The sequence below is a fragment of the Lathyrus oleraceus genome, chromosome 6 (genome assembly GCF_024323335.1).
Source record: "Lathyrus oleraceus cultivar Zhongwan6 chromosome 6, CAAS_Psat_ZW6_1.0, whole genome shotgun sequence".
In the NCBI taxonomy this organism is placed as follows: Eukaryota; Viridiplantae; Streptophyta; class Magnoliopsida; order Fabales; family Fabaceae; genus Lathyrus; species Lathyrus oleraceus.
The window spans coordinates 316,193,525-316,265,613 of NC_066584.1; the positions used below are offsets into that span (position 1 = coordinate 316,193,525).

A 72,089-nucleotide genomic window follows, 5' to 3' on the forward strand; every position below is an offset into this window, starting at 1 on the left:
ATTGAGGTCAAATTTGTGACCAAATTAAATATTTTTAAAAGAGCTACAACTTTGGTGAAGAAACATTTTCCATTTGAAGCTCATAGCAAAAGTTATTCAAGGTGGAAGAAGTGAACATTTGACTTGGTACTTAGAATTTTTTTAATTATGTTTGATTTCCCAAACTTCCACCTCAAAATTAATCATGATCCAAACTTCAAATTGAAAAGTGTTCAACATAAAAGTTGTTCCCCTTGATCTCACCTTTCCAAAAAGTCCAAAATAACTTCATTTGGACAAGGTTTGAATGACTTGCGCATGGATACTCTTCATGGTTCCATTTGGATGAATCTCATGATCACTTATCAATTTCAAATGCATGACTTCATGTTACACTTTCAGCATCACTCATGATCATTTTTGGACCTGATTACATTATTTCACGGGCCTATCACACGCCCATGCAAGCATGCACACTTGAATTGCTATTTTTGGCATTTGAATGGAAGTGTGTGAAAATCAATTGCCAAGCCTATAAATACATTGCCTCCTGCTCAGAATTGTGGACACCTTGCCCAAGCTTTTCTCCTACAACCTTCCTACCACCATTAGAGGATAATCTTGAAGGTTTTCAATTGAAAATAGAGTTTCAATTTCACTTATGTTTTAAAGTTGAAACTCCAAGAATCCAATCCATTTGAGCTCTCAATTCACCTCCTGCAATCAAGTGGAAGCAAGCCCAAGCTAATTGAGATCCAGAACAAGCTTCATCACTGTAAATAGAAGGTGAAATTTGTCAAACTTTGTCTCTTCGATTCTCTCTCAATTCTTCACCATTCTCTTTGATTTTTGGTTGGCTGAAGTCCTACCAATGTAGGCAACAAGATTGAGTTGTTTTGAGGTCAAATTGAAGAAACTCAGACCATGAACCTCAAATTTCAAATCCATGTATCTTTCAATATACTTGGAATTGGAAGAAATGGAGGTTAGATTCGTGCTCCTGAGCATTTTTCTTTTAAAATTATGTCCTTACTTTTTATTTTGGATGTGGTTTATGGTGGACCAGTCTGGTGAGGTCCACCGGAGCTAGGGCTCCGGTGGTGTGCTGGCATTGCCCAAACCATTTGATCATGAATTCACGTTCTAATCTCAGCCCTTGCTTTTGAATACCACGCGTGTACACGCGTTGACTGAGGTGTTTGATGAAAGCGCGCGGTTGGCCATCAGATCTGCCACCTCAATTAATGAGGGAGATCTGATGGCCCTTATTTTTTTGAATTTCATTTTATTTTCTGATTTTTCATTTAATCCCTTTATTTTGTTTAATTCATATTAATTTCATTTTTAATCCAAAAAATATGGGACTTTCACCAAAAATCTTTAAATATTTTTCTCTTCCATATTTTGAATTAAAATTATTTTTTGGATTAATTTTGATATTTTTCATGAATTAAATGTTTTTGTGTATATTTTTTAATTGTTTAAAAATACTTCTGACTTTTTAAAAATTGTGAATTTTTTTGTCTAAGGTCCTTTGACCTTGTTTGACCTAGGATAAATCCCTTGGCCATTTATTTGGTGTTTTAAAGGGATTTTAGGTTTTGACCAAATTAAAAGGTATTTTAATTCATTTTTAAATTGATTTTTTAATTGATTAAATGTTTAAAAATATTGTTGAGCCATTTTTATGGTCATGTGATGTTTGGTTTTCTGTTTGGGCCTTGGTCATAGTTGATTTGACTTTTGTTGGATCAAAACCATTGGATTTAAGAGATTGATGAAATGTACATTTCATCTCCCAAAATGAATGGATGATTTTGATTTGATGAAATTCCTATCATGATCAATTTGTGTTTCTATCATCCCCTCCCTCTTCATCTTCGTCCTTATTCTTTCTCATTCCCTCATTTGACCAATGAAATCTCTAATGTTAAAAGGCTAATTGATTCATCAATGACCTTGTGTCAGATGAATCAATACAAGTATGACTGAGATAGGTCCCTCCCTTTTGATTTTTGTTTTAGTGTGTGGTATATTTTAGGAGTTTGGTTCTTCATACCAAATCTCTAACATGCATTAACACCTATATTTTTATTGCCCGACCTCAGATAGTTGTGACTTCTATATAAGTCCAATTATGATTGCTTAACATAGAGCTAAATTTGACCCTCAATGCATAACATTCTATTAAGTGAGATTGTAAGTCTCCCATTCTTCATGGCATTATGTAGAGACTTGACATTTTTTCCTTTCATGGGAGCTAGTGTCATACTTGTTGAGTTATCCAAGTTGGAGCCCTTCTCATGGAAGATGTCTTGGTTTAAGGATTCATATTTGTGAATGAATGGTTGAGTATTCTCCAAAGAATGACTTAATCAATTAAAAATCACCACTAACTTTTGACTAACATTTAACTAACTCTTGTTAATATTTCTTTACTTTCAAGTCATTTACTATTATGAAATTTAAATTTCAGTCCTTTATCATTCATTGTCATTTACATTTCATATAACTTGTTTATGTTTATGTCCTTTTCACTTTGCTCATTTGAGCCATATCTTGTGATTGTATATATTGTTTGTGTGTTTTGATTTTGTTTGTGGTCTTAGGACCTTCAAATACCTAATAACAACAAAAACCCTAAAAAGCATCTGGTGGACTAATGAACTTGATCTGAACTTTTGGACTTAGGATTAGGCAACATTCCACGTGCTAAAAGGACTTGGCCAATGCCAACATCTTGAGACTGAACTACTTTAAATTGTGCCTTCATCTGATACAAGACTTGAGAATTTCTTGGGTTCATCTACTACTCTGCCTTTGTGCTTAGTTGTTATTTTGATCTTGTGTCTGATATTTTATTCTAAGTTGATCAATGAAAACTGTTAGCTATTGAAGTGCTTGCTTGGATATAGAGATATTTATTTGATGCCTTGATCTTCATGATGTCTGGATATTGCCCATTGCTTCTTGAGTATTGCTTGATTAAAGTCCAAAGGAAAATGGGTTTCTATATGACATTCTTGTCTATTGGATTGCATCGCATTGGTCAGATCTTTTCAACTCTTAACTTTTAAATTTTTGCTTAGGATAGCCTCTTCATCTCCTCCCACTTGTTTAATTTCAAAATCTCTCCCCCTTTTCAAAAACTTCTTTGCTTGTGATTTCAAACTTAGACTTTGTTTTAATAATTAGAAACTTTGGCCTTATGTCATTGAATTTTCAAACTCTTTCTTAAATCAAATTTGTAAATAAACTTAATCATATTAACTTAAAATTTCAAAAGACAACAAGAACTAATAACTCCATTCAAACTTTTGGCCCTTTGTGCCTTTTCTTATTAAACTTTTGTTAAAAGTAACTCACCAACTTATTTGAAATTTTTACCATGAACTACGAGGTTTTGATCCCTCATTTTTATGTTGGTACGTAGGCACAAGACCGAAGGTCTTGTCAAACACAAAAATATAATCAATGAATTCTTTTCTCATCCCCACACTCTATTTTATCAAACATTTTTTATACCAAAAACATATGCACACATAAAAAAGGGATCCCTAGGAGTACCTAGGACACTTTGGGTGCTAACACCTTCCCTCTGTGTAACCAACCCCCTTACCTATAATCTCTGGCATTTTATTAGTTTTGATTTGAAAACATCTTATCTTTCAGTTTTGTTCGTACTTTTCCCTTTTCCTTTGGAAACAATAAAAGTGTGGTGGCGACTCTTATTTTATTGACGTTAAGTTTATCCATAGCTTGATGGTCATTAATTTACCGCTACAAGTACCTAGGACACTTTGGGTGCTACCACCTTCCCCCTGTGTCACCAACCCCCTTACCTGTAATCTCTGGAATTTTATTAGTTTTAATTTGAAAATTTCTTATCTTTGGGTTTTGTTCGTACCTTTCCCTTTTCTTTTAGAAACAATAAAAGCGCGGCGGCGACTCTGGTTTTATTGACGTTAAGCTTATCCAAAGCTTGATGGTCATGAATTTACCGCTACACTTGCAATTGGAGTTCTTGCATGTATGTTATGGATATCTTTATTGATGCCTTGGTCTTCATGATTAATTGCTTGGATATTGCTTATGTTTGTTGCTTGCTCAAAAGTCCAAAGGAAAATGGGTTTCTATCTAACATTCTTGTCTTGTGGATTGCATCCCATTGGTCAGATCTTTTCAACTCTTAACTTTTAATTTTTGTCTAGGGTAGCCTCTTCATCTCCTCCCACTACTTTAATTTCAAAATCTCTCCCTCTTTTCAAAAATCTTCTTTGCTTGTGATTTCAAACTTTGACATGTTTTAATGATTAAAAACTTTGGCCTTATGCCATTGAATTTTTAAACTTTTTTCTTAAATCAAACTTGTGAATGAACTTAATCATATTGACCTCAATTTCAAAAAGACAAAAAGAACTAAAAACCCCATTCAAATCTTTGGCCATCTTTGTGCCTCTTTCTGCTAAATTTTTGTTAAAATCAATTCACCAACTTCTTTGAAATTTATACCACGAACTACGGGGTTTTGATCTCTCATTTTTATGTTAATGAATTCTTATCTCATCCCCTCATTCCATTTTTATCAAACATCTTTTCAACTAAAACACTTGCACGTAAAAAAGGGTCCCTAGGAGTACCTAGGACACTTTGGTGCTAATACCTTCCCTCTGTGTAACAAACCCCCTTATCTGTAATCTTTGGCATTTTATTAGTTTTGATTTGAAAACTTCTTATCCTTTGGTTTTGTTCGTACTTTTCCCTTTTCCTTTGGAATAAAATAAGGCGTGGTGGCGACTTTAATTTTTCAATTGACGTCGGGTTTATCCATAGCTCGATGGTCACGAATGCACCGTTACACATACATGTATGGACACACTATTACACTATTACCCCCAATATTTTCCATAATTTGGAAAAGGTGGGAAAATAAAGAAAACCAAAGAAATACCACAAAGCATGAACCACTGACATTTGCATAACCACAAATACTAAATCTTGATTACAGACCCAGGAACACAACAAAATAAAACATGTCTGGGTACAAGGGCCAAAAACAATCATAACATCTTTCTTCAGAAACATCACAAATAGCTCCAGCCTGATGACTTCAGTCTTTAGAGCTTGAATCTTTTTCTTCACTTGAGGATTTTGCATCTTCCTTACTAAGTAGATATTTACTCTTAAGGTCCGAGTCTTCACAAAGGAGATTAACTCCTCATATATATCCATCTCCAAAAGCCTATAAGACTTTAGGTCATGGATTTGGTTCGACTTCTAAAAAGCACATGAGACCAATCTTCAATAATGATGATTTCCAATCTTGAAAGATCTCTTTGAATAAATCTGAATCTCTTGATTATTCTTGTTGTAGTTGATTCAGACTATATACTCCAAAAACACATATGCTCAGTAAAATCTTTATTAGGAAGATTGAGATATTTGTAACTAGTCTAAGACATATGTCTCATAGATCGTGGAACATTTGGCTTGAGATATGTCCATGTAACACAATTCTAAATCTTGAACAAATCAAATAAAACGTATACTTGATAACTATCGCAATTCCAACTTCTCAAGTAAAGAATTCAAAAATAAATCTCTTGCAAAAACTGAATCACACTTTAAATCATCTTTAATTTAGATTGGAGATTTCTTCATCAAGTGCAAAACCAAATATTTTAATTAAAACATCTCCAATAATATTTCTTCATGGAATATAAATCTTCAATCAATATATCTACATATCAATTTATGCATAATATTGGACAAAACCAAATCTTCCTTTAAAGCATATCCAATTAAACATTTTCTTCAAACTTATGGATTAATAACCTTCTCCTAAAAGTAATCTTCTCATCATACCATAAAGAATATTGGTTTTCTAACCAAATGTTGAAGGGAACATTTAGTGCAGTAAGAGCAATTTGTACGCCAAGATGTCACATGATATGTCTTGAACATCTTGCTTGACGAGTTTCTTACAGAAAGTATCCAACTTAGTCTAAGCAGTACAAACAACTTTGGGGTCAGGATGTCATACACCATGTCAAGACATCTTGCTCAATAAGTTGCCAGTAGCAAGCAAGATGTTGTGCTGATTCTTCCAGACATTCTTCATAACACACTTCAGCTCAGCGAAACCAAAAACACTATATAAGCACGAGCTTATAGAAGATATCAGCCTACAACTTCTTATGAACACCAGATAGAAGCAACATACTTTCTTGAACCTCATCATCTCCTTATCATCATATCATTATATCCCCCCTAATTCTCTAGGGGTAACAGAAAAATTCAGACCAGAATGGGCACATGTACTACATAACAAGAACACGAGATCACATACCACAAAATTGCAGTAGCATCCACTTTGTTCTTCAGACGGACAGATGCCAAACACAATGTCTGATATAATGTGTATGAAAATGTACTTATGTAGCAACAATAACAAGTTGAGATTAAAAAGCTCCAATATTTTTCCATTAAAAACCAGATCAGTTTCATCAACAGGTGCACAGATGTTGGACTCAATGACTACCCCATCTTTTTCAATATTTAGTATGTAACTCAAAGTAAAAACACTTGGGGTAACACCAATATCATCATCACAAATAACAATGTATTTCTTTTGAACACTCAAAATATCACATATTAGAGAGGGAACACCAATAAATGGTTGGACTCCATGAGACTCAACATGTTTATCCAATTAACAAAGACAACTTTCTCCATATTCCAAGGTAGCATGAGTTCCTACATGGTATAGAAAACCAACAATGAAGCAGTAAATTGCTTCATATTGGAGACTTAGCAAATTACCAAAATCAAATTTATAAATAATAGGAACATAGGAATGATTGGTGTCTAGGACATATTTCCCAACAAATAGCTCACAACTAAAATTCATCAACCCGTGATGAATACCAACATTCACAAGAATTTTCTTCCCACCAACATTTCTTCTTACAGTATGCATAATGTCTATAAGATCTTCTTCATCGTCTATCTCAGAGTCATTTGTTTGAACAAGATTTTTATTCACTTCAGAATTAACAATGGCAACTTGCTCGTCCTTCCTCTGAGTTGGAAACTCAGCCACCAACATGTCATACAGGCTGTCTAACACATCCTGGTTGACATCTTCATCCATCTTTAATGACATCATGTGTCACATCTTTGAGATTTTGGTTACTCCATAATAGTTAAGTGAAACTACTTCCAACATATATACTTTGGGAATAAAATGCCATCATTCGTTTTCTTAACTTGAAAATCAAGAAAGTGGGTAACATCTCCTATCATGCTCAACTCAAATTCATATTTCCTTTGTTTATAAAAATAATCTAACATATTACTTAACATCCTATAAAACACAGTGTCTTCGACATAAATGTGAACTATCATCAGATTCTCATTGTCTTCCACATTGACACCATCCATATTATTAATATTAGAAGTAGCATCCATACTTACTTCCACATAATAAACCTTCTCAATAATACCATCCATGTCATTGCCATCATTACTAACATCCTGATTGACTTTCATATTCAAGTGCCTATTGAGGAAGACACTTTTCACATCCATCTGATAAATTTTAAACTTCATAATACATGATAGTCTTAGTAACAATCTGATGGCTCCGAGATGGGAAATAGGAGCAAGTTTCAGCATCATATAACTTTCCATCTTCTTCAACGGACATCATGATATTTATCAGTTTTGTCACCAATAACTTGCTCCACATTAAGACCAATGAGATCAAAACTCTTCATCTTCATGGGGAGTCATTTCAGTTTGAACATCATTAACAATAACATATATAAATTGTGTTCCCTTGGTAAACAATTTGTATACCTTGTTATTAATATCACACCCAAAAATATTCTTTCATTATTACTTACCACGTCTTCACACAATATCTCAACATCTTTCTCCACATCTTCTACTGCATGATCCTTCTTTCCTTTTGATGCAAATTTTCTTTTCTCATTATGGTTATTAACAACACCAACATGAGTGTAGCACCTCAAATTTGCACCCATCATTGTACATACATTTTCATATTAGGTCATAGCATATCATGGTCCATTGCATAGCATTTGCATAATCCTCAGTTGCCTCAAGAGCAAGCAATCAAGAAATTAGGTCAAACTGATCAGGAGATCAGTCAACCAAGCAAGCAAGTGTGTTTCTCAAGGAGCCAAGGCCCTGGGGTTGGTCCAACATGTTCACATGACTTGGAGATCCATTTGAAGTGTTTTGGTCAAAGATTGGATGTTCAGAAGTCATCAGTTCATGCACAGTCAGGCAAAGAACCCTAGACAGTCAACAGTCAGTCAAAGTAGTGGATGGTGGCCATTCTTGTGGGATTTGGGCACCATGATCAATAATCAAGAGTTCATACAACTTGGGACATCATTTGAAGTCAAGTTCTCAAGGAATTAGGGTTTGGAAGTCATCAGTCAATGCGCAGTCAGCCAAAAACCCTAAAAGTCAACTGTTGGTCAACTGTCCATTTAATCAGTGATTTGATGACTGGAATTGGTTTGTGAGAGCTCATTCATGGCCAAATAGTCCTCATATATCATGTCAAACACCATCATGGAAGAATTTGAAGCCAGAGCAAAAATTTCCAAAAATGGAAACTGGGCCTGTAACTGAAACTTACCAAAAATGGAAAGTCTTGATCCTCAAACTTACATCATGATACAAGCTTCAAATGAATTTTTGCCCAACATGAAAGTTGAAGATCTTGTTCTCCCATTTCCAAAAAGTCCAAGAACTCTCAATTCCCATGTGTGGTTGGCAAGTTATGATCGAATCGATTTCAGAAATTCTTGAACTTCAAAAGGCCATATCTCTCAAACCGTTTGGCCAATTTGGGTGGGGTTTTTTCCTACAAGTCACATTTGATCTCCTCTTTCCAAAAATATAAATTTCATGAGCCAAAACCTTGCCAATCAAAATGGCATTTTTTGACTTGTCTCATTTAAATTCAAGTTTGACCAAGAGTTGACTTTTTGATTTAATCATCTTTTAACCATTTGGCCATTGGAATGTGTTCAGAAATGTTATTTAAAACTTGTTGGGAGCCCATTCCCATGAAGTACATACAGCCCATGCTAGTTTGCTTGATTTTTGGAAAGAAAGTACAAGTTTCACCAAACCACATCCCACAAATCCATGAGCCATGCCTTGTACCACAAAGGCAGCAGAATTGTCCATGATTTTCTGTCATGAGAAGTCAGTAATAGCAGGCAAAACCAACAGAAATTCATTCATACAAAAAATCACTTTTGGCCATTTTGCAAAGAGGCTGTCAAAACTCAAAAAAAAGGCAACATCCAACAGCAGAGGTATGGCATTTTTCTGTCAAGATAACACTGCTGGCAGCCAACATCCAACGGCAAGAAAACTTGGTTAATTCACTCATGCTAAACAAAAACCTCTCACTCTTGGCCATTTTCCAAAACAGTCAACAAAAGCTCACAAAAGACTTAAGCCTTGCATTGTTTTTCACCATCATTTTCCTGTCATGAGTAACACCAATTGCAGCACAAAACCAGTAGAACTCCATTCATTTTCAAAAAAGATCATCTTACTTGCATTTACCTAAACTGTCCAAACTTCCAATGAACAAACCCTGGCCTTGCTTGTAACAAGAATCAAACTTCATTTTCCTGTCATGAGGAACTAGCAGCCAAACCAACAGAGCTTCATGGATTCACACTCATTCTAAAAATGACCTTGCTTACTTGCATTTTACAAAAGCTGTCCAAACACTCAATGAACTAAGCCTGGCTTGACAACATTTCCTCACCATTTCCTGTCACATGAAACCAGCTGCAGCCACAATCAAACACATTGCAGCAGAAACTCACTCATCCTAAAAAATCCATTCCCTCAAGAATTGACTTGGCTTGGCACTTGTTCAAAAACTCAGTCCAAACACAAAAGAACTTAAACCTGTTGTGGGTGATGCATTTCTCATCAAACAGAACATTTTCATCATTGTGAAAGAAATTGCAGCCACAAAACACAGTAGAAAACCATTCTTCACTCATTCCCTCAAACTTCACCTTTGTGCATTTTCTAAAACACAGTCCAAAAACTCCACATAACCAAGCCTGGCTTTTGTTGAAACATCATCAAAACAGCATTATGGACCTGTGGCAATCATCATTTTCCACCTGTAGAAGCCTTTCCACCACTGTCTTCAACCTTGCATCATCCATGGCAGAAATTGTTTGAGCTCATTTCAAGCATCAATGAGAAAAGTACTTCAAACACTCATCACTTGAAGACCTAAGGAGCATCTGTTTCAGGCTAAAAGGACCAAACAACAACTGTTTCTCATTCTGCTTCAAAAATAGGTAAGTGCCCGACCCTCTCTTTTCATCAAACCATGCTATGTTTTTGATTGTCCTTGCCTTGCTGAATGTTGTGAGCTTTATATCATTTGATTTGGTTAACCATGTTGCAAGAAATCTGAACTTTCATTTTCATGAACAAATATGTTTTCCCTCGATTTGGTTTGTTTAGGTTGATTTAATGAAAATGGATAACACATTCATGTTGTATGTTGCATAATGATTCTATTGATGTGCTTGATTTGTTATTCTGGGCCTTTTGAAAATTCGAGCTCATGAAGGTGATGAAGTTGTTGCTGCTGTTGCATAAACCTTAGCCTGCCCAGAAATCCACATGAATGGTGTTTGTTGTGTTTAGTTGTGTCTGCTTGATTGTTGCATGATTGTTATGTGCCATGATGCTGGTGAAACCATGTTTGATTGCTGTTAATGATGACCATGAATTTGAGATGCCTTGCTGCCTAAACCCTAAGGGTTTCTTTGAACCCAGAAACTTGAAACGTGATTGGCCCTGTTACTGTTCCATTGGGAACTGGCCAATCACAACATTTCGTGGCCACGCCCTAAGCTGTGTCGTTTTGCTAAATGAAGGGGGTATTTACCAATATGCCACGCGGTCAACCATGTTTGACCTCCCTTCCATGTCTTTTGTTCATGTTTGTTTCCAAATTTCACTCAACTTCAAAATTTCATTTCTCATCCAATTCAACTCCAAAAATCATGGGATTTTTTGCATTATGACCTGTTGGATGTCTAGTATTTTACCATGATTTTTAATATTTTTTCTGATCATTGAATATTAATTGGCCCTAGGGTTTGTGTTATGTGACCAAAAATGATACATATTGCCAATCCTTTTGTGAAATACTCATGTTGCATCCATTGGTTCTGAAATTTTTTGTGGTAAAACTAGACTCATTTATCTTTGTTTTGATGTAGAGTTTGTTCATTTATCATTTGTGGTGTGTGAGTTATGAATTTTTGAAGTAGGGTGTGACAATTTGTGTCACACCAATGATGTGCATTTTCTTGGTTTTTGTTCACATACTTCCTGGCCTCCAAATGATCCCAAATTTTGCATGAATGATATCTTACATGTCTAGTTTGTGTATGAATTTTCTTGGATTTAAACATGCTGTTTCCTATTTGTTTGTGAATTTTCTTCCATGCCTAGTCAATTGTTGACTTTTTGTGCTACACATTGCCATATCCTTTGGGAATTCTCATACCATATTATATGATCATGAAATTTCATATGTGATAACTAGACATATTGAGCTTTGCATTGGTGTTAATCCCATCCATTTCTCATCTGTTTTCATTTTGTTATGATTTTTTGAAGTTGACCCATGATTGTTGACCTTCTTTGTGCTTACTTGAAACTTGTTTGACTTCATGATTTTCATTGACTGCCTTCCTCTCATCCAATGCCATGAAATTTGACATGCTTACTATGCTAGATGTTAGGATTGAGTGTGAATTATCTGATGATTTTTGAAAATATTTGGGTTGACTTTTGATGCAAGTCATTCTGTTGACTTCTGTGAGCTTCTAAATGCTATACTTTGACTTCAAATGTTCATGAAATGATAATAATGCATGATTTGAATGTGAGACCAATTGAGATTGATTCTTAAATGTTTGAATTTAACTTTGGTTGACTTTTCTTTGCTGTTTTGACTTTTTCATTTGTTTTTGACCCCAGGCTTGTCCTAGGGGTCTTTTGGACTTACAATTGAGTTAATGTTTCAGGTTAAGCACCAATGCCTCAAAGATCATTCAAACTTATTTGAACTTGATTGTTTACCATGTGCTAACCTTTGTTTTGTAGGTGTGACTCATGTGTTTGAGTCTTGCTTTGCACAGTTGATCATCTGTTTTGTTTGTGAATCCCATTCCTTTTGCTTTTAACTGTTGAATTGCATACTGATTGGTTTGACTTTTTCAGGTACTTTAGTTGCTTAAGTTCTCTGAACTTGATTTGCTTTGCTTTTTCGCAACTTGCTTGAGGTATAATCTCTGTTACTTCATGTAGTCTGGAGACCCGGCCTGTTACTTGGCCAGGCAACTGTCTGAAGTCCTCCTTAAGAGGCAATGTTTGTGACTGTTTAATTTTGTCCTTGCATAGAGTCAAAGACCTCCTAAGTGAAGAGGCAATTGGTGGAAGGTAGGGATATGCAATCTATCCCCCACTATTCAGTGTGTCATCTGCTTTGCTCACACCACTGTGTTGATGCATTGCAGATACAAACCCAAGATCTTGTACAATTGTACAGTTGAGTCAGTTTCAAATGTGTAGAAGGGTTCCCACTTTCTGAACCCACACATTCTTGTCAAATGCTCTCCCAGGCCAGGGATAGAAGCAATGAGGCACACCCCTCATCTCCTTTCATCTGCTTCACCTTAGCCCCGCAATGGCAAGGTTAAGAGCAACATTCACCCAGTTCCAGAGGTTTGTTTGTTGAGGTTGATATGACCCCTCGACTAAAACCTAGCCTTGTTTGAGCCACTTGCTTGTATATAGTGTGTGCTATCTGTGCTTGTAGGATTGTTTGACTTGCTTCCTGTGCAAGTTAGGATTGTTTGACTTGCTTCCTGTGCAAGTTAGGATTGTTTGACTTGCTCCCTATGCAAGTTAGGATTAGTTTAGACTTGCTTCCTGTGCAAGTAGGTTTTGCTTGGCTTGCTTCCTGTGCAAGTTAAGTGTGTGTGTGGCTTACTTCCTGTGCAAGCCATACTTAGGATAGGCTGGCTCCCTGTGCCAGTTAGCTAGAAACCTTAACTTAGGGATGATTTGCATGAAAACATCTAGGCTCGAGTCGTAGTCTCCCTAGTTGTGTCTCCCTCTGTTATCTGGTTAGGCTAGTCCTTTATCCCTGCGTAGGGGAACTACATCGCCCTGATCTTCATACCAGATGAAGTATGTAGGCAGGAGATTGAGCTGATCTCTCCGGGCGCCCTTTTTCTTTTGTGTGTGTTGTCTGACAGTTGCTAGGCTCGAGTGCCTGACTCCTTAGCAATTTGTTATCTGTGTGTTTGAGTGTGTGCTTGACAGTTATAGGCTCGAGTCCCCGACTCCCTATTAACTTGTTATGTTGTTGTGTGCTTGGAAGCTGATATAAGTCCCTCGAGTGGCATTTGGGTTCCAGTGTGTGTGTGTTTTGGTTCGGATGCTGATGTAAGTCCAGTGATTGGCATTCAGGCTCCATGTTTGCCTCCTTGTGTGTTTTTTGGTTCGGATGCTGATGTAAGCCCATTGATTGGCATTCAGGCTCCATGTTTGCCTCCTTGTGTGTGTTTTTGGTTCGGATGCTGATGTAAGCCCATTGATTGGCATTCGGGCTCCACGTTTGCCTTTGCCTATGTTTGTTTGTGTGCGTGTCAGCCGAGCTACGAATGCTCTGATTCTTCTCTCGTCCGAGAAGATACGTATGCATAGGATGCGATGTCCTAGCGAGCATGTGTCGTTTCCCCAGTCCGAACTACTTCGACTCTGATGTCTATGCCTGATAGACTAAGTAGGCCCAGGATGCGACATCCTGCCGAGTCAGTTTCAGTCAGTTTCTTGCGTTTCTTTCAGCCAGTGTGTGTGAGTATTTGAGCAGTGTTTAGCAACCAATTTTCCTTTCTTTTGTGCGTGGATCCCGTAGAGTACTACGGATGCGTAGGGGTGCTAATACCTTCCCTTCGCATAACCGACTCCCGAACCCATTCTCTTTGGTCGCGAGACCATGTCTTTTCCAGGTTTACTCTGAGCGTTTCCTTTCCCTCTTTTGGGATAAATAACGCACGGTGGCGGCTCTGTTGTTTCTTCTTTTCCCGCCGGTTTTTCGCGTGATGCGACAGCTGGCGACTCTGCTGGGGACACCAGAGAAGTTGACCTGTGCTGGTCCTTCTTCCCTGAGCGAGTCTCTCCTAGCGCTCTCTAGGTTAGGGTTTTGGTTGCTTTGTGCTGTGTTTATTTATTGCATTCATTATTTGTTCATTTCATTTATTGTTTGCATTTATTGTGTGCATTAATGTTTGCATTCATATTCATTATTCATTCTTCCTGGCTGGTTGTCTGTTTTTCTTTGTGGGGTGGGAGTCAGTTGAGGTAAAAGGTCCAATACCCAGACCATGAGTGAAATCTAGGAAACCTAGGAATAGAGTGATTCATGGGAAGCGGGTGGTGTACGCCACTTAGCGGAACATTGATATCACGAGCAGTTCAGACTCTGATGGGGTATTATCGGTGCATACATCGGGTGTGCACAGGATGATATTCTTGAAAGGGTTGTTTATCCTGCGTTTCTCTTGACCTTACCCTAGCCTAGACTACACCCGTGAGTGGGGAAGGGTTCATCATTACAGGTACTGTTGGTGACTTATGGTTCTGTTGGCGACTTTGGGTTCAGACAACAGTATATTCAGTTGACCTTGGGTTTTCAAGTTGGATTTGGGTTCTAAGTTTAGACCGAAGCTTCGACTTTGTGATCAGAGATGCACCGCCAGCCAGTTGTGTCTGCATCATGTGCATCATAGCATATTTATTTTCAAAAAGATACGCAAAAAAAAAAAAAAAAAAAAAAAAAAGAAAAAAGAGAAAGAAAAAAACTAATCCCTGCATGCATATCATTTCTCAGGTACATTCCAGAGCTTGTTCACTAATAGAGATGGCAACAGTCCCAGAGTTGAAGCGGAAGACTTGTATCTACGTTTTTCACCGGGAGCCTTTGACGCCTCTGATTGAGTTGGGCAGTCTTGTGACCAGTGATCGTCTGGGGGGGTTCGTGAATCAGTATGGGGATATCCTGACAGTATTGAAGACAGTAGTTGACCCGGTGCCGTTGCAGACACTTCTTCAGTTCTATGACCCGGAGCTTAGATGTTTCACATTCCAAGATTACCAGTTAGCACCTACTCTCGAGGAGTATTCTATACTGTTGAGCATCCCGATTCAGCATCAGGTTCCTTTCTTGGACGTACCAAAGGAGGTTGACTTTAAGGTTGTTGCCAGAGCTCTCCGGTTGAATGTTAAGGAAGTTTGTGATAATTGGAAGCCCAGTGGGGGAGTTGTGGGTCTGCCGTTGAAGTTTCTTCTGAGAATAGCCAGAGATGAAGCAGAGAAGGGAAATTGGGAAGCTTTTCACGCACAGCTTGCCGCCTTGATATATGGAATCATCCTATTTCCCAGTATGCCAAATTTTGTTGACCATGCTGCCATCAGCATTTTCATCAGAGGAAATCCAGTCCCCACCTTGTTAGCTGATACTTACTATGCCATCCACAGTAGGCATGGTAAGGGTGGAGCCATCAGGTGCTGTCTACCTCTCCTGTTTAGATGGTTCATGTCACTCCTGCCTGGTAGTGGACCCTTTGTGGACACTCAGAGCACTCTCAAGTGGACTCAGAGGGTCATGTCCCTCACCTCTTATGACATCAGATGGCAATCTTACCGGATGAATGTGAAGAATGTTATTATGAGCTGTGGAGAATTCCGGAATGTGCCACTCGTGGGGACCAAGGGTTGTATAAATTATAATCCAGTTCTTTCTCTTCGCCAGTTAGGTTTTGTTATGAGTAGAAGACCACTTGAAGCTGAGATAGCTGAGAGTGTGTACTTTGAGAAGAAGGATGACCCTGTTAGGTTGGAGCAGATTGGAAGAGCTTGGAAGTCCATTGGTGTCAGAGATGGATCCGTCTTAGGGAAGAAGTTTTCCATAGCCATGCCTGATTACACTGATTGGGTAAAGAAGAGAGTGGAAACTTTGTTGCTACCCTACGATAGGATGGAACCGTTGCAAGAGCAACCACCCTTGATTCTTGCTGATAGTGTGCCTGCTGAGCACTATAAGCAAGCTCTGATGGAGAGTCGTCGGTTGAGGGAGAAGGAGCAAGACACCCATATGGAGTTGTACAAAGCTAAAGCTGATAGGTTGCACATGGCCCATCAACTCAGGGAAGTGCAAGGAGAAGATGCTAGCAGAGCAAGGAGCAAGAAGAGATCATATGAGGAGATAGAGTCTATGTTGGATGAGGAGCATAGGGAGCGCTTGAGACTGCAGAGAGCAGAAGCCAACTATCAGAAGAAGATCAGAGACCTAGAGAAGCAACTCAGAGACAAAGACGCTCAGTTGAAGAAGGAGATGGAGTTGAGACAGAAATCAGAGGACTATCTTGGAGGAGAAGTCTTGGAGCTCAGAAGACAGTTGAAGGAGAAGATCACCCCTCTACCAGAATGTTCAGAATGCACACTGTTGATAGACCAGTGCCATTACCTGAAGACCCTCATTCCAGAAGACCGTCTGTCTTAGTTTGTATCTTTGTTTGTGTTTTGTTGAGAATCACCTCCAGGCTTGTTGGATGGGATTCATTTGTTTGTACTCCATCTTTGGATCTTCATTGTTGAGAATCACCTCCAGGCTTGTTGGATGGGATTCATTTCTTTGTACTCTGTTTATGCGAATTTTCTGTTGACTCGGTGGTATTGACCTTTTTACCCTTATGTATGGATAAGGTTGTCAGTATTTCCCTGTTGTTCTCATTTTCCTTGTATCTATTTGTTCTCTTGTTGCTGCAGGTTGCCATCTTTTCAGGATGGGTCAGGCTCTTTGAATGCCTGAGAAATGAGCATATCATGCGCATCATACGCATCATTAGCATCATACTCATATCATTTTGCATAACAGGTGTTCTTGGTCGTGGCTTCTCACTCTGGTTCCTGTTTTAGGCAGGATAGCTGATCAACGTCCACACCGCTACTCAACAAGACTGAATCAACAGAGAAGTATGGATCAATTTCAAGCAGAATTGGATGAGATGAAGGCTAGCATGGCCCAGTTTATGAATATGATGCAAGGGGTTGCGCAAGGTCAAGAAGAACTTCGAGCCATGGTTCAGAGACAAGAGGCTGCAAATCCACCGATCAACCATGCTCCGCCAGAGGGAGGTCCGGTCAATGATAACAATGTTGCTGCTGCTGTACCCGTCAACAACTATGCCGTAGGTGATGAGTTGGGGGGAATTCGAATCAACGGTCAACCTATTGTTCCAGATGCCGCTAATGCCAGAGTAGTCCGTGCTCCGGCCCGTAATCCTGTTCCGATTGTTGACAGACAAGAGGATATGTTCTCTCTGCTCAGTGAAGACGAAGACGTTCTGGGAAGGTTAATGAGAGAGACCGCAAAGTTGAGGCTCTTGCTGAGAAGATTCGTGCTATGGAATGTCAGAATTCTCTCGGTTTTGATGTTACTAATATGGGGTTGGTGGAAGGTTTGAGAATCCCTCACAAGTTCAAAGCACCGTCCTTCGACAAATACAACGGTACTTCTTGCCCTCGCACCCATGTGCAGGCTTATTATCGAAAGATCTCTGCGTATACCGATGATGAAAAGATGTGGATGTATTTTTTCCAAGATAGTCTATCTGGGGCTTCTTTGGACTGGTACATGGAATTGAAGAGAGATTCGATCCGATGCTGGAGGGATCTGGGTGAGGCCTTTTTGAGGCAATACAAACACAACATGGACATGGCACCGAGCCGGACTCAGCTGCAGAGTCTTTGTCAGAAATCCAATGAGAGCTTCAAGGAGTACGCTCAGAGGTGGCGTGAACTGGCTGCTAGAGTACAACCCCCTATGCTGGAGAGGGAGTTGACAGATATGTTTATCGGTACTCTTCAGGGTGTGTTTATGGACCGGATGGGAAGCTGCCCATTCGGTAGTTTTTCTGATGTTGTCATTTGTGGAGAGAGGACTGAGAGTTTGATTAAAACTGGGAAGATCCAAGATGCTGGTTCCTCTTCTTCTAAGAAGCCGTTTGCTGGGGCACCTCGTCGAAGAGAGGGTGAAACTAATGTTGTTCAACACCGCAGAGATCAGAACAGAATTGAATACCGTCAAGCTGCTGCAGTGACCATTCCGGCACCTCAACCTCGTCAGCAACAACAACAAAAAGTTCAACAACCGCAACAACAACAACAACAACAGCAACGTCCGTATCAGCCCAAACAAAGGATGCCTGATCGACGTTTTGATTCGATACCCATGTCATACGCCGAGCTGCTGCCCGAATTACTCAGGTTGGGGATGGTTGAGTTGCGTACAATGGCTCCGCCTACAGTATTGCCTCCTGGGTACGACGCCAACGTCCGTTGTGACTTTCACTCTGGGGCACCAGGGCATCATACTGAGAAGTGTCGGGCTCTCCAGCACAAGGTTCAAGATTTGATCGATGCCAAAGCAATCAACTTCGCTCCAGTGCCTAACGTCGTAAACAACCCTATGCCTCAGCATGGTGGGCATAGAGTGAACAATATTGAGGGGAAAGAAGCTGAAAATCTGGTTGTTAATGTTGATGATGTTCAGACTTCTCTGCTAGTTGTGAAGGGCCGTCTGCTGAATGGGGGTGTCTACTCGGGCTGTGATGAGGATTGTTTGGGCTGTGCAGAATCAGAGAATGGCTGCGACCAGTTAAGGGCCGGTATCCAGGGTATGATGGATGAGGGTTGTTTGCAATTCAGTAGGGCTGTAAAAGATCGTGGAACAGTGTCAACTATCACCATTTACTTTAAACCGTCTGAAGAACGCGGACCAAGGGTCGTTAGTGCACCTGCAGCAAATGGTACCCCAGTTACCATTCCCGTGCCTGTAACCATCAGTGTTCCAACCACTATCGTTGCGTCTGGAAGAAGGGTTGCTGAGAATAGTAGAGCCGTGCCGTGGAAGTATGATAATGCTCACCGCAGTTACAGAAGGGCTGAAAGTCAGACAAGACCAGTGAATCAAACTCCAGTGACAATTGGTTTACCGAATAGAGTTCCTGCAACTGTTGGTCCGGCTGTGGATAATGTAGGGGGTCCAGGAGGTTTTACCAGAAGTGGTCGTCTGTTCGCACCGCAGCCTTTGAGGGACAATAATGCTGAGGCTCTCGCCAAAGCAAAGGGTAAGCAAGCTGTGGTTGAGGAAGAGCCTGTCCAGAAGGAAGCGCCTGAGGGGTCATTTGAGAAAGACGTGGAGGAGTTTATGAAGATAATCAAGAAAAGTGACTACAAGATTGTAGACCAGCTGAATCAAACTCCGTCCAAGATTTCTATACTTTCACTGTTGTTGTGCTCTGAGGCACACCGTAATGCCTTGCTGAAGATGTTGAATCTGGCTTACGTGCCTCAGGAGATTTCTGTCAATCAATTGGAGGGTGTGATGGCCAATGTGAGCACCAGGCATGGCGTAGGTTTCACCAACCTGGACTTACCGCCTGAAGGGCGAAACCATAACAAAGCCTTGCACATCACCATGGAGTGCAAGGGGGCAGTGTTGTCTCACGTATTGGTAGACACCGGGTCGTCGCTGAATGTGTTGCCTAAGCAGATTCTGAGGAAGATTGATGTGGAAGGGTTTGTGCTTAATCCCAGTGACCTGATCGTTCGTGCTTTCGACGGTTCCAAACGTTCTGTGTGTGGGGAAGTTACCTTGCCTGTGAAGATAGGTCCTGAGGTATTCGATATCATCTTCTATGTTATGGACATCCAACCCGCCTATAGTTGTTTGTTGGGGCGTCCATGGATTCATGCAGCAGGGGCAGTCTCGTCGACTCTCCATCAAAAGCTCAAGTATGTCTGGAACGGTCAGATTGTGACTGTGTGCGATGAAGAAGAGATTCTGGTGAGTCATCTATCCTCGTTCAAATATGTTGAGGTGGATGGCGAGATCCACGAAACCTTATGCCAGGCGTTTGAGACTGTGGCTCTTGAGAAAGTGGCGTACGCTGAGCAGAGGAAGCCAGGTGCTTCAATTACTTCTTACAAGCAGGCTAAGGAGGTTGTTGATTCTGGCAAAGCTGAAGGCTGGGGCAAGATGGTGGACTTGCCTGTTAAAGAAGACAAATTTGGTGTTGGTTACGAGCCTCTCCGAGCAGAGCAGAATGGTCAAGCGGGTCCGAGTACCTTTACCAGCGCTGGGCTGATGAATCATGGCGATGTCTCTGCAACCGGTAGTGAAGACTGTGACAGTGATTGTGATTTAGACAACTGGGTTCGCCCGTGTGCACCAGGGGGGTCCATCAACAACTGGACGGCTGAGGAAGTGGTTCAAGTTACTCTTCTGACAGAGTAATTTTCTGTTGTTTTGTCATTTTTGCATGAAAATCCTACGATCTGCCCAAGGCGTAGTGATTCATTGTAGGGCCTCATCATGTTTCAATGATTATCATTAATGAAGGACATTTTTTGAAATCAAACTTTGTGATCCCTGTCTTTCAATTTTTTGTTTTCATCTTTTTCAAAAAACAATAAAAATGGCAATGTTTTTGTTTTTTGTGACCTTTTTGAACTCTTTTTCTAAAACAAAGCATTAAACATGCAGAAGCGATCTTATGGCATTCACTATGAACAGTTCTGTTATGGCTCAGTATGATTTCGACAATCCCATCTACCAAGCTGAAGAGGAGAGTGAGGAAGACTGTGAACTCCCTGCAGAATTGGTCAGATTACTGAAGCAGGAGGAAAGGGTCATCCAACCTCATCAGGAGGAGTTGGAGGTTGTTAATTTGGGTACTGAGGACGCCAAAAGAGAAATCAAGATTGGGGCTGCTTTAGAGGACTCTGTCAAGAGGAGGCTGATTGAGATGCTGAGAGAATATGTGGAGATATTCGCCTGGTCATATCAAGATATGCCTGGTTTGGATACAGACATTGTGGTGCACCGATTACCTCTTAGAGAAGGATGTCCTTCGGTCAAGCAGAAGCTTCGTAGAACGAGTCCTGACATGGCAACTAAGATCAAGGAAGAGGTCCAGAAGCAGTGGGATGCAGGTTTTTTGGCTGTTACAAGTTATCCCCCATGGGTGGCCAACATCGTCCCTGTGCCGAAGAAGGATGGCAAAGTCAGAATGTGTGTCGATTACCGGGATTTGAATAGAGCGAGTCCGAAAGATGATTTCCCATTACCTCACATTGATGTATTGGTTGATAATACGGCTCAATCCTCGGTATTCTCTTTCATGGATGGTTTCTCCGGGTATAATCAGATCAAGATGGCGCCAGAGGACATGGAAAAGACGACATTCATTACACCTTGGGGCACGTTCTGTTATAAGGTGATGCCATTTGGGCTAAAGAATGTTGGTGCTACCTATCAGAGGGCAATGACGACTCTTTTTCACGACATGATGCACAAAGAAATTGAAGTGTACGTAGATGATATGATTGCGAAGTCGCAGACAGAAGAGGAGCACCTGGTTAATTTGCAGAAGTTGTTTGACCGTTGAGAAAGTTCAAGCTGAGGTTGAATCCGAACAAGTGTACGTTTGGGGTGAGATCAGGGAAGCTTCTAGGCTTCATTGTCAGTGAGAAAGGGATTGAGGTTGATCCAGCGAAAGTCAAAGCTATTCAAGAGATGCCTGAACCGAAAACGGAGAAGCAAGTCCGTGGGTTTTTAGGGAGGTTGAACTACATTGCAAGGTTCATATCTCATCTAACAGCCACATGTGAACCAATTTTCAAACTGCTTAGAAAGAATCAAGCGATCAAGTGGAATGATGATTGCCAGAAAGCTTTTGACAAGATTAAGGAGTATTTACAGAAACCTCCAATCCTTATACCTCCAGTTCCAGGGAGACCTCTGATAATGTACCTGTCAGTGACTGAGAATTCGATGGGGTGTGTATTGGGACAGCATGACGAGTCTGGTCGAAAAGAGCATGCCATATACTACCTCAGCAAAAAGTTTACCGACTGTGAAACACGATATTCACTGCTCGAGAAAACTTGCTGTGCTTTGGCCTGGGCTGCTCGCCGACTGAGACAGTATATGTTGAACCATACTACTCTGTTGATTTCTAAGATGGATCCAGTAAAGTACATCTTTGAGAAACCAGCTCTCACCGGACGTGTTTCCCGTTGGCAGATGATTCTAACAGAGTATGACATTCAGTACACGTCCCAGAAGGCCATCAAAGGTAGTATTCTGTCAGACTACCTCGCCGAGCAACCGATTGAAGATTATCAGCCTATGATGTTTGAATTCCCTGATGAAGACATCATGTATCTTAAGATGAAAGATTGTGAAGAGCCTCTCGTCGAGGAAGGACCGGATCCTGATGACAAATGGACACTGATGTTTGATGGGGCTGTGAATATGAACGGTAACGGTGTGGGTGCAGTGCTGATCAATCCTAAAGGTGCTCATATACCTTTTTCTGCCAGATTGACGTTTGACGTCACCAACAACGAAGCTGAGTATGAGGCTTGTATCATGGGGATAGAAGAAGCCATTGATCTGAGGATCAAAACTCTTGATATATTTGGAGATTCTGCTTTAGTGGTCAACCAAGTCAATGGAGATTGGAATACGAATCAGCCGCATTTGATTCCGTATAGAGATTACACCAGAAGAATACTGACGTTCTTCAAGAAGGTGAAGTTGTATCATGTCCCCCGGGATGAGAATCAAATGGCTGATGCCTTGGCTACTTTGTCGTCCATGATCAAAGTTCATTGGTGGAATCATGTGCCACATGTTACGGTGAATCGACTTGAGAGGCCTGCGTATGTGTTTGCAGCCGAGTCTGTTGTGATTGATGAGAAGCCGTGGTATTATGACATCAAGAACTTCCTCAAGACTCAGGAGTATCCTGAAGGTGCGTCGAAGAATGACAAGAAAACCCTGAGAAGGCTAGCTGGAAGCTTCTATTTGAATCAGGATGATGTGCTGTATAAGAGAAACTTTGACATGGTCTTGCTCAGATGCGTGGACAGACCCGAGGCGGACATGTTAATGCAGGAAGTTCATGAAGGTTCCTTCGGTACTCATGCCGGCGGACATGCAATGGCTAAGAAATTGTTGAGAGCGGGTTATTACTGGATGACTATGGAATCCGATTGTTTCAAGTATGCTCGGAAGTGCCATAAGTGTCAAATCTATGCTGATAAGGTGCATGTACCACCAAGCCCTCTGAATGTCATGAATTCGCCTTGGCCGTTTGCCATGTGGGGCATTGATATGATTGGGAAGATTGAGCCTACTGCTTCTAATGGACATCGCTTCATCTTGGTTGCGATCGATTACTTTACCAAGTGGGTGGAAGCGGCTTCCTATGCTAACGTTACCAAACAAGTGGTTACCCGGTTCATCAAGAAAGAAATCATCTGTCGTTATGGAGTTCCTGAGAGAATCATCACTGACAACGGTTCGAATCTCAACAACAAGATGATGAAAGAGCTTTGTAAAGATTTCAAGATTGAACATCACAATTCTTCTCCTTACAGACCGAAGATGAACGGTGCTGTAGAAGCAGCGAACAAGAATATCAAGAAGATTGTGCAGAAGATGGTCGTTACGTACAAGGATTGGCATGAGATGCTGCCTTTCGCTTTGCATGGGTACCGTACCTCAGTACGTACGTCGACCGGGGCAACCCCTTACTCCCTTGTGTATGGTATGGAAGCTGTCCTACCTGTTGAAGTGGAGATTCCTTCTCTGAGAGTTTTATTGGATGTCAAGCTGGACGAAGCCGAGTGGATTCGAACAAGGTTTAACGAGTTGAGCCTTATCGAGGAGAGACGGCTAGCAGCTGTATGCCATGGACAGTTGTATCAGCGAAGGATGAAGCGAGCCTTTGATCAGAAAGTGCGTCCTCGAAGCTATCAGATCGGTGATCTAGTTTTGAAAAGGATCCTCCCTCCCGGTGCAGATAACAGGGGCAAATGGACTCCTAATTATGAAGGTCCGTATGTTGTGAAGAAGGTCTTCTCTGGTGGAGCCTTGATGCTTACAACTATGGATGGTGAAGATTTTCCGTCTCCTGTTAACTCAGATGTAGTCAAAAAATACTTCGCATAAATAGACCCGCTGGACAAAAAGAAAAAGAGTCCAGGCAAAAAATGGGCATCCCGGCGAACCAGAAACAGAAAGAAAAGGTTCGGGCAAAAATTAGGGATAAAATGAAAAGAATTTGTACACCCGGTAAGTCGAAAACCCGCAAGGGCGGCTTAGGCAAAAATGGGTATCCCGGTGGATTGAAAACCCGAAAGGGCGATCCAGGCAAAAGTTAGGGATTAAAGCGAAGACTACAGTCTGAGTTGTCTGTACTTCGTCGAGCTTTGTCGTCTGCCATCTCGAAAGATGTGATCCGTCCAGTCATTCTTCTCAGAAAGCAAGGAGTTGGGAGGAAAACTGATAATCTGTGAGTTATAACAGAATTAGGAAATAGTGGATGCCGTGTTCACATTGCCATTAGGATAGATTTTTTCCTTTTTGTGCGCAATTACCTCTTTCTAGGAATTGCCTCCCCATGTATTTGCCTTTTCAGGCACATTTTCAATCAATAAAAGTCGTTATTCAGATAAATAGCTCTTTTGTTTTTATTTTTACTGTTTTGTTTGCAAAAATGTCCGAATTTTTTATAAGCATTGCATATAAGAACATGAAGGCTACACAATAATGTGCAGGATGACAAAACATTTGAAAATCATTTTTGAATGTTGAGGACACTTGAGCGTATCTTGTCCATGTATCCCCTGGGGGCATTTTGTTGTGCTGTTTTTCAGATTGGCATCTGTGAGGACGTTTCCTCAACAAATATTTTCTCCAAGCAAGTTTGGAAGCTATCAGAGCTATGTTCCCCTGCGAAGACGTCTGTGGATAGTGCTTCCTATTCCCCAACAGATCTAAGGGTTGCCTATCCCCAGCAGGCCTGTATTTGCCGATTTCCTCCCCGAGTGAGGCAGGTTCAGTGAAATTTATCTCCAACATTTATCCTATCTGTGGACTGAAGGATATCCCCAGCGGAGTTTACCTTTTCCCAGCAGCAGTGTTATTCTTCAACATGAGTGTGAAGTCGCTTTACCATTCCCCAAGCAGAGTTCCCCGCAGAGCATTTCCCCAAGAGGAGTCTCCCCACAGAGTCAGAGTATCTGATCATTTCGGCTCCCTAGCCAGGGTTCATTTGCATTTTGCATGTAGTAATCATTGCATCCTCAAAAAACGCGTAGCATTTCCATTCATAAATGGAGCATTACGCCATAGAAAAATTCAAACATATGCATTCATGTGTTAACTTCACCAGACCGTATCCCCGGCAGAGGCGGATCATTTCATTCAACATTAGCACAACAAGTCTGCTACAGTTGCTCCAGTCAACATTTGGTGTTTATAATCCCCAGAGGTTTATTTCTTCACCTGTTGGTGACAGAAAGTTTGTTTCTCCCCATTGAGACCCCCTGCAAGTGTTCAGCCTTGCCCGGTCATCTTGAGAATGTTAGTATACCCTGTCAGCACCCGTGTGTGTTGTTTCCTTGGTGTCGGTAAACACCATCTCTCGGTGATTCCCAGTCGTGCGTAAATGTCTGGTCGATCTTTTTGGTGTCTGTAAACATCATCTTTCGATGTCTGTAAACGTCGAGTTTTATTCCCATTCATCTGTAAATGTCTGGTCGATCTTTTTGGTGTCTGTAAACATCATCTTTCGATGTCTGTAAACGTCGAGTATTCCCATTCATCTGTAAATGTCTGGTCGATCTTTTTGGTGTCTGTAAACATCATCTTTCGATGTCTGTAAACGTCGAGTATTCCCATTCATCTGTAAATGTCTGGTCGATCTTTTGGTGTCTGTAAACATCATCTTTCGATGTCTGTAAACGTCGAGTTTTATTCCCATTCATCTGTAAATGTCTGGTCGATCCTTTTGGTGTCTGTAAACATCATCTTCCGATGTCTGTAAACGTCGAGTTTTCTCCCATTCATCCGTGGATGTCTGGTCGAGTCCTCCCAGTCATTCATAAATGTTTGGTTACCTCTCCGTTGGTCTTGGTAAACGTTGAGTTTTTCCCATTTCGTCCGTCGACGAATGGTTGTATCCTTTCCAGTCATTCATTAATGTCTGGTTACCTCTCCGTTGGTCTTGGTAAACGTTGAGTTTTTCCTAGTTGTCCGCTGGCATCTAGTTGTGATTTTCTTTTCCCATTCATCGTCGTTGCGATGTCTGGATGTGGCCGTACCCTTTGAAAACAAAACCAAAAAAATATATACCCAGTAATAAATATCAAATCCCAGTGGACGTTTCCATTGGTGGATCCCAGTATTGTGCAAATTCTACGGTTCTTGGTATTCAATCCCTGTTTACCCTGAAAGTCTGACAGCCGTTGCTCTCATCCATTCGGGTTCCCAGCTGATTGAATAGGGGCAGCTGTAGCACCTCAAATTTGCACCCATCATTGTACATACATTTTCATATTAGGTCATAGCATATCATGGTCCATTGCATAGCATTTGCATAATCCTCAGTTGCCTCAAGAGCAAGCAATCAAGAAATTAGGTCAAACTGATCAGGAGATCAGTCAACCAAGCAAGCAAGTGTGTTTCTCAAGGAGCCAAGGCCCTGGGGTTGGTCCAACATGTTCACATGACTTGGAGATCCATTTGAAGTGTTTTGGTCAAAGATTGGATGTTCAGAAGTCATCAGTTCATGCACAGTCAGGCAAAGAACCCTAGACAGTCAACAGTCAGTCAAAGCAGTGGATGGTGGCCATTCTTGTGGGATTTGGGCACCATGATCAATAATCAAGAGTTCATACAACTTGGGACATCATTTGAAGTCAAGTTCTCAAGGAATTAGGGTTTGGAAGTCATCAGTCAATGCGCAGTCAGCCAGAAACCCTAAAAGTCAACTGTTGGTCAACTGTCCATTTAATCAGTGATTTGATGACTGGAATTGGTTTGTGAGAGCTCATTCATGGCCAAATAGTCCTCATATATCATGTCAAACACCATCATGGAAGAATTTGAAGCCAGAGCAAAAATTTCTAAAAATGGAAACTGGGCCTGTAACTGAAACTTACCAAAAATGGAAAGTCTTGATCCTCAAACTTACATCATGATACAAGCTTCAAATGAATTTTTGCCCAACATGAAAGTTGAAGATCTTGTTCTCCCATTTCCAAAAAGTCCAAGAACTCTCAATTCCCATGTGTGGTTGGCAAGTTATGATCGAATCGATTTCAGAAATTCTTGAACTTCAAAAGGCCATATCTCTCAAACCGTTTGGCCAATTTGGGTGGGGTTTTTTCCTACAAGTCACATTTGATCTCCTCTTTCCAAAATATAAATTTCATGAGCCAAAACCTTGCCAATCAAAATGGCATTTTTTGACTTGTCTCATTTAAATTCAAGTTTGACCAAGAGTTGACTTTTTGATTTAATCATCTTTTAACCATTTGGCCATTGGAATGTGTTCAGAAATGTTATTTAAAACTTGTTGGGAGCCCATTCCCATGAAGTACATACAGCCCATGCTAGTTTGCTTGATTTTTGGAAAGAAAGTACAAGTTTCACCAAACCACATCCCACAAATCCATGAGCCATGCCTTGTACCACAAAGGCAGCAGAATTGTCCATGATTTTCTGTCATGAGAAGTCAGTAATAGCAGGCAAAACCAACAGAAATTCATTCATACAAAAAATCACTTTTGGCCATTTTGCAAAGAGGCTGTCAAAACTCAAAAAAAAAGGCAACATCCAACAGCAGAGGTATGGCATTTTTCTGTCAAGATAACACTGCTGGCAGCCAACATCCAACGGCAAGAAAACTTGGTTAATTCACTCATGCTAAACAAAAACCTCTCACTCTTGGCCATTTTCCAAAACAGTCAACAAAAGCTCACAAAAGACTTAAGCCTTGCATTGTTTTTCACCATCATTTTCCTGTCATGAGTAACACCAATTACAGCACAAAACCAGTAGAACTCCATTCATTTTCAAAAAAGATCATCTTACTTGCATTTACCTAAACTGTCCAAACTTCCAATGAACAAACCCTGGCCTTGCTTGTAACAAGAATCAAACTTCATTTTCCTGTCATGAGGAACTAGCAGCCAAACCAACAGAGCTTCATGGATTCACACTCATTCTAAAAATGACCTTGCTTACTTGCATTTTACAAAAGCTGTCCAAACACTCAATGAACTAAGCCTGGCTTGACAACATTTCCTCACCATTTCCTGTCACATGAAACCAGCTGCAGCCACAATCAAACACATTGCAGCAGAAACTCACTCATCCTAAAAAATCCATTCCCTCAAGAATTGACTTGGCTTGGCACTTGTTCAAAAACTCAGTCCAAACACAAAAGAACTTAAACCTGTTGTGGGTGATGCATTTCTCATCAAACAGAACATTTTCATCATTGTGAAAGAAATTGCAGCCACAACACAGTAGAAAACCATTCTTCACTCATTCCCTCAAACTTCACCTTTGTGCATTTTCTAAAACACAGTCCAAAAACTCCACATAACCAAGCCTGGCTTTTGTTGAAACATCATCAAAACAGCATTATGGACCTGTGGCAATCATCATTTTCCACCTGTAGAAGCCTTTCCACCACTGTCTTCAACCTTGCATCATCCATGGCAGAAATTGTTTGAGCTCATTTCAAGCATCAATGAGCAAAGTACTTCAAACACTCATCACATGAAGACCTAAGGAGCATCTGTTTCAGGCTAAAAGGACCAAACAACAACTGTTTCTCATTCTGCTTCAAAAATAGGTAAGTGCCCGACCCTCTCTTTTCATCAAACCATGCTATGTTTTTGATAGTCCTTGCCTTGCTGAATGTTGTGAGCTTTATATCATTTGATTTGGTTAACCATGTTGCAAGAAATCTGAACTTTCATTTTCATGAACAAATATGTTTTCCCTCGATTTGGTTTGTTTAGGTTGATTTAATGAAAATGGATAGCACATTCATGTTGTATGTTGCATAATGATTCTATTGATGTGCTTGATTTGTTATTCTGGGCCTTTTGAAAATTCGAGCTCATGAAGGTGATGAAGTTGTTGCTGCTGTTGCATAAACCTTAGCCTGCCCAAAAATCCACATGAATGGTGTTTGTTGTGTTTAGTTGTGTCTGCTTGATTGTTGCATGATTGTTATGTGCCATGATGCTGGTGAAACCATGTTTGATTGTTGTTAATGATGACCATGAATTTGAGATGCCTTGCTGCCTAAACCCTAAGGGTTTCTTTGAACCCAGAAACTTGAAACGTGATTGGCCCTGTTACTGTTCCATTGGGAACTGGCCAATCACAACATTTCGTGGCCACGCCCTAAGCTGTGTCGTTTTGCTAAATGAAGGGGGTATTTACCAATATGCCACGCGGTCAACCATGTTTGACCTCCCTTCCATGTCTTTTGTTCATGTTTGTTTCCAAATTTCACTCAACTTCAAAATTTCATTTCTCATCCAATTCAACTCCAAAAATCATGGGATTTTTTGCATTATGACCTGTTGGATGTCTAGTATTTTACCATGATTTTTAATATTTTTTCTGATCATTGAATATTAATTGGCCCTAGGGTTTGTGTTATGTGACCAAAAATGATACATATTGCCAATCCTTTTGTGAAATACTCATGTTGCATCCATTGGTTCTGAAATTTTTTATGGTAAAACTAGACTCATTTATCTTTGTTTTGATGTAGAGTTTGTTCATTTATCATTTGTGGTGTGTGAGTTATGAATTTTTGAAGTAGGGTGTGACAATTTGTGTCACACCAATGATGTGCATTTTCTTGATTTTTGTTCACATACTTCCTGGCCTCCAAATGATCCCAAATTTTGCATGAATGATCTCTTACATGTCTAGTTTGTGTATGAATTTTCTTGGATTTAAACATGCTGTTTCCTATTTTTTTGTGAATTTTCTTCCATGCCTAGTCAATTGTTGACTTTTTGTGCTACACATTGCCATATCCTTTGGGAAATTCTCATACCATATTATATGATCATGAAATTTCATATGTGATAACTAGACATATTGAGCTTTGCATTGGTGTTAATCCCATCCATTTCTCATCTGTTTTCATTTTGTTATGATTTTTTGAAGTTGACCCATGATTGTTGACCTTCTTTGTGCTTACTTGAAACTTGTTTGACTTCATGATTTTCATTGACTGCCTTCCTCTCATCCAAATGCCATGAAATTTGACATGCTTACTATGCTAGATGTTAGGATTGAGTGTGAATTATCTGATGATTTTTGAAAATATTTGGGTTGACTTTTGATGCAAGTCATTCTGTTGACTTCTGTGAGCTTCTAAATGCTATACTTTGACTTCAAATGTTCATGAAATGATAATAATGCATGATTTGAATGTGAGACCAATTGAGATTGATTCTTAAATGTTTGAATTTAACTTTGGTTGACTTTTCTTTGCTGTTTTGACTTTTTCATTTGTTTTTGACCCCAGGCTTGTCCTAGGGGTCTTTTGGACTTACAATTGAGTTAATGTTTCAGGTTAAGCACCAATGCCTCAAAGATCATTCAAACTTATTTGAACTTGATTGTTTACCATGTGCTAACCTTTGTTTTGTAGGTGTGACTCATGTGTTTGAGTCTTGCTTTGCACAGTTGATCATCTGTTTTGTTTGTGAATCCCATTCCTTTTGCTTTTAACTGTTGAATTGCATACTGATTGGTTTGACTTTTTCAGGTACTTTAGTTGCTTAAGTTCTCTGAACTTGATTTGCTTTGCTTTTTAGCAACTTGCTTGAGGTATAATCTCTGTTACTTCATGTAGTCTGGAGACCCGGCCTGTTACTTGGCCAGGCAACTGTCTGAAGTCCTCCTTAAGAGGCAATGTTTGTGACTGTTTAATTTTGTCCTTGCATAGAGTCAAAGACCTCCTAAGTGAAGAGGCAATTGGTGGAAGGTAGGGATATGCAATCTATCCCCCACTATTCAGTGTGTCATCTGCTTTGCTCACACCACTGTGTTGATGCATTGCAGATACAAACCCAAGATCTTGTACAATTGTACAGTTGAGTCAGTTTCAAATGTGTAGAAGGGTTCCCACTTTCTGAACCCACACATTCTTGTCAAATGCTCTCCCAGGCCAGGGATAGAAGCAATGAGGCACACCCCTCATCTCCTTTCATCTGCTTCACCTTAGCCCCGCAATGGCAAGGTTAAGAGCAACATTCACCCAGTTCCAGAGGTTTGTTTGTTGAGGTTGATATGACCCCTCGACTAAAACCTAGCCTTGTTTGAGCCACTTGCTTGTATATAGTGTGTGCTATCTGTGCTTGTAGGATTGTTTGACTTGCTTCCTGTGCAAGTTAGGATTGTTTGACTTGCTTCCTGTGCAAGTTAGGATTGTTTGACTTGCTTCCTATGCAAGTTAGGATTAGTTTAGACTTGCTTCCTGTGCAAGTAGGTTTTGCTTGGCTTGCTTCCTGTGCAAGTTAAGTGTGTGTGTGGCTTACTTCCTGTGCAAGCCATACTTAGGATAGGCTGGCTCCCTGTGCCAGTTAGCTAGAAACCTTAACTTAGGGATGATTTGCATGAAAACATCTAGGCTCGAGTCGTAGTCTCCCTAGTTGTGTCTCCCTCTGTTATCTGGTTAGGCTAGTCCTTTATCCCTGCGTAGGGGAACTACATCGCCCTGATCTTCATACCAGATGAAGTATGTAGGCAGGAGATTGAGCTGATCTCTCCGGGCGCCCTTTTTCTTTTTGTGTGTGTTGTCTGACAGTTGCTAGGCTCGAGTGCCTGACTCCTTAGCAATTTGTTGTCTGTGTGTTTGAGTGTGTGCTTGACAGTTATAGGCTCGAGTCCCCGACTCCCTATTAACTTGTTATGTTGTTGTGTGCTTGGAAGCTGATATAAGTCCCTCGAGTGGCATTTGGGTTCCAGTGTGTGTGTGTTTTGGTTCGGATGCTGATGTAAGTCCAGTGATTGGCATTCAGGCTCCATGTTTGCCTCCTTGTGTGTGTTTTTGGTTCGGATGCTGATGTAAGCCCATTGATTGGCATTCAGGCTCCATGTTTGCCTCCTTGTGTGTGTTTTTGGTTCGGATGCTGATGTAAGCCCATTGATTGGCATTCGGGCTCCACGTTTGCCTTTGCCTATGTTTGTTTGTGTGCGTGTCAGCCGAGCTACGAATGCTCTGATTCTTCTCTCGTCCGAGAAGATACGTATGCATAGGATGCGATGTCCTAGCGAGCATGTGTCGTTTCCCCAGTCCGAACTACTTCGACTCTGATGTCTATGCCTGATAGACTAAGTAGGCCCAGGATGCGACATCCTGCCGAGTCAGTTTCAGTCAGTTTCTTGCGTTTCTTTCAGCCAGTGTGTGTGAGTATTTGAGCAGTGTTTAGCAACCAATTTTCCTTTCTTTTGTGCGTGGATCCCGTAGAGTACTACGGATGCGTAGGGGTGCTAATACCTTCCCTTCGCATAACCGACTCCCGAACCCATTCTCTTTGGTCGCGAGACCATGTCTTTTCCAGGTTTACTCTGAGCGTTTCCTTTCCCTCTTTTGGGATAAATAACGCACGGTGGCGGCTCTGTTGTTTCTTCTTTTCCCGCCGGTTTTTCGCGTGATGCGACAATGAGCTACAACAATATCAACCTCAACGTCTTCATGGACATGATCATCATCACTCACAAAATTATTCTTAGGGCTCATATCATCGTTCTCCTTATGAATTTTAGACTTTACAAAATGTCTAACACATCTTTATCAACATCTTGTTTTTCTTAGATCTCATTAGTAACAGTCTTTTGAATGAGAGGAATATCTCTTACATGCTCATATATGAGTGGGACATCAAGAACATTTTCACCATCAGCCAGACCGAACTTGTCAAAATGTGGAATGTTGTGGGTAAAAATGTCAAGGACATGTTTCCTGACATACAACTTATTACTAAAATTCAACAGACTAAGAGTAACACCAATATCAGCTTCACCAAACACAATATCATGTTTTTGAATAGTGAAAATTCCAGAAACGTGACAAGGGATCCCAATAGGAAGAATTATGTCATAATCACTAACCTTCTTTAGCTTCTTCTTCTGACCCATTATAGGTTGTTCAATGTTGGGAGGACCTTCGGCCTGGCCATCGGCCTTCCCTTTAATGACAACTCCTTTCTTGAGTATCATAAAGTCCATAAGTGGTAGTTCAGAAACATGAGTAAGATGTTGAAACATCTTATATGATATCTTGGTTTACTTCCCAACTTGACACATGTCATAAATTTTACCTTCCACAATTTTGAGATCAGACATACATATGACAGATTTCTTTGAAACAAAGTTCTATGTACTCCCAATATTTTTATGTCATAGCTAAGTTTTTGTATCTAAAATGTCATCCATGATGCCAGGAACATGTTCTTCAACATTTTTGCGGCAGGTACAAGCAATATGAACAAGAATATTAGGCTTGCCATGCCAAACTTGTTGATCATTCCATTGGGGATACCATGTTGATAATGTAGTTGTCTACCATACAATTTACAGTAGTACAATGGAATGGAGGAGAAAACATTAATGCACAGGTAATCATGTGTGACGGGATGTTGTGACATGTTACCTGAAATTCTGCATTATGTTTTATGGTAAACATGTTTGACAAGATTTTGAGACTTGTTACCTAACATTCTGCATTATGTTTTCTAAATAGGAGTAATACACATATTCTTTGAATTTGATGGCTCACCAGTATGTATACCATCTTTCATGTCTTTGAAGGTCGCAACATTATTTTCTTGATTATATTCACCTTCTTCATCTATCTTATCGTTAGTGACATGGTAGTTTTTTCTTTGATTCCTTCGAAAACTTGAGCATTCAACTTGAATATGTCCAAAATCTTTGCATTTAAGACATTATATCCAATTGAGATTTTCACCACCTATTCTCCTTTACACTGAAAGTTACACCTCTTGAAGTTGTGTTGTTGGTTATCTTAATCATTAGTAGAGACATTATTCCTAGATCTCATATCTATTTTTCTCAAGACTTTTCTAAGATCTTAGTAAGCCTGAGATTTTCTTCAATATCATAATCTACTTGGTTTTCACAATATTATAATTGTCTTCAACTCTATTCTTTGGAGAAATCTTAATATCATAAAGAATCTTTGGTTGATGAACTGCTCCTCCTTTGAAATTCTCCATCTTGAACAAAATAAGAACCCTAGAACACACCTAAACAAAATAGGGTGTCTACTCTGGTGCCAATTGAACTCATGTTATTAAGGGGACATATGTTGGACCATATGCTTAATCCAATATGCTCAACATCTTAAACCATAATTGACATATATAATAAAAAAAATGATAAATCATAAAAGCAATAAAAGAACACCAAGAATTGTTAAACCAGAGAAAACAACACCTACGTCTTGGGGACTTATAACCCAAGAAAGTAAATCCACTATCTAATAGAATTAGTACAAAGTGTCTTAGATGAACAAGCCCATGTTCATTTCCCATCTTCTTAATTCTACCAGTGCATTTCTATTTAGGACTCCCCCTAAATATGAGAACCCCTCTCACTTTTTCTCAATCACTAGTCCTAAGTGATCACTATAATAATCAGAATATATAATGTTAAATTACAACTAAACTAACAAACCAAATTCTATGTCTTTAGATATGAATTGAATGGCTAGAGTGGCGCATAAACAACAACAAAATCTCAAAGTAAAAACTCTAACACACAAATCTTCAATACTTGCACACTTCAAACTTAAGGGTTGAGTCTCCTTAAATAGAAATGCAATTTATAGGCTTTTCTCCAACAGGAAATTGATTGTGAGATCACATACAAATTTTTAGAGGATTCAATTTTTATTTGTTATTCAACAACCTCTAAAAAGATTTGATTTGTTTGAATTCAAATTTAAATATTTATCTGGTTTGATTTAATCCTTGTAATCATCCAAGTAAATATAATAAATGCATTTCTAAAGTATAGAAACAAATATGATTGAATCCTAATTAGAAAATATGTGCATAACAACATCCACCATGCCTTGCTGACAAAGGCCAGATGTTGCACACATGCCGGAACATCAAGTCCCACATGTGTCCTTTCTTAACCAAAACATATTGTACACTCCATGTTGTGTTGCATAATGTATCCAATCCAAAAAGAACAACATATTTGTTCCACAAGAACGTTATGACATCTCGGTAGAAACGATTGGAACTAGTGAGCATGGTGGGTGTGTCCTTGGTCTTGGAAGAGGCATCAGCTTGAGGTTATATTTTGGACCAATGCAAACAAATAAAGAAGTAAACTGTAAGAACAAAATTAAACAGATAATTTATCAAGGGTGGGGGAGAAAATACAATAAGTATTAGAACTAGAGCGGGAGAAGTGGACTCAAGAGTCATTGGAGAAGTAGACTCAAGAGGAACGTGAGAGGGTTCATATTAAGAAGCGAGAAAGGTTGTTGCAAGAGGTGTGGGAGAGGTTCCAAGAGGAGAAAGAGAGGTTAACTGAACAGGTGCAAGAGAAGTTGTCAGAGGAATCGTGAGAGAAGTGCTCCCGCGATGTGATTAAGGTAAGTATAAGTTAAAAAAAATTGTGTTGTGTCTTATTGTTATTGTTTGTGTATTTAAATTTTTGTATTGTGTTTCAGTTGTTTTTATTATGCAGCAATTGAAATCAATTGGTGTACTCATCAACCCAAAGTTAGAGCAGTTTGATATACCTTAGAAAGTAGCTAAGAAAGTTGTTATGAGTGGTGCAAGCACGAAAAGTAGTTTTTCTGCCCCATAACGTAGTTGTTCTATCTCAAAGCACAATATTGACATCACACTACCTCAACTAGATAACTCACTACCAAGGATGATAAAGAAGATGTCAAACATCTACGAGTTTATATTAAAACATGAGTTAGAACAAGCTTATGTGCTTCATAAGAGTTGTGTTATGGAATTTTTGAAGGGAGATGATTGGTTGGACATAACCGTACTACATTCGTGGTGCTCGTAAGTACAATTTTTACGGCAATTTCAATTTATATTCATTGTTTTCATACTTTAACATCAAGATTTGACTTTTGCATTGAATTTTAGGTCCTTGCATGAGATGTTTGTTGAAAGGCATCTAAGAAAGTATTGTTTCTTAGACCAGTTCAATATTGAATTTTAACAAAATGGAGCAAACTCTATCAAGATATACATACAAAATAAGTTGGTTGATGAGAACAAAGAATGTTACTTGGGACAGTGTTACCATGCGTAAGTATATATTAATTTGTGTTTTCTTTTATAAACCAATTTTATAAACTTTATTAGTTATTCTGATTGTTTATGTAGTTCACATTGGCAACTAGTTGTTATATGTCTGAAGAAAAATATTGTAATTATGTTATACTCGTTACAGTATTATAACCTTACTGAAATGATGCATGATGTTTTGAGCGGGTAAATGGTATTATTTGTAATACTCATATTTTACCTTAAGTTTTGAATAGTTTTTATTCATGTTTAATTTTTACCGATATGTAGAGCTATCGGAGGAGTTTTGAATATCAGAGTATGTTTTCTTAATAACTTTCCATACATCCTTTGCGAAAGGTAAAAACATGTAAGGCTTGCCTATTCCAGTTTCCATAGAGCTTACCAGCCACACAATAATCAATGAGTTTTCAGAATTCGATTGTTTGTAACGAGAGTCTCTTGTTGCCAGTTCAGCTACTACTCATGTTAAGAAACCAAGTTTCTCTTTGCTATCCAATACCAACCGAATGGTTTGAGCCCATTCATTATATTTATTCTCATTCATTTTAGGGATATTGACCTTGAGGGTGTATGAGGAACCCTCTTGATCATTACCGTCTATGTTGGAATAATTGTCACAAAAAACAATGTTGTTCTTGTTTCCATCGTTGTCGTCACTACTACCAAAATAGTGTGGTTACTGTTTTCATTGTTATCAGCATTACTGCCACTGTTTGTGATCACCGACGATTCCTCTCGTATGCCATCTCCGCGACCACAACCGTTTCTGCGACCATCATCGTTTCCGTGGCCACCACTGTTTCCGCGGTCACCGTTCAACTCAGGTTGCGGTTGTTCGCCATGCTTGGATCTAGTGTAGGCCTGTTCTGGGAAAGGTCACATGTTGTTGTTATTCACCATAGGAGGCTAAACGGGCATGTGAGGTGGGTCGGGTAAGAAAGCGGGTCGAACAATTTTTTTTTAACTCCACTAGTTGTGGAAAGCTTTCTAGTAACCCCTAACTCAATGCTCTTGATACCATGTGTTATGGGAGTTTTTCACTAGGGAACATTGAACATTTTGAGACTTTTTTTCTAGAGCAACACCTTTGTGAGAGACACACCACATATTCATCCAAAATCTTAAGGTGATAGGTGAGTGGGTTCTCTCACTTATAAATGCTCAAGTCTCCATATTTCCAACCAATGTGAGACTATTATCCACACTACTCACACTTGCTACATTCTCAACACTCCCCCTTAAGTGTGAGTCCACAATGATCACACCAAGTGGAAGCTCTTCTTACTTCCACACACTCTTGTACCGTACAAAACGTTTCTTACTCACCATCCTTGTCGCGCCATTTACTTTCGATACAAATAAGCCAGACCATTTCTCGAACCAAAGGCTCTGATACCATATTGGAAAAAATTGATAAAAGTTATTGTGTATTATTCATCAACCTTAATTTGATTTATATAGTGAAGATACAATTATTACATTTAATGGAGAATAAAGGAAAATAAAGAAAAATAAAAGTAGTATTAAAGGAAATAATAAAATCGGAAATAAAATATTTTCCAACAATATATGTGACCTGTGTAGTTGCACCAGAATCAAATCACTAAGTATTATTTGATACTTCAATAAGATTTGATTTAAAATTTATGGAAATATAATATTTACCTTTCTTTTTGAACCGCATCTTCCTTTAGGACAATCTATTTTTCCAATCATTTTTTAATGGTATTGTAATTCAATTGAAACTGACAAGAAAATATTCATTTACATCCATATCTAAGGACTTCAACTTTGCTGTCTCATTTAACTTTGTTGCATCATTTCTCATTTGAGTCACATAATCATGAATGAATTGCGATCATTTAAATTTTTTAGTCGTTAACTCACTCATTAAATTTTCCACAATAAATTTATTAGTAATGTCTAAATGTGAGCATTCTTTCACTTTTTTCATAAACTCCCTATCATTTTATGTTTCAGGCATATATGGCTTGATATTTTTAATCATTGTCATCCATATCAAGTTCAAAGACAACTTATTAGACCTTTGTCAAGTCTCAAAGAGAGACATAATGTATGTCGTAATGGTTGTGGACTTTGTTATTAACTATTAATAAAAATCATTTGGAACTATGATATTATAATTTTCACATCAGAATAAACTTCAAGAGTAATAACTCTTACCCAAATCCATGATGAAGATACTCTTATTTATATGTTTTTGTGGGAAAAAAATTTACGTTCTATTCCATTAAAAAGAGAATATGGATTGTATTCTATTTTGAATTTTAAAATAAAAATCACATTAAATCATTTTTATTTAAAGATAAACTAATATTTATAGAATTTAATTGAAATACATTGACAGTGTAAAAAGATTTTACGCCGTCAGTTGATCATAATCGTTGGATATGGAAACAAATTTGACTTTTATTTTAAAAATCTATAAAATAATACAAACGAGTGATGGTGATGAATCGATTGTGTAAAAAATTTTACACTGACAGTGTATAGTAATTAATCTCATATTTATATGCGTCATATTTAATGAACTAATAAAATAATCCAATAAAAAACCATTTGTATTATTAAAAGAAATTATAAAAATTATTATAAAAATATTAAAAATTATTTCAAACTCTTTTTTATAAATTAAAAGAAATAGAAAAATCACATAATTTTTCAAAAAAAAGTATATCTCAAACTGATTGGTATAAAAAATCATTCAAAATATTTTCAAGTTCAAATAAATCTTTAAAATCTTAATATAATAAAAAAATACATAAAAAGAATTAAAAAAAATATTTTAATTAATTTTTCATTTGAATTTTGTTAAAAAAATCTTTATAAACATTTTTTAACAAAAATATATATAATAATATAAAAATCTAAGCCAAACTCGCCAATAATATTGCCTGGTATCTTGCTAGTTCCGTTTATAAATTCTAACTAGAGCTTGAGTTGATTCCATGAGCCGAAATGGCCGTTATAAGTTACTATAACCTGTACTAAATATGGACCCTTCGTTGCTTTTTTTTCATGCAAATAGCAGTTACATCAGTTACTGACAGTAACAAAACCATATTTTACACTTCGAAAACAAAAAACACATGCAATGACACATCATACCAACCAACTGAATCAGCTACAAACCCTAGTTAACAAACACAAAACAAATTGGTTATAATGTTTTAGTTTTATGATTATTATTGTTATTTTATTATATTTTACCCGAATATAGTTGAACCTTTCAATATTGAAGCATACATAGATAGCACTACTAAATATTGCTCCTAAAATTTTGGTGCTGGCGGTTATAAACGTACGGTATAATCCGAAACACCAAACATTAAACCCTCCATTAATAGAATCATCATATACCCATTTCTTCTAATTCCTCTCACTTTCATTCCTTCCGTTTTCTTATATTCCACCACCAACCGCCACTTCAACGGTGCCGCGGCGAGGCCACGCACGGCGGTCACCGCTTGCTGCCTCTCCGCCATCTTCATCATCATCATCATCAAATTTGTTGTTAAATCAATAAATATTCCTTTACAGCTATGGCCGACGAAGAGCAAAAGTGCGAAACAGTGTCATTGTCATTGTCATCGTCATCTTCTTCTTCTTCTCCGTTACCTGAGGAAGAGTTGCAGCATATGCCATTAGCGCCGTTGGCGTGGAGTAACAAGAGGAGGCTATCAAAACAGCTGTCGATGTGCGAGAAGCCGAGAGACATGGCTTGGGAGAGAAAGCGAAGACAAGAAAGAAGGAGGAGTAGTATTGCTCATGAATGCGTTTGTGATGATATAACTGATGACGATTTGCATGAGCTTAAGGGATGCATTGAGCTTGGGTTTGGATTCAATGAAGAAGATGGTCAGAAATTGTGTAATACATTGCCTGCTCTTGATCTTTATTTTGCTGTTAATAGAGGTTTGTCACCAAGCCCTGTTTCTACACCTCAGAGTCGTGCTTCTTCTCTTGGAGCACGTTCTTCTTCCTTTGGAAGCCCTAGAAGTGATGCTGATTCATGGAAGATTTGTAGCCCAGGTACATCTCTTGCATTTTTTATTTTGGCCTCTGAATCAGATGTCTCTGCACAACTACCAACTAACTGAACACTTTTTCTTATAGCCACAATAGCAATGATGCATGCAATAGTCTCTATTTGTTGATGGGGTATTGAGTTTGTAACTTTTGTTGAATGTAGGTGATGACCCTGAATTGGTGAAGACCAAGTTAAGACATTGGGCTCAAGCTGTTGCATGTTCGGTAATGCAATCGTCTTAAAGTTGAACTCTTTTCTACAAAAGATGAATGTTGTTTATATGAACAAAGAAGTAAGAAAAGAAAAAAACATGAAGAAGAATAAATGTACAGAAGCAGAAGAAGAGGGGCTCGGTTTGAAATTCATTCTGAGGCCTTTTTGGCTTCAACTTGGGTTAGAGGAAAATGGTCTAACCAAATTACCCCCTCATTTTACTTACCTTTTCTCTTCATATATAGTTTAAATCTCAAATTGTCTCTTGATTTAGAAATTTTTGAGCTGTGAAATATTGTTAGCAAATATTATGGCCTAATTTCCTCAACATATGGAAGATTAAATTTTAAGTAATGTGTTACTCACATGTGATTAGATAAGTTTTACTTGTCTTTAGCTTAGAACCATTTGACTTGAAATCACTTTATTATAAATAAATAATAAATTTGCAATATGTAATTGCTTGCTTGATTCTTTCACATTCCCTCTTTTCTTCAATCCAATAGTTTTTCTTTTTACTTTTTATGTCCAACGACTTTTTCGGGTTCAACCATGTAACGGATTTTATTATAATTATCTAGTTTAGAAGTAGTGTCCTTTGATATCTAGTTTGATTTTTAAAACATTATTCTCACTCAAGGAATGGTAGAATACATAAATGTCCTCTGAAATGAAACTTTTTTCATTATTTAACTTTCATATATTTAAGGTGGGTTATTAGATAACCATTAGCATTTTTGTTGACTTTACTAAGTTGACTAAGTCAATTATCTGTCAACTTTTATTAGTTGGATATATGAGTTTGTTAAATTAGTTAGTGAGTTTTGGTTAGTTAGCTAGATCGTTAGTCCTTGTATCTTAACAACTCACTTTTGTATCAATTTTAATTCAATATGATGAATTTGTCATTCATTTCTATTTTATATTTTTCCGTTTCATTTATGAAAGTACTATGGTATCTAGACTATTCCTCTTTAGCAACTACATTTAGTCTACCTTTTTTCTTTATTCATAAAAATTACAGATTTCACCTTCAATGAAATATTCACCCAAAATCATTGAAACCTTCTACAATTTCATAAAAACTCATTGAAATTTTCTCCCAAATAGATCTCTTTTCAAGAATCATCTATTTCTCCACAAGATCCCCCTTATTTCTCCCCTTTCTTCTCAATTGTTTGACTTCCCAACCATTATTTCACGCCTTCGACCATGTACTCTAATTTTTTCACCACGATGCCCCTGCTATCTTCATATCAGAGAAAACTCAGACTATCGTGTTGCCATTACATGACAACAATTATCATAATTTAAGTAAATTCATGAAATAAGCTCTTTCAATGTTACAAAGAATATAGGATGTAATAATAAATATGTTACTTTCTTTCACAGTTAATGGTTGTTGTGAAAAACTAGATAGTGTGTCACATTTCACTATTGTCAAAACTATCAAGTGTATTAACCATGGTGAATCGGCTTACTACACTTCACCACGGTTGACTGATACAACCGTGGTGAATGGGTGAATTTTTAAAAATAATCTGATACATGTTGTCAAAATAAATCTTCACAAAAACAATTGAGTTAAATGCACTTTAACTAAGTTTCATAAAATATAAATTTATGTAGAAACTATATATTTCATCTTTAGTTCAAGTTGTTTGGTTAATAAACATGGCACAATTATCATTTTTTAGGAGGACATATAATAATAAGTGTTAGTAACCACTGAATGAACACAAACATATAATTAGTAGTTGGTAAAATATGAAAACTAAATATAAGAGAAACCACAATTTCAAAATTACTCACTAATAGATAAACATTGTTAAATATTAAACTTTATTTCAATCATATTTTGATGATTCGATGTAAGTCGCATATTATATTAATTGGTCTAAGAATCCATAAATATTTGATTTATTTGTTTCTATACATAAATAATGCATGTACCTAAATGGTTAAACAAAATTTAAAAAATAAAGAGAGTCTTAACATTGAATGTACTTAGCTGCACACATTTAAAATTGACATTGATTTACATTAAAAAAATATACTTATGTGCACCACAAGTATAGTACCATTATGTTCATCCACTCATTTCCAAACAAAAAATACTTTATAACTTTAGGCTCGATATAGAAAATAGAAAGATCTGGATCATGCTATAATTTAAGAGGAATGAGTTCTTTATCCATGGTGAAACATATCAATTTTCTTAATGAATCTTTAGAAGGAATTGTCGTCTCATTTTGGGTATGAGCGGCTGATCAACTTCCTTTTGTGTTCACACCACCTAAAACAACTTTTTTAGGCAATTGATCATCTGCATTTGTACTCAGTTGGACGATTACACCCATCAGTGCAAATTTATGCATCATAAATACAACATCAACACGCAACGCATATGTCATGTTATAAGACCACAAAAATATGCAACGCACAAAATAAAATTTGTACATACTGCATAAATCTTGACTAACCATATCAACCAACTAATCCTACACACGACATGAATAAGATATCATTATCAAAGCAATTTAAATTACACATAACAAATCTAACACACACCAAATCCTGCATTTAATATTCTAATTGGCAAAATAATATACTTACGATCTTTTCAGCGAGAGCACGTGAGGCATCTGAAGTGAACTCTTCCCTGATCTTTGTAGGGCCTTCTTCAATTTCTCATGTAGAGATGGTGGAGATGGACTGCGATCACGACTTTGAGTCATCTCCCAATTGTTGTCTTTTTTCATTAATAATTTCTTCCGCAAGTTTTCTATAACCCCCATGAGACAATCTATGGGGATTTTTTTCCATGCTTTCCTTTTCTAGATTGACTTTAAACCTGTTTTAAACATAATGAAAACATTAATTTACATTCTTGTATCTAAAAAGCATCAGCATAAATTTGTTTGGTTCCATTGCATACCGACATGTTTCGTGTCAACTTAGAAATAAGTTGGATGACAAGGGAGAGATGATGATTCTTGTTGGATATCACTCTATCGGTGGTTACAAACTCTTTGATGTTATTAATAGGAGGATCTTGATCAGTCAGGATGTTGTAATAAATGAAGTGAAGCAATTGAAATAGGGTGTAACCGGTTACCAGAATCCTATAACCAGTTACAGGTACAAAATTTTGGATTCTGAGGTAGTAGAAAGTACATAACAGCATGTCATAGAAGCCCGAAATGAAGGAAATGTTATTAGGTCAACAAGGTAAAGGGGTTTTCCCCAGAGACTCCAAGATTGTGAGCTGTTTCGTGACAATGAGGTCAATGATGGTGGTGATTTTGTCTACTTTGCACTTATGGCTGAATCTGAACTCGTTAATGTGGAAGAGGCTTTAAGTGATTCAAAATGGATTTGTGTTATGAAAGATGAGTTGGAATACATTAAGAAAAATAGTACTTGGGAGCCAATTGATCTACCAAAAGGGAAGAAGGTAATTGGTGTATGTGAGTGTTCAAAGTGAAGGCAAGTCCCAATGGTGAGATAATTAAGCATAAGGCTTGATTTGTTGATAAGTGGCCAAGAATGAGTATTAGAAAACAATATCTTAACACTTATAGGGTCCACGAAATACGAATTCATGTCATTTTCCAATGTTTTGATTAGAAAATGAAGTAAGGTAATACAATGGTTAATTTTTTATGATTGTTTCAAAATGATGCAGGAAAAATATCCAACATAAGCCTAAACATCAAAACAAGAAAATTGGCTCGCTGCAGCACGACGCAGCGAGCAAAAGAAAGAGACCATAGGCAGCTCGCCACAAGCTCGTTGCAGCAAGCCATAAGAAAGTCTGAAACATCCAAATTCTAGTGTAGTTTCCTGCCAGCACGCGTGCAGCGAGCAAAAGGAAAAGACCACGAGCAGTTCGCCACAAGCTCGATGTAGCATGCCATAAGAAAGTCTGAAAACATCCAAATTCTAGTGGAGTCTCGCTGCCAGCACGCATGCAGCGAGAAAAAGAAGAAGAGTGTGCCATGCTAGGCAGGGCGCATATGCGTTGCAACGCACTTTTTTGTGAAAAACTCACTAAGACATCCAAAAGCTTCAAAGGCGGTTTAAGCATGCTTAAAAGGCAAAGCAATCAGAGTACACTGCAGCATGAGATTTTGCGCAAGGCGCGGATAACAGCTTTTGGAAAAATCTATAAATAGTAGGTTATGACCATTGAGTTGGGAATTCCATTTCTTAGTGATTTAAGAGTGAATAGTATTGTAATAGCTTAAGGAGAGAAGGATAGCAAGGATCGAGCTGGATACGCATCAAGAATCGGGAAATCATTATTGATACACATTCATCTCCAGTCCTTCTTTTTGTATCAAGCTACCATGACAATGGCTAGCTAAACTCCTTCTCTTGTTGGGATTGGAAAGAATCTGCACATGACCGTATGTATATTGATTATGCTTTTAATATAATATTTTTATTCGTCATTATCGATTCAATCTTCGTTATATTGATTAAACCTTTGGATGCGAATTGTGATTGAAAAATACATTTGGATCTTGATTTAAGATAAGAATCGGTTAAACACTAATTGGTATACATAAAATTAGAGTTTAATTTTCACAAATAAATATCAGTTCTTACTGTGATCAGATTGTTTAGTAGATTGAGAAATCATCGATTAAAGAAACAGGTTGAAATCTTAATAATCAAGTTTATGCAAAAGTAATCAGTAATATACATATGTGTGTGGTAGAGGAACTCCAATCCCGGCAAGCTTCCGTATCAGTTAACTTTAAATTATTCAATTCCGCTTAATTTTAGATTTTGTTTTACTTTAATCAAACCATTTTGTGAACTTTAACTTATAACGATATCAATTGTTAAACCATTGGTAATATCGCACCAGTCTCTGTGGATATGATACAAACAATACTTACTTTTGATTATACCCGACATCAAAATGGCGTCGTTATCGAGGATTGGCGTTAAGATATTGCAAACATAGCGACCGTTTGTACCGTTTTAAGTTTGTACATTTGTTAAATATTGTATATACTCACTTATCTATTATGTACCTTACCTGCTCCTAATATTTTGTTTGGTTAGAATTGCAGTCTTTATATATGTGAGGTACAACTTTAGTAGAACCATTGCTTTTCGATTCTGAAATCGAACGGAGCCCGAAGAAAAAAAGGCAAACAAAGAAGCTAAAGCATATAGACAAACAGAATTATCAAAATAAAGGAGTTTCCACATCAACGTCTTCAACACTTCCAACAAAATAAACAATGGCTGAACCATAAGGTGGACCTGAAGTTGCCAATAGTGGACCTTGTCGGAACAGTCCAAGACGGATAGCTCATCTCACCAACACTCTGAATAATCGACAAGCTGAGATAAAAATATGACTGTTGTAGATCATCTATGTAAATCCTTTTGCATGGATGAATCATGAAGATCTCTACACTCATCTTACTAAATTCTACAAATTAACCGGTACAACGGGAACACCCGAAGCTAAAGAAGAGGCAGTCTTTATGAGATTGTTTCCACACTCCTTGGTATGTAAGGCAAAGGATTGGTACCTTGACCAAACTACTCAAATCATGACCAACTATAATGCCTTGGAAGACAACTTTCTGAACAAATTCTTCCCACACAATATATTCATGGATTCCAGGACAGCAATCGCTGCTTTTGCTCAAAGTGCAACTGAAACCCTTTGTGAAGCATGAAAGTGCTACAAATCTATGCTACGAAAGTGTCCAAATCATGGTTTTGATGAACTCACACAAATCCATATTTTACGCAATGGACTAAAGCCACAACCAAAGCTTCTACTTGATGTAATTGTCGGTGGTTCTCTATTATCCAAAAGTGCAGAAGAGGCGGTTTCTATCATCAATCGTATGGCTCTCAATGATCATCAGGTGCAATACAATAGAGGTACGGCACAAAGAAAACCGAGAATTCTGGAGTTAAGCTAAAATGACGCTATCTTGGCACAAAATAAGCTTATCACCCAAACAATGGAAGAATTAACTAAACAATTGTCCAAGTTACCACAACAACTTAAAGAAATTCATGAAACGGCGAGTAAACCCCAACAGATAGCATATTGTGAGCTTTGCACAAGTGACCATCCAACTGGTTTTTGTCCTCTAATTAATGAAGAAGTGAATTATATGGGCAATCAGCAGCAAAGACCAACACCATACCAAGGCAATCAAAGTTATCAACGCGGAAACAATGCCAATTATGGCCAAGGGTGGAGGCAAGAGGTTGGACCGTCAAACAGGCCAAATCAATTTCAGAATTTCCATCAACAACCTCAAAACCCTCCTCAACCATACATAACATCAATGCTTGAAGAAACATTGAACCAATTCATGCAAATGTCCATGACAAATAAAAGAAACACAGATGCTTCAATTAAGAACCTTGAAACATGAGTTGGACAAATTGCAAAACAGTTGGCAGATCAACAAGGAGGAATGTTCACAGCCACCACTCAAACAAATCCGAAAGAACATTGCAAGTCAATCACAACAAGGAGTGGTAGACTGCTTGAATCTGAAGTTGAGGAGAATGAGAAAAAAGAAAGAAAAGTAGTAGAAGAAAGAGAAAAACAAGAAAGGGAAATCCATAAAGAGGAGAAGGAAAAAGAAAAAAATAAACAGGATGAATTATTTAAAAAGAAGAATGAAAAGGAAACATGTGGTATCCGGAAAAATCATAGAACGTGAGAAGAAAAAGGTAAGATGATCAATCCGCCAACATAAAATTTACTATACCCTCATGCTCCAACTAAGAAAGACAAGAAAAGACAGTATGCTCGATTTTTGGATATTTTCAAGCGGTTACAAATCAACATTCCATTTTCAGAAGCACTTGAATAGATGTCGACGTATGCAAAATTCATGAAATAAATCCTTACAAAGAAAAGGAGGATTTTGGATGAAGAAACAATTCATCTTGATGCATGCTGTAGTGCAATCATACAACAGACACTTCCAAAAAAGAGAAAGATCCTGGAAGAGTTACATTACCAGTCACCATTGGAAACGTAAATGTAGTGAAAGCCTTAATTGATCTTGGTTCTAGTATCAATATCATCCCATTGTTGGTAATCAGAAGAATTGGTGACTTAGACATGAAGAATACAAGAATGACTTTGTAGTTAGTCGATAAGTTTGTCACAAAACCATCCGGAATCGCCGAAGACGTTTTAGTCAAGGTAGACAAGTTTCTATTTCCTATTGACTTTGTTATGATGGATATTGAGGAGGAGGAGGATGTGTCATTAATTTTGGGATGGCCATTCATGAAAACCGCACGAATGATGATTGACATTGACGATAGGTTAATAAAAGTGTGTGTCCAAGACGAAGAGGTTAGCTTCAATCTCTTTGTGGCCATGAAGCATTCCAAGTACAAGCGAGCATGCTTCAGAGTTGATGCTACCGATGAAGCCATTCTAAACGTGCAGAAACAATTGCACATAATAACTCCTTTATAATGGGCTCTTACGGATGCATCAATGTTGTCATACCCCAAAATTTACCCTACCCCGATACAACTTTCATCGGATCCATGGCCCTACTGCACATTCATGCATTCATTATTTCATCATCACAATTTCATTGAAATTTCATAACCAAATACATATTACACAGACTCAAGGCATGGTGTTTACACCTGGAAAAAATGGGGGTTATCTAGTTAAAGTTCTAGAGAAAAAAAACCAACAAAATAAGGGGAAAATCAATTTTTGGACTGTGTAATCGATTACCCTAATCATGGTAATCGATTACACAGACAAAAATTGATTTCCAGGCCATTTTGGACTGTGTAATCGATTACCCTAATCATGGTAATCAATTACACAGACAAGAAATTGATTTCCAGGCCATTTTGGACTGTGTAATCGATTACCCTAATCATGGTAATCGATTACACAGACAAGAAATTGATTTCCAGGCCATTTTGGATGGTGTAATCGATTACCCCAATCATGGTAATCGATTACACCTGCGCAGACAGCAGTAGTAACTCTATTTTTTCACCACAAAGTAATTTTCTTTCACCCATTTCAACCCTTTTGCTTCCTCTATAAATAGAGCACTATCCCCCCTCATTTTTCAAGCTTGAAAGCCACAAAACCTCTGCCCAAATCACATTCAAGCTACCTCTTTTCAACCTAAACCCTAACTCACCCAAATCCTCTTTTCTTCTTTGAACCACCCAACCACCATGTAAAAAATCCATCATCTCCACACAACAACAGTAGCAAACTTGTAACCTTCACTTACATAATCATTCACCACCACCACATAAACATACAACTTTCTTCCCTTCCATTTTTCTACCACAACAACCATAGCCACCCTCTTCCAAGCTTTTTGCTTCATTCTCAAACCCAAACACAACAACAACCTAGTTTTGACACCACAATCTTGGTAATATGTTGGACTCAAACTCCTTGACATTTTTGGTTTTGTTTTGTGTTTGGAAATGAGTTTTTACTCTTGGGTTATGTTTTGAGAGAGATTTGAGTCAACTTTGAGACAAGTGGATTTTGTTAGGTTTACACCCTTTTGGAGATTTTTTGCTCTTACTACTTTTTACCCACCATTTTCAATCAAACCTTGTTTCTTGTTATCATTTAATATTTATTGTTGACTTGTTGTTACATTTATTTGGTTGATGAGTTCTATTAGATCATGGCCATGTTTGTTTAGAGTTGATAAAACCTTCAATGTTTCAAACCTATTAATGATTGATCAATAGATCCTTCATGATACTTTGAGGCATTGATAGGTTGCCTCTATTTCAACCATATTTGGGTCATTTGATACATAGATGAAACCATTTTCTTTACATTAACTTGTTATTCTATTTGCTTATTGTTATTCTACTAACTACTAACTCCTAACATTTATATTATTGCACTTTAATTCCTTGCAATTTATTTTATTGTTACTAACCACTAATTATACTTCACTAACTTTTTTTTATCATTAACCTTTGTTATTGCGATTTTGTTACCATTAACTTGTGGTTTATTTTGTGTCATTTACATTCACTAACCATTATTATTGTGATATTGTCACTCTTTATCTTGTGATTTACTTTTATGTCATTACCTTGTAATTTACATTCAAGTACTCATTATCATCATCACTGTACAAACTCATCATGCATGTTTATTTACTTATTATTTATTCTATTGTCATCATGCATTAAAAATAACAAAAACATGATAAAATGGTAAGACCAAAAATATTCACTCCACTCTTAATCAACTTGGACTTAGAGGATTTCATCTTAGGACCTTTGCTTGGAAGCCTTCCTTTACTCTTTGTGATACTTTGTAAACACTTGGATTTTCATCCGTAACTTACATGCGTGTTGTAAGAATGGCATCATGGCACCACCTTAGGGGGACATGTTTGTAAGACCATTATCCTATGTTTAGCTTAGGTCACTTTTGCACACAAAAGGCTTTCTCTTGGGCTACCTTACAATGAGACCCTTTAATTTCTTGTTGGTTACTTTGCATTCATGTTGCATAAGCCAAATTTCATAATTAAATAAAACAAACCATTGATTCAACGTCAAGTGGCATTTTTATAATCAAATTCAAAACACTTAATAATTACGATTATTATTGTGCGCCACGAGCCTTAAGTGGTGGAGAATGAGTAAGAATGGAGCATTCCTACTCTTACTCTGATTATTTTGGACGCAAGACGCTTGGCTTGTTGTCTAGAATAATCACCTCCGCCCATAGACTTTAGTACAAAATAATCACAAACATTCTTTCATAAAAACCTTAATCAAGGTAAAAACAATACAACTCATCAAACTCATTTTTGTGCCTTAGGGCATCATCCTGAAAACCCTTTTCTCAAAGGTAAAATCAATCAACACACAAACATTTTCTACTCCGAACTATGGAGCTCTGATTCCTCATCCCCGAATGAGTGATACGTAGGCACAAGGGCCCCAATCCTTGGCGAGCACTATAATAACAAAAACACCCCCTTCTTTTCACACATTCTTTTAAAAATAAAACAATAATAGATAAATCCCATGTATGTAAAACAACCCAAATGGTTCCCATGGAGTACCATGGACGTAGGGGGTGCTAATACCTTCCCCTCGCGTAACCGACTTCCGAATCCAAATCTCGGTTGCGAGACCGATTCCTTATTCTCTTTTAGTGCTTCCCGTGCACGCCTCTTTTCCGAGGGTTTTATCGACTATTTCTCCTCTCCTCTCCGATAGAGGTAAACTAAATAAAATTTGGTGGCGACTCTTCTGACTTTGCCTCTCTTTTGCATCTCTTTAGTCCCGGTTTAGTTATCGTGAAATCCCGGTAGCGACAAATGTACTAAATCTTGAGGAATAAAAATAAATTAAAGAGTGCTTGAAAGAACTCGACACAGCAAGAAAAGTTCCTTTGAAAGAGGCAAAAATCGAGGAGTTGAAAGAGGAGGTCATGCAAGAGAACATCAAACTTGAGTTTAAACAGTTACCATATCACTTGAAATATGTATTTCTTGAGGGAGGAGGCAACAAACATGTCATCATCAGCAATTCCTTGTCCAACCACGAAGAGACAAAACTTATTCAAGTCCTTAAGGAAAATGAAAAAGAAATCGGTTGTGTTCTATCAGATTTGAAGGGGATTAGTCCGTCATATTGCATTCACAAAATCATGATGGAAGAAAATTTCAAACCAGGCGCTCAACCTCAGCGGCATTTAAACCCAACAATGAAAGAAGTGGTGCGGAAAAAAGTTGTGAAGTTGCTAGAAGCTGGCATGATCTATCCCATCTCGGATAGTGCGTGGGTGAGTCCAGTTCAAGTTGTTCCGAAGAAGGGGGAATGGCGGTAATTACAAACGACAAAAATGAGTTAATTCTAACAAGGACCATGATAGGATGAAGGATGTGCATCGATTATATAAGTCTTAATCAAGTAACAAGGAAAGATCACTTCCCATTGCCATTCATTGACCAAATGTTAGAAATATTGCCGAGGCAACAACTCTATTGCTTCTTGGATGGATACTCAGGATACAATAAAATCACCGTGAATCTGAGTCTTCATCTCTCGTTACTTGTGTATCATTCACACAAGATAACTAAGACTTAAGTGTCTAAGGGATATTTGCAATGTATGAAAACATGTAACTTGAGTTCATATAACTCAATAAATCACTATTCAGATTCACAAAACATCAATCCCCAAACGGACATGCGTCTAATCTAGGCTCGGTTCACGCATGCTCGTATGATTTGAATTTCATGGTGGATATCATGTCCTCTATGAGGCTTAATTCTTAGTTCAACCGACTGTCACCCGTATGGGCCTCTAACCCACTTAGGGTATCTTTCACTGTATGAGTCTCTAACCTACTTAGTTGTCCACCTTTCCCCCATGTCCACCATGGATGGGGCTCAAACCCAATTGAGACACGAATCATTGGTGTCACATCCCTACTTATCGCTTTACCTAAGCCTTTGAAATGGTATGTGCACAATCACATCCGAGTACATGATTTAGTCTTAACAACAAAATAGGACTTTCGGAGCAAAGCTCCTCACTAGATAGGACTTTTGGAACAAAGGTTCCTTACCAAAACGTCAACTGAATTCTCATGGTATTCATTAAATACTAGGTGTTCATATCCACACATTGACATGTTAATCCATACATTCTATACAAAGCATATTTATCCATTTATCAGGCGAATACTTGTCTGCAACACACACCTAGGTACCGTTACGTCCAAGCATCACAACCTAAGTCATTTTTCATAACCTAGATTATCTTTCTAAGTCATTCACCTAGTTATACTCCTAGATTTTCTCACTCATCATTATAGGCTTTTAATCATATTATACACAATCAATAATTTCACAAAATAGTTCATGCAATATATTATAGAGTGATTCATAACATACATAATCATTAATACTAACATACATGTTACAAAACCAAGAACAATGTTCTCACATAATCCGCCTCAATTTATCTTGTTCCACTTTCATGTCATAAGGCAAACCGTCCATCCGATTATACTATGGTCGAAATAACCAGACAAAAAAGGAATTCATAGTGGAAAAATATCATATATACGTCTCTATATAATATTAAGTAGTAATACAAAATATCTCAATTGATATTTTGTCTTTCAATACCAATTTACCAATTATTAATATTACCAAAATGTCCTCTATTGTACTTATTAATAAATGTTTGTCTCTTTTAATAGTAATTTATCTTTTCTGATTCCACTGGTTACTCTATTTATCCCAACCTACCATAATTAGAGCATATAGTAACTCAAATTATTCCAATTGATAAGAGATAGAAAATATAGGAACTCAGTTGGTCTCAACTAACAATCAATTGAGCATTTAAGGCTATATGAGATATTTATTTATTTCCTGTTGATATCTAATGTATTACATGAATGAGAAAGTCCTTATATTTCCACGGCAAATTAACACAACCACTATACCTAATCCATTGGTGTATAGCTTACTAATCCCTACTCGGGGTCTCCTATCCCTATTCAACCAACGTAAGTGAAATTAGGCGATGCAATAGAACGTTAATTCAAATGCCACTACTCGGGCTCTCCTATCCCTATTCAACCAGTGTAAGTACAACAATTGTCTTAGTTCCAACATATAAACTAATTGTCAGTATTCCCGATGTGCTCAAGATCAGATTAAAAGAGTATCTCACATAAAAAGCATTAAGTAAAGGAGGAAATTGAATAGAAATATAACTCCAATTATTCATGCAATTACAAATTAAACATATGTCCCAACAGGTTCAAAATAATTTCATCAAAAAGAAAACCTAACTTAGAGATGTTTAGTTGCTTATAACGATACAATCAAATACCAATTGATAAGATGAAGATTGCATCTGAAAATCCTTGAAGAACTGACCTCCAATGGTTTTCAATGCTCTCAAAATCGCCCTCTTGGTGCTCTTTACCGTCACTTTCAGTAAAAAATCGTAGAACCCTTGAAAATATGCCAAAAACTCCCTTTTATAGCCGTCAAATCAGTCCATAACACATGAGAATAGGCCCAAAAAAGGACTTATTGCACACGCGATCATTTCATTGCCCGCGCGATGTTGACAAAACAAATTTATCACACGCACGATTATGCGCGTGATTATTCTAGTAGTTGCACGCTTTTTGCTCCTTTTTTCATTAGATTTTCACTAAGTCCTTATTTCTTCATACTTGGTCATTTTTGCATCTTTCTTTGGTCTTTAATCTTCATTTTTTCTCCTCTTTGACTTGTTTTAATCCGTTCCTTCGACCGATAACATGCAATGATAGAGTGTCATCAGTATTTGTAATCAACTATGACATGCTTAACAAAAAACCTAATAAACTAACAAAAGTTCTACAAATTATATTCGTATTAGTATCCTGGGTTTTGATATAATTGCATTCATAAGATGAATTTTAGAATTTGTTGATAGTTTCTAAATACATAAATGATTGGACTTATTAATATTTGATATTGTTATATTACTATTTCAAGTTCATCTAATGAAGAATGAGACTATGTGATGCAAACTATATCAGATGTTGACAAGTTTTGCAAAAATTATACAAAAAATAAACTGCTACACAAATATCTCTATCAGATTAACTACCGTAATGATATGAAGGTTGTTCATGAACCTAGCCATTAAGACAAATCTTGTAATAACACTTATGGCTATAAAAAATTGGGTAGGGGACAATTACTGAAACTGTAGTTGAGGCAAAAATGGTGAAGAGTCGAAGACTAATGAACATGTTCATAAGGGAAATGGTGAAAACTTGAAGGTCAATCCTGTTACAATAAAGAATGCAACTCTTTCTGGTCTGACTGCATGCAACATTCAATATGCTTAGGAGAGAAGGATAACTAATTCCAAAAAAAATTCAAAAAATGTTTTGGTAATACTTTTCCAATCATGATTCTATTTGATTAATTGATGGGTCATCATGAGGGGGAAGCATTCACATTAGGTCAAAAACTAACCTAAAGGTCAAAGGCTCACCCAAACAAGTGAGAGAGACACCACATAGTCATCCAAAACCTTAAGGTGATAGGTGTATGAATCCTCTCACTTATAAAGTGCTCAATCTCCCATTTTCTAAGCAATGTGAGACTTATAACTCACACTTGTTTCCCAACACAAATCACACTTATTTCTCAATAATCTCCCCCTAAAGTGTGAGTCCATCCACTATGTCCCCCTTCAAGTGGAAGCTCTTTCATCCACATGTTTATACCGTTGTTGAGAGACACCCTTATCTCATCATGGGCACTTCAACGGAACACGTTGTTTGCCCACCATGTCAGGAAGACTGTGTTTATAGAAGGTTTCCTATTTTTCCATTCAAAAATAGTTTGTTGAGGGGTTTGCAATTTTTCCGTTCAAAAATTTTAGTTGAAAGAAGGTTTGCAATTTTTTCGTCCAAACATTGTAATTGAGAGAGAGTTTACAATTTTTCATTTCAAAAATTGTAATTGAGAGAGGATTTGTAATTCTTTTTTAAAAATTGTAGTTTGAAAAGTTTGTAATATTCTCCTTAAAATTTTAAATTTAATGAGAGAGTTTATAATTTTGTTTTGTGAAGATTTAAAGTTGAATAATGAATTTGTGAGTTTTATTTTTGATTTTTTTTGCTCTTTTTCTTTTTTTGGGTATGCTTCCGCGTGCATTGAGTTTTCTTTTGTTATTTTCCCAACAACAATGGTATCAAAGTTTGGTTCAATTAAGGGATTGACTGACAGGTCATAATGAGGGGGAAGCAATTACATTGGGTCAAACACTCACCCAAACAAGTGAGAGAGACACCATATATTCACCCCAAACTTTAAGGTGATAAATGTATGGATCCTCTCACTTATAAAGTGCTCAACCTCCATTTTTCTGAGGAATGTGAGACTTAGAACTCACACTTATTTTTCAATAATCTCCCCCTCAAGTATGAGTCCATCCATTATGATTTTCCTCAAGCAAAAGATCTTTCATCCATATGCTTGTATCACCGTTGAGAGACACCATTGTCTCGTATGGGCATTTCAACGGAACACGTCATCTAACCACCGTGTCAGAAAGACTTCTGACACAGGGAGCCGATCCCTTACTCAAACCATACTTTGATACCACTGATGGGTCATCATGGGAGGAAAGCATTCACATTGAGTCAAACACTCACCTAAAGGTCAAAGGTTTACCCAAACAAGTGAGAGGGACACCACATATTCATCAAAAACCTTAAGGTGATAGGTGTATGGACCCTCTCACTTATAAAGTGTTTAACCTCAACTTTTCTAATCAATGTGGGACTTAAAACTCACACTTATTTATAAACACAACTCACACTTGTTTATCAATAATAATCATATTGTTTTCCAAGCAATTTACTAATAACTTAATAAAATCTGTAAATATTTTTCAACACTTCCCCAAAAATATTACCAAATATTGTATCAGGAACAGGTTGAAAGAGATCAAATTGATTGATGTTGAATCTAAAAGTGTTTACGACTTCTTCATTCGTACGACAAAAAGGAACCATGTAGAGAAGTTCATTGGGCGAGGTTGATATGAATACGCCAAAACAAAGAAGATTCGTAATGGGGATATTTTGGCATTCAGGATCCACAAATTTTTAAAATACTTATATGTTAGTTTGAAGAGGAATTGATTTTTTCTATTATAAGTATTTTTGTTCGATTTAAGGATTAGTTGTTTCGAACTTTATTATGACTTTTTAAGTTTCTTTTAAATGTTGTAATCTTTTGGATTTGTGATGGTGTTTAAACTATTTTGTTATTTGGTTGTTTTGGGTTGTAAAACAATGATCATACTTTGTTATGTGCATATAAATATGGTATATTATTATATTTGGTCTGTTTAAAATTTGGTCTGATTCAATTTCTTTTATTACTTACAATTTGAAAAACAATAACACAATTTGACAAACAATAACCCTGACACAACATATCAAATCATCAAACAGTCCCGGTACGTAAACACGAATTTACTACTAATTAAACATAAAAAAAGGTAACATATCGGTTAGAGACAACAAAATCAAATTAAAGATAAAATAGTTATAAATACACAATAAAAAAATCACAAAAAATAAAAAAAGGTAACATATCGGTTAGAGACAACAAAATCAAATTAAAGATAAAATAGTTATAAATACACAATAAAAAAATCACAAAAAATAAAAAAAGGTAACATATCGGTTAGAGACAACAAAATCAAATTAAAGATAAAATAGTTATAAATACACAATAAAAAAATCACAAAAAATCATCACTTATTTACAAAATCTCTAACTCTAACAAGATATCTAATTTAACATACAACACGTTGTCTCTCTTATTATACTCCCTTTGACATACAACACATTGTCTCTCTTATTATACTCCCTACAACATATTTATATAACTTATAGTGTTTCGTTACATATTAGAGCAGTAACAATAAAACCTATAACCTATAAACTTAAATAATTATAGAAGTTGAAAGATGATGTATTATTTAGTCTAAATCAATGTCCCACTGACATCTAAAAGAATAGAATTGACCCAGCCAATCTAAAACTTAAAATAAAATTTGAACAGGGTTTTTATAAATTAAAGTTTAAAAATCTTTTATATATAATTAGTTTTCATAATATCAAAAAAAAAATACTACTCCTACATACAACCAAAAGATTGATTGATTTTTTAATAAATTAAGTAGTAGTAAAATTATTGTAAACTAAGAAAACTTAAAATAATTAATAAAAACCCTTCAAGTATACATATTTTGCCGGGAAAATGGGGCAAGGCAAATCCAAAACAAAAACCCTTCCGAAAGAACCAGAGAGAGAATCATTTAAGTAAAGAAAAAAACACCCATCCCCTTTCTCTCCCAATTCCCGAACTTTAATCAAAATTCGAATCTTTGACAACTAATAAACAAACCCTAAATCAAACATGCACACTTTTCAGATCTAACCAACCCCAATGCCGACCAAAACCACCGCTACCTACGGTGCCATCGGATCTCCCTCCACCGCCACATACCAACCCCCACAAACCTCCAATCTAATCCCAACTCCCCGCTCATGGGGCGAGTTTCTCGACATCTCCGCCCTCTCCCGTCCCCTCTCCTACGACGACGCAATGCTCCGTCTCCGTCAAAATCTCACCTACTTCCAGTTCAACTACGCCTCCGTAATGCTATTAATCGTCTTCCTCAGCCTCCTCTGGCACCCGGTCTCCATGATTGTTTTCTTGATTATCCTCCTCGCGTGGTTCTTTCTTTACTTCTCCCGTAATGGTCCCCTTGTTATCTTCGACAGAACACTGGATGATCGAATTGTGCTTTGCCTTTTGGGTCTCGTTTCTGTAATTGGGCTCGTGTCCACTCACGTTGGCCTCAACGTGTTGTTGTCGTTGATAGTTGGCGTTGTTGTTGCGGGCTTGCATGCGTCTTTTCGGGTTATTGAGGATTTGTATGTTGATGAGGAAAGTGGCTTGCTTTCTGTTGTTGGGGGAACCCAACCTCCTCCTGCAAGAACAAATTACACAAGGATTTAATGAAGAAAGTGTTTACGGTTTCACGGTTAGTTTCAGTTTCTATGATTTGAAAGGTTTGAAGTATTGCATTGTTGGGTTAATGGTTCTGTTAAGAAGGGAAAGTAGACTTCAAAACTGAGTTAATGGTTCTGCAATGATGAATTGATCGAGCTAATGATGAATTCATTCAGTGACTCTTTTGTATTGAAAAAATTCAAGCTGTTATGTTACTTTGGTTTATCCTTTGCGGATGAGATCGTAACAATCTTCATGTTACAAAAGAATTGATCGAATTGAAATGGAATTAGGTTTTTTTGTTAATCTCTGATTAAATAGATTTGAGTTTTGTATGGAAGAGGGTCTGTTAATGTAGATGGTACCATGGGGGTCTGTTTTGGTTCAATTTTTCAACATTTTCTGTTTACCAGTTCTAATTTTGCATATGATTTAATGAGTTCTGGGATTTTGTTCCACAACTTCGTTTTGTCCACTGCTAATTACAGTTGTGAATGCTTCTGTTTTTGTTAATTTGCTGTGTTTTTCTATGTGCTGGTTGCAGTCACAGTACTTTTGATCAATTATTCTACTTTGAAATGGTTATGTAATACTGAGTGTATTCTACACTTGATTAGTCAGCACCTGTTAATTTCCTCAAATTTGCTAAGGGGTCCTTGCATATGTAACTCAAATTGGTTTTTATTACATATAGCTATGTAATTATTATTTTTCTGTAGCAATTATCTTGGGGGTATTTCTTTTGATTCTATTGGATCTTATCATTGTTGGATGTTGCTGGTAAAAGATTAAAGCGCCTAGTAAGGATGAAAGGGAGAGTTTCGGGAACAAACCTGTCAGAATATTATAATGAAGCTTACTTAGATACAGTAGTATTCAAAACATGGGTTGCAATGATTATAAGCAGTTTGATGCATTTTGATGCAATAATGAGTACACCATGTCTCCGTAGAATTGGAAATTATGCCAAGTATACTCTGCTCTCTTCATGTGCTATATGAGAGAGGATCAATGCAATCATGAATGGTGGTAGGAGAATATCATTTGTCTGTTCACTTTTTTCTGTTGTGATTTTCAGATATGAATTATTTTTTTGCTATCTTGAATATTAGAATGACTATGACTACTTAGATTTCCAATTGTTTAGAATGGTGCTGCAAGGCAAGTTGCAGCTCTAAAGTACATGTATATTTCTGTTAGATGACATGCATGAGGGTACTTTCCTACTGCAGATATTGGGTTTTCACTTTTATGTCCAAACTTGCTTGTCATGATGAACATTTGATGCAAGACTCTTTGTGGTCTCCGGTTGTGGTCTTGCTGGGTGTCCTCAACCTCTGAAGAGGGAGGAAAATTATTCTTCTAACATAATTTTGTCCTTAATGCTTGAACATTTTGATAGTTTATTTCGAGACAATGAAAATTATCGATAAATCTATGTTTTTATGGTATAATAATGTGTATAAAAAGATACACTTTTAGGAATAAACTTTCAGGGGATCTAGCTGTAGTAGCAAAAACATAAATGTTAATAGTTGGCTCAATATCCATACGAACTTTCTGGTTGCTTCTGTTAGAACAAACACTAAGAAACAGTTTGATCACCAGAAAAGAGAGAAAATAGGGAGAGAACAAGAGAGATGAGTATGGAATCTGATTACATTATTTCACTTATTCAATGCATATTGTATCACTTTTAGTCGGGGCTCTCTGCGTTGGTGAGAGATGATTATGGTATGCATATTGAAAAATTCAAGCTGTTGATGTCACTTTGGTTTATCCTGTGCTGATAGATTGTAACAATGTTCATGTAATAAATGAGTTGGTGGAATTGGGTTTGTTAGTCTGTTGGATATATTTGAGAATCTTTAAGGAAGAGGGGCTGTTAATGTTGTAATAGATGGTAGGTTGTTAATTTGGTGGTTTCTTAACACATGTTAAGTCTGAGAGAAGGAAGTTTCTGGGAGCCGTAGCGTTGATTTGGAGTGCCGTTGGCTTTATCTCAAGTTTTATTTTAGGCTTTGGAGTGTGTTTGTTGGCTTTATCTCAAGTTTTATTTTAGGCTTTGGAGTGTGTTTATGCACTCTCAAAGTCACCCGAGTGGTTGTTATAAGGATTTAAATGATATTTTCGAAAATGTGATATTTTAAATGCAACAATTCAATGCTTGTCTCAAATTTTTAAAATTTACTCCCGCTATTTTTTTTTGAAAATTTTACCACATTGCCCTGTTTTTAGAAAATAATATCCATAATACCATGTATTTCACCTATAACTACCATGTTTTCAAAAAAAAAAATTGGTTTATAGAATTGTTGCTCAATGAATGGGCGGTCCCTCTCAAAACAACAACACAACCGTCCATTGAATGGGCGAGAGTGTAACGTATTTTTTTATTTATTTTATAATTGAATATTAATAATGAATATATATTAATTAATATATTTCTAATAAATATACAAATTAATAATGAATAATTAATTAGTTTTGAAGTTATAGCAAAATAAATTTTATTTATTTTTATGTACATAATTATTTTAATTAAATAATTTTTTAGGTTTTAATTAATAATAAATATGTGTTAAATTGATTATTATTATTATAATTTAATTTTAAATAATTTAAATTGATTTATATGTATATAATTTTATTATTATTTAAGTACAATTTTGCTATTGCAATGGATAGATCTTTTGATTATTTTATTAGTTAAATACAGATCTTTTGATTATTTTATTAGTTAAATACAACTTTGTCACTGCAATGTGTATATGTTTTGAATATTTTATTATTTAAGTTCAACTTCATCACTGTTGTATGTGTCGTTTATTTAGACTTATTGTTGTTCGTTTTGTGATATTTGATTTCTTGTTATTTTTATTTGGTACTTAATGAGTAATGGTTCAAATATTGAGAAGCTTGATGGCAATCTAAAACTGATAATTGATAACAAAATAAAAAATTAATTATTACTAGTTCCAACATTGGGACACCAATTCGGTTGTGACAAAAAAGACAACATATGAAAACATTTTCTCTCCAACTTACCATATGTGTCCATTTCCGTTCTAATATGCGTGCTAATTGGACGATCTTTCTTGTTCCTCTGCATTCTTGAATTATGGCAAAATTGATCTCATTCATAAATGGGTAAATATTCATCGTACGGTAGCACTGGAAAGCCTGTGCTGTAAATCCCAAATAGGTTTGCAATCTTGTAAACATTGGACAAAAGAGCATAGGCGTCGTCGCGCACCATAAACATGCAGCGATAACATGTGAACAAGGGACATGGTATGCTTGAAATTTGCTGCAGTCACACCAACCATTTATTAGGTTGGCCTTGTAATGTTCCATAGGCTTTCACTCACCGTGGTCCATTGTCTCCTTCACACTGAAAGTGTTTTGATTGTAGTAAAAAATTCTTATCTGACGTGTGTTGAATTTTGCTGTTTCTTCTTTCATCACCTTAACGCAATTGTCTGTATTGTCCAAAATTTAAAAATGCACTCCACTTTGCACCTCTTTCAACAAATAATGATCTCAGTCTATAGTATGTTGCACTTATCAATGTTGTAATGGGCAGATTACGGGGGCCTTTAAAGATTGAATTCATTGACTCGACGAGGTTCGTTGTCATGTGACCCCAACGCTGACCCCCATCAAATGCCCTTGTCTATTTTTCTACTGGAATATTGTCACCCACCTTAAAGCATCATCATTAGCCATATCAATTTCATTCCGATAATAGTTAAATGTTGGTTGGTTCAAAGCATACCCTATATGTTAAAAGAATGGGTTAATATTATAATATATAATTGACTAAGATATATTGTTAGCAAATAGATAGATACTTATCCATATTAATAACTTTTTTTTGGAGGTTTCTGTCCTTGATTTCTCTCATGAAATTTTGTGTAATGTGTCTAATACAATAGACATGGACAGATGACAAACATGTCAACCACTATCTGGATTATTGTATGTACTTTCAATCGATGCATGCCTATCTAAAATCAAACATAGGTCAGGTTGAGGAGCAACATGCCTTCTCAAGTTTTATAGAAAGAACCTTTAACCTTCAGTCATCTCACCTTCCACAAGGGCAAAAGTAACTGTGGAAAATATTCCTGTTGCCATCCTATGCTGCTACCATAAGCAGCGTCCCTTTGTACTTACCATATAACCAGGTTCCATCAATTTGAAGTATAGGCTTGCAATATGCAAAACCTCGAATGCATGGTTGGAATGCTTTGAATAGCCTGTGAAATATGTGTTTCCCTTCAACAATAGTGTCGTCATCTGAATATATCACAAAGTAGATACCTATTTGAGCCTCGTAACCAACTCACATCTTCAAACTTCCAACACATTGGACCATCAACTAGCAATTACACCCAACAACCAACACTTAACACCCAACAACCAACTTGTAACACCCCAACAACCTTATACCCCAAGCCAACACTACCATCAACCATATCCATCATTTAACCCAACCCCATACAACACCCAACAACAAAATCCAAAATTTACCCAATCAACATCATTCACCCAAAACACACACCATACACCATCAACTATAACCAATACTCATTTTCACAGGCCATTCACAAATGCCTTTTAACCAATCCCAAACCTTCACTCTTAATACATCCTAAGACCAACAACCCTACACCCCTTACATGAATAACTCAATGCCACCTACCACCCAAATAAATTGGAATAACAAGGGAACAAGATTAAGTTATGGCAGCGCGACGATGACAGACGAGTTTAATGATGATGTGGTCGCTGAATTTATGAATCCTAGGAATGACGCGGGACATTCTATCCAACCAACAAATATTGATGAAAATCGTAGACGGTTTATCCGAATTGGACAAGCTTCTGCATATGGGACCCACCAACGCTTTCATCGATTGGGTTAAAATCAAGGTTAGATAGGAGTTTAATGTACTTTTTACATAAATAAATAAATATTCTTTTCCATTATTATTTATTTGTTTTTATTATTATTTTATTTATTAATTAAATATAGCTTTAATTATAACAATTATTCATTTATTATTAGGAAGTTAACTCAATTGTCTATAACTTTTCACTATTATTCATTTATTTTTTTATTTTTATTTTTTTAAAATTAAAACCATTGTATAATATTTAATTTTTAACGGAACAATTATTTCTAAAAATAATAATCCTATAAATATAATTTCATTTCATAACTTTAAAACAAATACACTCAAAATTTTATATTTTATATTCATGCATTTCTTTTGCTTGGGTAGACTTAAGTCGTATTTTGAGGTTTTAACTTGCCACCCTTATATTTATACCTGACATTTCCCGTAATTTTAAAATTTCCCTCCTATTATTTATCGATCAATTTCTTTTATATTTTTTATATTTTTACTAACATTTCAAAAACGAAATTTCTTATAGTATAAATGAAATTTTCGATACGCAGTTTTTTGCATTTTTTGAAAATCGCATTTTACCAGACATTTGTAAACTTCCGATGAAGAAATATCAAAAATTTCAAAACTTCTGGTATTTTCTTGAAAAACCTTAAACCCATACCAGAAATTATTGAAATTTTTGGAAAACTATAAAAAAACTTTCAAAATTTTAAAAGATTTCGGAATATCAGAAATTTCAAGATTTTCGATATACCGGAAATTTTGGTCATACTTCAAATTTTCTGTAGTAGCAGAAAAATGTTATACTTGTGTGGTCCGGAGCCGGGAGAGTCTTTTACAGATTCGTGTACAGATTTTACGCAGTTCTTCACCACCGACGCAATATGTTTTCTATGTAACAAGTTTAATTTAAATATTTTGTCGCCTATATATGATATTGATAGTATACTTTTTATATGATGTAAATGATATATATTTGAGTCTCGATCTAAAATATTAGCATGAACACATACTATTGGTAAACAACATGGTATGATTATTGTGAGTGTTCGTTCTGATACTGCAGGATAGAAAAGATAAATTAATTATGAGTTATGAGAGAGGAGGAAACATAAAAAGGAAAAATGCATCTGAAAGCAATAAACCATTAGAGGGCATTTATAGTATGAAAGTGAAATGTCCTTTTAGGTTGAGATCTGTGCCAAATGGTAGCGGATGGAAGATGATAGTTAGGTGTGTGTTGCACAATCATAAGCTATCTAAGAATTTAGAAGGTTGTGACATATTGGGTTGTTAAAAGTTCATGAAAGACGGTTTGTGAATGACATGACAAAGTACAACATGACTCCAAGATACATAGTTGATGCTTTGAAAGATAAAGGTCCAAGAAACCTCGTCAGTGTTATCCAAATGTATAAAACTAGAGCTACGTACAATGCGAGAAAGAGATGTTCATTGACAGAAATGCAAATGTTGTTGAGTTTTATTCATAGAGAAAAATACACATGTTGGACTAGAAATATGAAAGACTCAAATGTTATTGCTTATATCTTTTGGACACATTCTAATTTAATGAAGTTGTTGAATATGTTTCATTTGATGTTGATTTTTGATTGTACATACAAGAAAAATAGGTAATGCCCAGATGTTGATTTTTGATATCATTTAGACATACTTTGATTTATCAGATTTTTTATTATGTGCATCATGATCATACATATATCGGCTAGTATTGCTTGAAATTACATTATCAATATTTTTGCAGCTCCTCTAAAATTCCATTAAGTGCATGAGAATTAAAAAAAACGGCGATTTTACATTAACGGGATTTTCAAGGTTTTGCAAAATATCCGGAACAACATAATAATTTTAAAAAAATTGGTAAGTTTTTTCACACACTAGTTTTTTTTTCTATAAAACCGTTATAAATGCATATTTGACTTTTGACTTAGACTTCTGATTTTTTTTATTTGTATTAAATTTTTTTATTTATTCTACCAGATTTTCGTTCCAACTTCTTAGTTAAAATTTATCAAGAATAATATTGGTATTAACGAAAATTGAGGGTGCAGGTTAAATTTGGGTGGTAGGATAAATTCTCAAAGTCCAGTCTAGAAATATTGGGCCAGGCCCATCATACTCTCCCTCTACTTCCCCTTCTTCCTTCTCCTCCTGATCTACGCCATTTCTACACTCGTTGATTCTCATCAAGCTTCTGGTCAATACTACTTCGTTCTCGACTGCAGAACCACCGGAGAGAAGGTGAGAATACATTGTCGCTTGAAAGGTGGTTAAGCTGGAAGCGGCACCGGAATCGAAAGCCCTACACTGAATTTGAATTATCAACAAGATGCAGCAGGTAACATGAAACCCTAAATTGTTTTTTTTTATTTGCATTGTTTTATTTGAAGTTTAATTTGTTTTCCATATCTAAAGGGAGGAGGATCTGAAACGGAAGTTACATGGGAGGACCAGCAGAATATCAACAAATTCGGAAGGTTGAATAATCGCTTACATGAGCTTAACGATGAGATCAAATTCGCTAAGGTAATCAATCTAATTATCAATTTCCGGGTTTTTGGTTAAGGGAATTAGGGAAATCATGTTCCGGTCTTTAATTTTTGTTAGAGTTTCTGCGTTATTTTCCCTTGATTTTGTACATGAGTAGAATAAGCACGTTGAAAGCTGCTAGAATAGAATTGGGTTCAAATATAGGCGAGAAATAGATTACAATAAACTAATATCTAGGCCAAAAATGTATCGAACATTCTTTGAAAGCTATACACCATGAATACCAAAAACTAGGACCTCACCAGCTCAAAGAATTAGCGTCCTAGCCATTTGAAGTACTAAAAAATCGCCGAACAAAGTGTTGCACCAGAGAAAACACATGCCAACTGAGAGGCCAAACAACTGACGCACCAGAGAAAACCCATGCCAACTGAGAGGCCGAACAAACTGACGTACCAGACAAAACCCGTGCCAACTGAGAGGTCAAGATGAATATATACCAGAAAGGTTGTACTCTCATGGCCCAAAAAGCAGGTTTGAATTGTTAGCGTACAGAGAGCAGACAACATTAATTTGAGAGACAGAAAATAGAAATACTTTCCATCCAATCAGCGACGTAACCAAGCAAAACAGAATAATGAGTACGATCTCAGACTGTTTAATGGTTTAGCCTTCCATGCCTAAATGTCGTGATTGAATACTTTTACCTAAGTCTTTTAACTAGCTCTACACTTTGAAGTCAGCAACAGATTTGCCGTTGAAAGTAGTCTTGTTCCTTGCTTTCCAAAGAGACCATACACTCACAAACCAAGTGGATATTAATCGAATTCTGAATGTCTTACTTAAGTTCAGTAGTCCTTCGGATTGTTCTAAATGGGTCTTCCCTTCAAATGCACCAAGCCATCATAATTGAGCTCCACACACCCAAAACAAATGGACATGAAAAGAATAGGTGCCGCTACTTTGTAGCACCAACACCTCTGAACAAAGGTGTGTCGGACACGTGTCAGTGTCTGACACGACACCGACACATATGATTACGTTTAATTTATTCATTTGTTTCAAGTTATCACCAGTGCTGCGTCCGTGTCAGTGCTTTCCACTTCCCCACAACCATATGAGCATTGGATTTGATCACTTCCTAGCACATTCCGTAGGAAAAGATTGAATTTGGTTGGGAGCCTATCCTGTAATAGTCTCCAAACCAACACTGAAATTTTCATAGGTATCATAATTTCAAATATTTTGAAAAGAAATGTTAATGTTTAATGAATAATTCCTAGTCAATTTTTTGTAGGCATTTTTCACTGAATACTCCCCCCTCCCATCAACCCAAATCTACCTATCTGATCCTTAGACAGTACTAGAGGGGCTTATGTCTGTGTCAATTTCAGAACTATCACCAGATCTACTTGACTCTAGCAGAAAACAAATTAGGTATGAATTGTGTTGTCTTGCCTGGAATAAGACGAACCTGTTTCCTACCTTGACCTCTTTGTTAGGTTAGAGGAAAAGGATATGATTCAGTGAGGACTAAAAAATTGAAGACTGTTGAATGAGTATATCCTCCATAATCAATTGCATGGGCAACCACTTAGCCTCTTCTCATGTGTGTCGGGGGTGTGTATGTGTGTTTACATATACGTACAAGTTTAAGAGTTTATTAATTCGTGTACTATATTTGTGTCTTTCAAATTAGAGAAAAATGAATATGCATTGACAATGTAAAATATTTTTACAGTGTCAACTAATGAGGGATGTGTATCCCACTAAATCATGCTTTTATTTTTAAAATACTGATATGACTTGGAAAATTAATTTTTTTTTATTGGATGTGTGTATAATATTGCTTTACACTGACAGTGCACTAGCTTTAAACTCTTCAAATTATCTGTTTTTGCTTTATAATATTTAGTTGTTGATGTAGCACAACCATATGTGCACTGTATTTTGATCATTTCCTAGCACTTGTTCTTTCACATCCTGTCATTATGGTTTTAATTTCCCTTCCTACTAAAAGCATTTTGCAACGGCAAATCATTTTTTTATATTATGATGTGAATGCAGCGAGATTCTGTTTGTCACAGGAAGCTAATGATAATTTGGAGGATGCAAGCAATGAGTTGATTCTCACTGATGAAGAGGTTGTTCGGTTTCAAATAGGAGAGGTTTTTGCTCATGTGCCGAAGGATGAAGTTGAGAGCAGGATAGAACAGATGCAAGAGACAACAAGCCAGAAATTGGAAAAACTTGAGGAGGAGAAACAATCTGTGGTTGCTCAGATGTCCGAACTGAAGAAAATTTTGTACGGGAAGTTCAAAGACTCTATCAATCTTGAGGAGGATTAGCAGCTTGTTTATAGATTTCTAGGATTTTGTGTGGTTTTTATGAACTCACAAGACCTTTGGCTTTTCTGAGTCAGATTGTGTCTCTTTTTGAATTGTAGAATGTGTCTTGCTTGAACCTCTTTACATCTTTGCCAATGCTTCTTCCTTTTGCCTTGTCCATTCTATGTGAAATTATTACCATTTGAGCATGTTTAACTTATCTTAAAAGTGCACAATGGAGTAACAAAAGATGGACAACCTTGTAAGCAGATTAACAAATTTGAGCACGTTGAATTATGTTTTTTCTGATAAAAAAAGTCTATATTTTGAACCTCTAGCTTTTCATTTAAGTTGTTTCTTTAAGTAGCGATTTTCATCCATATTAGGAAAACATTTTGACAATATTGTGCGTAAAATTGTACTTTTTAGTTGCCTTTTTTGTTAATGGTTGAAATAAAATATAATAAAATTGGATACTTCTGCATCACTAACAATTCGTATAACCAAGGTTGCAATCACCTAAAAAACTTTAGAAAACATGATGCCAACAAAAAACCAAAAATAACCCTCATTCTTTGTTTGACACATATGTTATAATATTTTGTAAATGAGTTCTTTTTTTCATATTCATATAATTTTATTTATGTATTTAAAACATATCTTTATATTCATTAATAAATTATTTAATAATATTTTTTTTGTATTAGGGTGTGTTTGTTTCAAGTTTATAAGTAATATTTCTTGGAATCTTATTCCCATCATTATTATTACTTGGAATAATATTCCTATCGAAGTGTTTGGTAAAAACTAAATTTCCTAGGAATGTTTATAATATTTATTTAATTTAAAAATTATAAAAAATAAAATAAATAAATAAATGTGAGTAGTAGTGGGGAGTTGTAGTTAGTTAAATTTTATTCCCATAGAAATGTTGGATTTCCGCCCTTTAAATCTTGGAATAAAAATAAAAGAACCATGTGAAAATAAAGTTCCTGGGAATAAAATATACCTTGGAATAATTTTTTAAAAATAGAATCAAACATGGGAATGTTGCATTCCCATGACAATATTCCCAGGAATATTTTTTAAAACCTTGAAACAAACACACCCTTACTTCTAGTTTATCTGTAACGCCCGGACCAAATATTTTATGTTTGATAAAAACAATTATAATAATAGTAACAATAATTCTTTTTTATATTCATTAAAATTAAATCACTTAATTTTTTTTTGAAATGTACTTTTATTTTGAATAATTTTTATTTAACTTCAATTTCGTCGCTTTTTCTTTCAAAAAGTGAGTTACTTAAAAAAAGTTTATCATACAAATAATAAACTGAATAAATATTTAAAGTTTAATTTAATTTTTTTACAAACTAAAAATGAAATACTTGTAATAAATTATTTATAGTTTATGATAAAAATATTCTACCAAAAAATGTATGCACAAAATAATTAATTAAAATGTTGGTTTTATAATAACATCAATTTAAAAATTATAATAATTGTATTAAACTAACTATGTATATTTTTTAATTTTTTCACGTCATTTTTTTAAAAGAACATGAGTAATTTAAGAAGTTTTTACAATGACAAATGTTTTTAATATTTTTTTCTATTTTATAAATAATAATTACATAATATTTATAATAAAAAAAACACGAGACATAGATTTTTTTAATATTTATATTTTTTAAGAATGAATTTTATTTTGAAAGTAAAATTTGTAATTTTTGAGTTTAAATGTATATACACTAAAAATTATTCAACTCACTTTAAGAAAAACCAATTTTATAAATATAAACATTCAAAAATCATTTTTATCACACTAGAATCTAACTTGAATAAAATTTAATTAATTGACTAATGATAAATACAAAAATTTGTTACGTTTATGAATTATACGTGTCCATGACTTTTTTCATGATTCATTTTTTTTTTAATAAAAAAATCGATAAAAAGTTATATTTACTATTGTATAACTGTTTTAATTTTTATGCCTGTGATATTAAAAGATATATTTTTAATGATTTTTTTGATAACATATATTTTTCTGTGTATGATTTTATTATTAAACTCAAATTATTAATTTTTTATTAATTTAAATTAATAAATTATGAGATTAAAGATAATACACCGTAAAAATATATTATATTTAACATTAAATTAAAATATTTCATATTATTAATTTATTATAATATTTTAAAAATAAATGTGATGCGGCGGAATGCACGTGTTTCATTGATTGATAGTATAAAAATATTTTATATTTATTCTTTTTTCTCGTAAATTATAATCATCTTAATCTTTTAATTAAAGATATTAAAACATATTAAACAAATTTGCATCGTGTCTATAAATCATATGTGCCAATAAATTCTTAAAAAAACTCAATTTATTCAAACAATAGTTTTATCTAGTTCTTAGTTGTGGATCGGAATTTTATTTTTTAGCATACACTAATGAATGATTAAAATAATTTATAAATTATATTATCAAATTAATTTAATGTAATTCAAGTGATAATATTATTAATACATAAATTGTTTTATAAACAACAATGACTATAATCATTATTAAAGAATGATGATTATAATCATTTCAAAACTGGGTTGTTCGTAGGTTTGGTGAACAAACCGAGAATGATATAGTCATCATTTTATTCTTGTAAATGATATTATCAAATTAATTTAATGTAATTGAAGTGATAAAAAGTGTAAAATATTTATAAAGAAATATTTAGGTATTATTAAAAAAATATTTATTTTTATTTTAAGGAAATATCTCCTTATACATATTTATTTTAATGAGAAAATATAATGAAATATTTATATATTATTAAGATATTTTTATTTATTTTATAAAAAATATTTACGTTTTAGAGAATATTTATAAAAAAATATTTTACTAAGGGGTAAGTGTGTCTTATCATTGAGTGCAGCAACTTGAGATCAACTACAACAAATAAGTCTTAATTGACAACAACAAATAATATTAATTTGAACGACAATCAATATTATGTTGGATATGACTATGTTTAAAAGAGATGGCGTAAAGATGATTGAGTGTGATTGAAAGAAAAACGAAGTGACAAAATTTAAAAGTTTATATGATTGTAAAACAAACATGAAATTCTTTTTTGTGATTGAAGAATGTATGTTAAGTTTTGATATTGACACATTAAAAAAAATAATTAAAAATGGTTAAGTTTTCTTTCTGTAAACCAATTATACAAATTGATGGTACATGGTTGTATGGAAAATACAAAGGAACGTTACTGATGGCAGTGGCACAAGATGGGAACAACAATATTTTTCTGATTGCCTTTGCCCTAGTTGAAGGGGAGACTGCTGAGGGATGAAGGTTTTTTCTAAGAAATCTCCGATTGCACGTTGCACCTTAGCCTAACTTGTGTTTGATCTCTGATAGACACCCCTCAATCATCAGTGCATATAATAACATTGACAATGGCTGGCAAATCCTCCTTCGACGCATGTGTTTTGTATTAGACATATTGCTCAGAATTTCATGCGGGAAATCAAAGATAAGACGTTGCGTAAGAAGGTTGTCAATGCAGGTTACACATTATTAGAACCTTCTTTCAAACACTACCGCGAGAAAATAAGATTGTCGAACGAAGATGCGGTTCGGTGGGTCAATAGTATTCCGTTGGAGAAGTGGACTAGGGCATACGACAACAGTCAGCGTTGGGGCCACATGACAACAAATCTTGTGGAATAAATGAACTCTGTCTTCAAAGGCATCCGTAACCTACCAATAATCGCTTTGGTGCAAGCTACATATTTCAGGCTAGGGGCGTTGTTTGAAACTAGACGCTCAAAATGGAGTTCAGTGTTGCAATCTGGACAGTTGTTCAGTGATGCTTCAATGAAATTCATCAGACATGAAGCTGCCAAAGCAAACACACACGTGGTTACGGTATTTGACCGAACTAAAGGTTGGTTTAGTGTTGCCGAGTCCATGGATCACAATGAGGGCATGCCGATGGGAAAATACAGAGTCGAACTAGATAGAGGTTGGTGCGACCGCGGAAGGTTCCAAGCCTTTCGTACCC

General features: G+C 36.5%; 3 protein-coding genes and 1 non-coding gene across 4 annotated transcripts; 3 read left to right on the forward strand and 1 right to left on the reverse strand.

Moving 5' to 3' along the window:
* The first annotated feature begins 39,805 nt into the window (after nt 1-39,805).
* On the forward strand, nt 39,806-41,004 carry LOC127094864 (uncharacterized). Its single transcript, XM_051033637.1, has 2 exons — nt 39,806-40,428; nt 40,589-41,004. Exons 1-2 carry the CDS (start codon nt 39,939-39,941, stop codon nt 40,666-40,668), a joined length of 570 nt encoding a protein of 189 aa, XP_050889594.1. The 5' UTR covers nt 39,806-39,938; the 3' UTR covers nt 40,669-41,004.
* A 5,281-nt stretch (nt 41,005-46,285) lies between these two features.
* On the reverse strand, nt 46,286-46,391 carry LOC127099397 (small nucleolar RNA R71). Its single transcript, XR_007793902.1, has one exon. It is a non-coding gene; the product is annotated as a small nucleolar RNA R71 (small nucleolar RNA).
* Nucleotides 46,392-57,494: 11,103 nt separating this feature from the next.
* On the forward strand, nt 57,495-58,715 carry LOC127093316 (PRA1 family protein E). The gene has a single exon (XM_051032226.1). The coding sequence runs from the start codon at nt 57,685-57,687 to the stop codon at nt 58,258-58,260; it is 576 nt and encodes a 191-aa protein (XP_050888183.1). The 5' UTR covers nt 57,495-57,684; the 3' UTR covers nt 58,261-58,715.
* A 6,574-nt stretch (nt 58,716-65,289) lies between these two features.
* LOC127092294 (probable prefoldin subunit 4) lies at nt 65,290-68,194 on the forward strand. The gene is made up of 3 exons (XM_051031138.1): nt 65,290-65,535; nt 65,613-65,723; nt 67,775-68,194. The coding sequence occupies exons 1-3, from the start codon at nt 65,527-65,529 to the stop codon at nt 68,033-68,035; spliced, it is 381 nt and encodes a 126-aa protein (XP_050887095.1). The 5' UTR covers nt 65,290-65,526; the 3' UTR covers nt 68,036-68,194.
* The last annotated feature ends 3,895 nt before the right edge of the window (nt 68,195-72,089 follow it).

Coding starts and splice junctions, on each gene's coding strand:
- LOC127092294 (XM_051031138.1), top strand. Junction 65,724..67,774: donor ATGAGATCAAATTCGCTAAG/GTAATCAATCTA, acceptor TGTTTGTCACAG/GAAGCTAATGATAATTTGGA.
- LOC127094864 (XM_051033637.1), top strand. CDS start 39,939: ATGGCCGACGAAGAGCAAAAGTGCGAAACAGTGTCATTGTCATTGTCA. Junction 40,429..40,588: donor ATGGAAGATTTGTAGCCCAG/GTACATCTCTTG, acceptor TGTTGAATGTAG/GTGATGACCCTGAATTGGTG.
- LOC127093316 (XM_051032226.1), top strand. CDS start 57,685: ATGCCGACCAAAACCACCGCTACCTACGGTGCCATCGGATCTCCCTCC.